This window comes from Pangasianodon hypophthalmus, chromosome 17 (assembly GCF_027358585.1).
Source record: "Pangasianodon hypophthalmus isolate fPanHyp1 chromosome 17, fPanHyp1.pri, whole genome shotgun sequence".
NCBI classification, from domain to species: Eukaryota; Metazoa; Chordata; class Actinopteri; order Siluriformes; family Pangasiidae; genus Pangasianodon; species Pangasianodon hypophthalmus.
The window spans coordinates 11,555,249-11,627,337 of NC_069726.1; the positions used below are offsets into that span (position 1 = coordinate 11,555,249).

At 37.6% G+C, this 72,089-nt stretch overlaps 5 protein-coding genes across 6 annotated transcripts in view; 2 read left to right on the forward strand and 3 right to left on the reverse strand.

Annotated features, from left to right (window-relative positions):
* Positions 1-9,995: 9,995 nt before the first annotated feature.
* lrrc32 (leucine rich repeat containing 32) lies at positions 9,996-16,232 on the reverse strand. Its single transcript, XM_026941918.3, has 3 exons — positions 16,093-16,232; positions 15,114-15,189; positions 9,996-13,469 (listed from the first exon to the last, which is right to left on the reverse strand). The coding sequence occupies exons 2-3, from the start codon at positions 15,186-15,188 to the stop codon at positions 11,712-11,714; spliced, it is 1,833 nt and encodes a 610-aa protein (XP_026797719.1). The 5' UTR covers position 15,189; positions 16,093-16,232; the 3' UTR covers positions 9,996-11,711.
* Positions 16,233-18,176: 1,944 nt separating this feature from the next.
* On the forward strand, positions 18,177-25,468 carry klhl35 (kelch-like family member 35). Its single transcript, XM_026941720.3, has 7 exons — positions 18,177-18,330; positions 18,854-19,693; positions 20,401-20,582; positions 22,657-22,775; positions 22,874-23,062; positions 24,363-24,551; positions 24,941-25,468. The coding sequence occupies exons 1-7, from the start codon at positions 18,287-18,289 to the stop codon at positions 25,130-25,132; spliced, it is 1,755 nt and encodes a 584-aa protein (XP_026797521.2). The 5' UTR covers positions 18,177-18,286; the 3' UTR covers positions 25,133-25,468.
* Positions 25,469-33,177: 7,709 nt separating this feature from the next.
* mpzl1l (myelin protein zero-like 1 like) lies at positions 33,178-42,873 on the reverse strand. Of its 2 annotated transcripts, none has more exons than XM_053241517.1 (6): positions 42,750-42,873; positions 39,620-39,792; positions 38,874-39,084; positions 38,315-38,444; positions 37,158-37,266; positions 33,178-35,563 (listed from the first exon to the last, which is right to left on the reverse strand). In XM_053241517.1, the coding sequence occupies exons 2-6, from the start codon at positions 39,788-39,790 to the stop codon at positions 35,468-35,470; spliced, it is 717 nt and encodes a 238-aa protein (XP_053097492.1). In that variant the 5' UTR covers positions 39,791-39,792; positions 42,750-42,873; the 3' UTR covers positions 33,178-35,467. The 2 variants fall into 2 exon arrangements, with proteins under 2 accessions (XP_053097492.1, XP_026797836.3); XM_026942035.3 differs by having other exon boundaries at positions 42,641-42,843.
* Positions 42,874-50,130: 7,257 nt separating this feature from the next.
* psmg1 (proteasome (prosome, macropain) assembly chaperone 1) lies at positions 50,131-55,361 on the forward strand. Its single transcript, XM_026941710.3, has 7 exons — positions 50,131-50,336; positions 52,387-52,490; positions 52,746-52,903; positions 53,025-53,087; positions 53,613-53,811; positions 54,939-55,069; positions 55,202-55,361. The coding sequence occupies exons 1-7, from the start codon at positions 50,212-50,214 to the stop codon at positions 55,277-55,279; spliced, it is 858 nt and encodes a 285-aa protein (XP_026797511.2). The 5' UTR covers positions 50,131-50,211; the 3' UTR covers positions 55,280-55,361.
* A 14,080-nt stretch (positions 55,362-69,441) lies between these two features.
* Positions 69,442-72,089, reverse strand: part of ets2 (v-ets avian erythroblastosis virus E26 oncogene homolog 2) — a 5,733-nt gene continuing 3,085 nt past the window's right edge. The window contains exons 7-9 of the mRNA XM_026941914.3: positions 72,035-72,089; positions 71,818-71,936; positions 69,442-71,611 (exon numbers count right to left, since the gene is read on the reverse strand). The exon at positions 72,035-72,089 is cut by the window's right edge and continues 209 nt beyond it. Of these exons, the coding sequence (XP_026797715.1) occupies positions 71,396-71,611; positions 71,818-71,936; positions 72,035-72,089 (390 nt within the window). The 3' untranslated portion in view covers positions 69,442-71,395. The remainder of the gene's footprint in view (positions 71,612-71,817; positions 71,937-72,034) is intronic.

The window sequence follows — 72,089 nt, forward strand, 5'->3', positions numbered from 1 at the left end:
GATAAAATTGGCCATGCTTTCTGGGTGGGAGGGGTGGCATTACTCTCTCTCCCCTGTCAATCAAAGCAAAACTAACAAATTTTGGGTGTCTGTGAGCTCATGTATTCAGAGGACGGTGGATAGCGCTTTCCTCCGAGAGTGTTACGCTCCCTGTGACGCAGCATGGGCAGCAGTTCAAAAAAGATAAGACTGACTGGCTTCACATGTTTCAGAGGAAGCACATGTTAGCCTTCAACCTCCCTGCTGGAGAGATGGTGAGTAAGAGATTAGAGAAATTAGGGGGGAAAAGCAGGACTAGCAATGTTTAGCATTAAATCTTTCCTAGTGCTAGTGACTAATCAGGCAAACACATTAGTATCTTCATCTGAGGTATGGGATTCGCAAAAGATCAAAAATACTTTCACTGGTGAATTTTAAATGAGGCTGGGACTGGGTGCAGTCCATACTTAGGAAATGGCCCATTAAATGTAATTTACTCTTAACATTCCCAATTTATGTAGTAGGACAAATGCTTCCTTGAGCATTTGCTAAGGCCAGAGATTCCTAGTAATGCCAGAGATTTCTACTAATGTTAACTGTCTGAATATGGTCTTGTTTAGAAAAAGGACAAAGACGTTTCTCCCCAGTGGGGAAATGAGAAAGCTAAAATCAAGGTAAAACTTCTTCAGTAATCGGCACTGGTATTTTCTTGTTATGTGGAATCGTCATTGCAATGTTGCTAAAAGTAGACAGAAGATGATAGTTCCTCATCTGTAATGACAGCTGATTATAAGAGTGATTTGTCATATAAAATCTGCTAAGTCACATAAAAAAGGTTTATAAAGTAATATTTCATAGTTGTACATCACTAGCACTATATTTATTTATTCATATATTTAAAAGGTATTCATTGGACAGACACTATTATCCAAAACAACCTACAAATTCAGGTAGAATTCAAATTCAACCATTTGTAATCTGTCTGACATTGACAGAATAGTCACAAGTTTATTTTAATTTTGGAATTATAAGGTTGTATCTGAACATTTTTCAGATATTGACTCATAAAATTTTGATTATCAAAACATAAATAACTTATAGAATAGAGCATACAAGCACTGTTCATTTGTAGTGCTAGTCCATATTAATATATGAGTTAAATAACCTTACTGTAAAATAACTCTATCGTGTTTAAAAAATGTGAGAATTTCATAGATGAATGATGGTCGGTATTAAATCTTTCTTGATTAAACAGGCAAAATGCTGCACCCTTAACAAAAGACAGTACAGAACTCTGAGCAGGCCAGAAAGAGATTTATTCATCAAAGCATACTGATTTAATCATGTCCCTGCTTCTGTGAACAGAGAAACATTGCTTTCCCTGACTCAGTATCATGTCATAAAGGAGGAAAGTGAGTGCAATCTGTTTGCAGTTTAGAGGCCACCTAAAGCTCAAATGGACGACGCTATCAACTCCCATCCACACACAGGACATCAGCCCGAAGGTTTTTTTTTGCCAGGAAGTGGCTGTGATCAACTAGGATATTTATTTAAAAAAATGTGTTAACAGGACTGCTCTTAGTGTTCAGGAAATTTCCCAGACTATATTTGTTCTTTATAATGTAGCCTACACTCTAGCAAACAATTTTTTGATAATAATGTATACAGTTAGAAGAAAAAGTTTGTGAACTTTAGAATTACCTGTAATCATTGCTGCCTTACAGCTCCAGGATCCCCAGTTTGATCTTGAGCTTGGGTAACGGTCTGTACATTTGAGTTTCTCTGGTTTCATGTTCTCTGGTTTCCTACCACCTTCCAAACAATGCCACTGGCTGGATTGACTAAGTTAAATTGCTTCAAGGTGTGAGTAAGTGTATGAATGTGTGTGTGCATGGTGCCCTGCAATGAACTGCTCCAGGGTGTATTCCCGCCGCACACCCAGTGTTCCCGGGATAGATTCTGGGTCCATCCTGAAGCTGACCAGGATGAAGTGGTTACTTAATGTGAGGGAGTGAGAATTACCTGTATTTCTTTTTTTATTTCCTGAAATTATTTTTAAACAGTTTTAAACATGTAGGAATATTTCACGGCTCATTGCCAAACTCTGAATAACTAATGATTTGTTCATATCTATTTAAGATGTATTAATAAAAGTTATCATAAAGTGTTTGAAAAAAAAAACTTTATTTACTAACTATATGACTATTTCATATTTTCCTCCTACAGTATATCCTCCTACATATTTTCCTCGTACAGTATATCCTATCAGTATATATCGTCATACGTCTTGTTGACTTCATTGCACAGATATGTTTAGTGAGAGATGAAACATTTCCCCTGTCTTACATTCAGAAGCTGTCCACGACTCAAACCTCAAACCAAGACAGGGTGAAGGGGGTTTCAGAAAGGCAACAAAGCTACACAGAGCTTTACAGAGGCTATAAAGTGTCTCACTGAATTCATGACTCTGAGAGGACATGACTCTTCTGTGCTTATAATGCATATCTATAATAGCAGCTGTTTACTGCCATTCTATCAATTCAGTCCAAGTTTGTGCTCTGTGGAAGACCAGAGGGACTGTGTTGCAGCAGTCTTGCCTTCAGAGGCCTGTAGAGACTGAACTGCAGTGAGCTTAGGCTGTGGGAAATATTTTGGTTGGCAAACACAGAGAGACATTTTTATAGTATGTTTAGCAAATGACATTTTAAGAGAGTTAAAAGAGAGTTGCATGTACTCTGGTGTTGGCTGGTTATTTATTTGGTTTACTTCATTGGCTCTTACATTCCCATAGAGAGACTAAAAGCATGCAAAGTGACTCATTATAATTATAATTACTCATTACATATAATTAATTATTTAATTTGGAATCCTTGAACCAAAAACATGCTGTTACTCTCTGTTAGTTTGTTTAGGGGTAACCATGGAGCCCCTTGAGATCTGTTTCACATTGTCTGAGAAATAGATTCAAAAACAACTTCGATTAAATATGTACTCTTCAGGCAGAATAAATAAATATCCTCATTAACTCACCTAAAATTCAGTAGTGAATTAAAACAAATCACCAGCAGTGAATTAAAATAAACCATCTAAACAGGAACAAGACCATGAGAATGGCTTCACTATTGTCTGCTGCTCTGGCTGCTGCTTCACGCAGGGCATGTCATAAAAGAAAAATAAATGTGTTCCAGTGGAATGGTATCCTAATTGATTCCAGTTGTGCTTGTAAACTTACTCACTATGAGGAGATGTTAGTGGAAGGCGAGAGGTGTGCAGGATCTCAACACACTACCCCTTTGGCAAAGAGCAAAGCATGTTCTGTCTCAGACAGCAAACCATGTGAACTATATAGAGCTATATAGAGCTATAGTACAGGTACAGCAGAGAATCTTTATTCTGCTGAAGCTGAACAGTGAACAGTTCATCTCTCCTTTGGCCCAAGGTGGAATAACCCAGTTATGATAAGTTGGAAATAAGATATATGTTGAGTAAGGGTTTTTTCTTACATATTTACACAGGTACATCTCTAACCAAGAACAGGCTGCCGAGAACAACACAAAGAAAAACAGCACCTAAAGTATGAGGTGAAACAATCAATTTAAAAATGAAGCAGGGGGGCATGGTGGCTTAGTGTTTAGCACTGTTGCCTCGCACCCCTGAGGCTGGCAGTTTGAATCCCACCTACACCCTGTGTGCATGGAGTTTACAGGTTCTCCCTGTGCTTCAGGGGTTTCTCCCGGGTATGCCGGTTTCCTCCTCCAGTCCAAAGACATGTGTTGTAGGTCGATTTGCATTTCCAAAATGTACATAGCGATTGTGCCCTGTGATGGGTTGGCACCCCGTCCAGGGTGTTCCCCACCTTGTACCCTGAGTCCCCTGGGATAGGCTCCAGGCTCCCTGTGACCCTGTGCAGGAGAAGTGGTACAGAGAATGGATGGATGCATAGTTTTCTGCAGCACACCTGGGTGTGTATATAAGTGTAATTTAAAAGATGTTGATTTGAAAAAGTGCCTCTGTAATATATATAAATTTCCCTAGAAGCTGACATTTGCCCCTGATTCTGTTCTTGTGAAAAGAGCCCACTGGCGTCATGGTTAACTCAGGTATCCCTTACTCGTTTTTATCTTCTTGCAGAAACTCAAAGTGAGAGTCTTGTGTGGAATATGTACATGTGGCGGCGGAAGAAAGACTAGAAAACAAAGCAATACAGATTAAATTAAATTGTGATGAGTCATACCCTTTTTTTTTGTTATTTCTGTTTTTGACTCACTGACATGGTTTCAGAAAGCAGGCTGTAAAAAAAACAGCTTTTCACTCGGTGTAACAGTATTATAGAGCTTAATATGTATTCGACACACACTCACACATACACCCATACACACACACACACACACACACACAAATCAAATAGCATAGCCTTCTACCATTCTACATACACTATTCTACTGTAATGTTTGCTTTTCTTAAAATGTAATCATTTTTTAAATATTAATTTTTTCTACTGTTGCTACTACAACTATTAGTTCAAGCACTACTAATGTTACTATGCTCAAGGGAAAAAGGTGAAATCTATTTGTTGAACATTATCCAAAGAACCCTTGAGAACCTTTTTTCTGTAATAATAATAATAATAATAATGATAATAATAATAATGGATACAAGTTTGGATAATGTTAATAACATTCAGAATAGTATTTTCTGTATTTTCTGCATATAGGGCTAGAAGTCTGTGATTCAATCCTGTTCTTCGTCAAACTTGGGTCAGAGACCTGTGGTAGTACGCTAATCCATAAATGACGTTTTGGAATGTAAATGCACCTCCCATCCACATTTAGAAGTTACTGTATAATGCAAACAACATTGTTGAAGATTAAGCACTTTTTAAACTATGTAATGAGCTAACAAATGCCAAACCCCACTCACACACAGCACTACAGCAGTCTGGAAGAGAAGAGTACCTTTCATTTGTTGAAATAATCCACTAGTTTGATCATTCCACAAAGCTTTGCCTTGTAACTAAGTGACCATTGCTGTTTACCATAGAAACGGTTTTTCTGATCAGCTGCAGCTGTAGCTCCGATTCCTTTTTCACATGATGGGTGGAGTCCAGTGGATTGTTTAAAGACATTTCTGCATAGTATTCAGTATAGGATTTCACATTTTAGACATTAATTCATAGCTAATCAATGTGCATATACAGTAAGTAGTGAATACAGAGCGTTTATTTGGCAGCATTAGCTTTACTTAGTGTTCTTATAATTTTGTTATATTGTAAGGAAATGTTTCTCCTACCAGAAACTTCTGTTTGTGACTAAACTAATGTTGCCAATATTTTTTAAATGTTTGGAAAATTGAAATGAAATTAAAATCTATCTGGATATCCTGTGTATATGATGTTTGCTTCAGTCCTGTAACTAATAAATAAATTCACATATTTACAATATATTTTTTGTGAATCCATTTATTTCTGTAAAGCTGCTTTGTGACAATGTCCATTGTTAAAAAGCGCTATACAAATAAAATTGAATTAATACAGAACATTAACCACAGAGCCACCACTGGTCACTTATTAATACAAATTAAATAGAACATTATTATTATTATTATTATTATTATTATTATTATTATTAGTAGTAGTAGTAGTAGTAGTAGTAGTAGTAGTAGTTGTGGTGATGGTGGTAGTAGTAGTAATGGTAGTAGAGTATAAAAACCTGCTGTAAATGTACGATACTTATTTTTCAGCAAAATACTGTTTTATTACTGTACAGGATTTTACTATAAACAATTAAGTAACTAGAGCAGTGGCTCTAAGAAAATGCGATGCGTAATGAAATATCTAGCATTTTAGGAGGGCGTGAGAATGGTAAAGATTCTCTTTGTGTCGATGTCTGCAAATTAGTGGATCTTTTTTTTTTTGCCCTGTATTTTAGCGAGGATTTTATGAGAACACAAACCCTCTTTGAAGTAAGTTTGTATGCTGATAAAAAGTTCAGTTTAGTAAAGCACTGAAATTTGTCTTTCACTGCAAGCTAATTCGGCAGTAGAGGTGGTTGAATCAGTGCACGCTAGTTGAGGGAAACAGTGGCTCAGTGGTTAAGGCTTGGAGCTATAGATCAGGTGGCTGTAAGTTCCAACTTCTCAGTTGTATCCTGTTAAAGAGCAGCCATTTCTGAGAGATTATTCATTTATGAGATTATCTTGTGTTAGTATTTTAAGGATCATTTTACTCATCATTACTTAACCTGCACATTTCCAGAAACATTAGCATTATGGAGAATGAGGTAAGAATATGAGAACATTAAATAAAGCTATAAGAAGCATTCTTATGTTGTCAAATAACTGCTGACTTCTTGCAAACTTGCAAAATATGTGAAGCCTATACTGAAGTCTTACCAAGATTTCATTGTAGCATTTCATTACATAAGCAATGAACATAGAGGGTGAGACAGATGGTGCTATTTTTGCACTGGGCCTCTCCATGCTGTTCTGAAGAAAATCCACCTACTGTGAAATGCTGAGCTCTGACGTAGCACTTCTTCAATCTGCAGATTCACGATCACACTGTGCCACTAAATCAGTAAGGAAAGCTGTTTTAAATGGCTACAGGCAATTCAGTGACTGTGAAATGTGGACATCAGAGTAGTTTCTGGTGTTATAGTACCACATACTTTAAGCATTTGATTCTTCCTTGTTCCCATAAGGGATTATCAAATTACGCGAGCCAGTCTCACACTTACTGAATCAGTGACAAACAGGTTTGTTTCTTTGAAAATACCAGGAAAGATTGTCTTTTTTTTGTAGGGTCTTCCAGTGTCACATTGTAAATCGACATAATTTGTTTTTCAAAGCTTTAGGATAAAGGAGAAAGCAATTAATTCCTGGGCCTCTGCCTTCAAATGCATAGTTGATGTATTGATGTATGCAGTCTTTTGCCCCTGCGGCTACAGAAAGACTTCCTTTTCATTCTATTCATTCTCCACTAACCTCAATTTAATTATCCGACTCAAATATCCCAGTGCACGTAGGTACTGCTCTTACTTAAGCTTGTAAGGAAGTCGGCAAGTTATGATGAATTCTGACCGGATGAAGCTCACTGCTCAGAGGATGTGAGATACCCCGGTGGATGTGAGACTGAACTTAGCTTCATAGTTTATCTCTCAGACCATGTGCAATGCTGAATCACATGTTAAACCCCTATTCCATCCACATGACACTTAGCCTGACTAAGATGTTAGTTATCAGTAAACATATACACAAGTCCATGAGGATGTTAGTTAGATGATCATTTCTCTCTTTCCCTCTCACTCTGCTCGTTCACTTTATGCGCTTTAAACCTTTGTGGATTGCTTGCGAGTAAAATTTTGAAGCTGGTGGAGAATAATACATGCTGAGTTAGTGTATATCTATGTGTGAGTGGGAGGTAGAAAGCAGACAGCAGAAGGAATAAGGACTGGTACTGTGGGTGGGGGGAATACATTTCCGATGGACAAACAAGTTCCAGGAGAAGGAAGAAACAGATTAGATCCTTAGATTAATGCTGTCTCAAACCACACAAAAATGTCTCTCATGCTTCAGGTTTGGAGTAGGGGGTGGGGAAGGGATGCTGGCTGTCTCAGTACGTTATGTGAATTTCAGTTCACTTTTATTGTGAACTTTGACAGTAAAGGTCTGTGTGACTATATGTGTCGTAATGCCATAACCACATTCCACTGCAGGGTGCTGACTCCGTCAGTGCCAGATCAAAGAAGTCTCAGATATATAGATATAAATCAGGCCACCTTCTTCCACTGCTCCATTGTCAAGTTCTGATGTTCACATGCCTATTGTAGGTGCTTTCGGTGGTGAACAGGGGTCAGCATGGGCACTCTGACCGGTCTGCGGCTACACAGCCCCATAAGCAGCAAGCTGCAATGCACTGTGTGTTCTGACATCTTTCTATCATAGCCAGCATTAACATTTTCAACAATTTGTGCTAGCCGTCACTTCCCAAACTCATCAGTGAGCCGTGGCCACCTGGCCTCCTCAGGAAGAGGTGCAGTTGTGATTTAATTTTGCTCTGCAGGATTTTCAAAGTTTGGGATATTTTTAATTGCCAAACTCTGATAGATACTTTTCCAGAACATTGTTCTGGACTTGTTTTGATAGGTCCTTATTCTTCATGATTTTGTTTGTTTAGGTGTTCTCTAACAAACTTCTAGTGGTTCCAGGAACAGGCGTATTCAAACTGAGATCACATGACAATTTAATTGCACGTAGGTGAACTCCATTCAATTTAGGGGTTTCACAGCAATGGCGTGAATACTTATGCAGTCACAAGTTATATGTTTTTTATTTGCATGTACATTTACGGCATTTGGCAGATGCCCTTATCCAGAGTGGCTTACATTTATCTCATTTAAACAACTGAGCAGTTGAGGGTTAAGGGCCTTGCATAAGGGCCCAGCAGTGGGGTTTGAACTCATGACCTTCTGATCAGTAGTCCAATGTCTTACCCACATTATGGAGTCAGTACAAAAGCCATTTTAGATTTCCAACATTAGTTTCCCAGCACAAAACTATATTACAGAGTTATGTTACAGAGAAATGTTTGTATGTCAGTAAAGAAAGCAGCATATTATGTAGAAGACCACTTTTCAGACAAAAAAACATAATGAAGGCTGCTGGGTTTTGCTGCAAAAATAAGAAGCAAGTGTGACAGCCAAAGTCTCCAGAAGAACCGTAGATGGTTCTGCAAGATGCTCAATAAAACTTACAGCTAATTTCCTTATAAAACTGCACAAATTGCATCTGACACTACTATTTTTTTTAAAGCAAAGGGTCATAACATCAAATATTGACTTTGTTTCATTTATTACTGTTTACTGCTCTTTATAGTATTTTTTATTAATGTAATAACAATGTAGTTTTGTACAATGTGTACAGTGTTTTTAATGTAGAAAATTTAATTTGATTATTTTTCAAGGCATCTTTGCTTCACAGCATTTCTTTGCATGTGCCTAAGACTTTTGCACAGTACTATATACAATCCAATTAAACCCGTAATTGAACTCATTTCAGTTCCAGGTTGTAACACTACAAAAAAGGGGAACTGTTCAAGAGGGTGAATTCTTATGCAATGCCCTGTACACACACACACACACACACACACACACACACACACACACACACACACACACACACACACACTCTCTCTCTCTCTCTCTCTCTCTCTCTCTCTCTCTCTCTATTGTTTGTTTTTAACAATTTATTCTTTTAAGACAATGAACTAGTTAAACATATTCTCTTCTTGTTTCTGGTAATGAGGTTCTTATGTAATAACAGCCACAGAGTAATTAAGGGAATTATGAGTACTGGTGTTATTATGAGTTTTGATTTTATATCATTGTTTTTTTCTTTGCATGGACACCAAATAATTCCTTATATGTTTAACAGGTATTGAAATAATAAGTATTGTTTTTGATAATTGCAGTATTTAATAATTGTTCTAAATAATAATAATAATAACAACAACAAACAACAACAACAACAACAACAATAATAATAATAATAATAATAATAATAATTATTATTATTATTATTGTTGTTGTTGTTGTTGTTGTTATTATTATTATAATAAATATAACCAGTCCTCGCCTCCACTGGCATTCTGGGCCAGGCCGATGGCACGTAACAGGACCGGGTGTGAACATGACTCTATTTATATGTGCTGACCATTTTCCTCTCAAGCTGCTTCCTGTTTGGAGAAGCCTGATGGATATTGTCCTGCTGTCTTTCTGCCAGCCAGCATTATATTAATACAAACACGTCCCACACTGGCTAATTCCGTCCCTTCCTACACGCAAATACATGTGCAAACACACCGGCCTAGAAAATATAGTGCTCTTTAAATGCTAATTTTGGCACACCTACATTTTGTTATATTTAATTTTATATCTACAATTCCACTAATGATCAGTGAATTTTAACAGTGAAGCATGACAACATTAGTGAGTTTTAACAAAGAAGCATTACAACATTAGTACACGCAGATCATTTATTTAACAAAATATGGATATTCATAAATATACATCTGCTCATTTACATTCTTCATACATTTTTTTTTTAGAATTCCTTCATAAAGCATAAATATTTAGTGGAATGAAGCAGGAGACTCAGTCTGAACAGAGCATTGTGTAGGTGTGTGTATGTGATGACTACTAGTTTCGGCTGGTGCAGATTGCGTAGGACGTTAAACAAGAAGTGGCAGTGACCATGAAATACATAAGAGGAAATATCGTATCATTACAGCGTCAACAAGCTATGAAATGAAGTTCTATTTATACACAAAGAGATGACACATTCAAACACACAGGGATTTCCTCCTGTCTATTTCAGTCATTCCAGGTCCTGGTATAGACAAAAAGTTTAAACAGCTTCCACCCTGAAATCTATTAATAAAATAAGCTGAATGAATACTGACGCTACCTTAAATCTGATACTCAGATACCTTGAAGGAATATTATACAACCTTTTGATTTTTGAAAATGTAAATAAATTGACTATATTCCATCAGCCAACAGCTACATTTTGGCTAAGTAACAAAAACACCTTATTCAGATTTAGAGTTGTGAAGACCAAATCAATAACAGGAAAGGTAACTGTAGCAGCCCTAAAGCTGTGAAAACATGCTGCAGTTTTACTGCAGGTGTCCGGACAGCAACACTTCCTCTGCTGTGGCTCGGTTAAATCATATCTCACACACCCACACTTCACATGGTCTCTGTCTGGTCCCATGACTCCCATACCACTGCCCTTCATGTCATAACAGAGGGGCATTTTACAAAGCTGGATTTGCTTATTAGGAAGTCAGCCTAAGGCTATATAAAATTTAAAGTTCATTAAAGTCATCAATGCCACTAGCCTAAAAGTTGAAGACAGGGTTTAGCTACTTAACTTAAAATAACTCCAATCAATTAAATCGTGAGTGGTGTGGATATTATTAAGTTTTAAATTCAGCTTTATTCTATACCTCTATGTAGAACTGTAGTAGATGCATCCTTTATAGTGTTTAAAGGGGTTCGGTTATGCTTAAGTACAATATGTCCACATTGCATTTCACACATCTTTCATATTCATATCACAGTGTTTAAAGTGCAAAAGAATAGTTGTTAGACAACTCTGGGGAAATGTAGTGACCATCCAAAATGAGAGTACTGACATTAAAATAAGGACATCTTCAGTAGGTATGCAAAACCAAGTCACACTCATTAATGATGGTCCTTCATATCTCCACTGTCTGTCATTGTTACATTGAGTAAGAGTGATGGTTTCTTACTTAATTCGTGCTGATCCTCATGCTCCTCGTATATAGAAACCTTCTTTTTCAGGCAGTGTGTCTAGTCAGCTTTACTATTCTGTTTTGCTGTAACATTGCACATTTCTGTTTACAGCTTTAACATAGTGCCTAGTGTTTCCACCTGGTACAACCATTTTAGCCATTTCCCCATCACACATATAACATATTTTCAGTACCTCTGCTGAACTCATGTGATACCAGTCACATTTTCATCAGTCTCTGCTTCCATGTAAGGTTACTCAGCATCTATCTTGCTTCCCAGGCTTTATTATAATTGGGCTATTCTACCTGATGGAGGTGAACTGTATAAGTCATGCAGATGAAAGGTTTTGTCTAGTAGGTCAATACCTGACATCTGATAACATTAACATAATTTTCTTGGTTTCCCTTCTAGAATATTTTAAGCCTTATAACTGTTGCTGAATCTGTGACTTCTTGAGTGGCACAACTTTAGCACCACCAGCAAAACAATCATCAGCCCCAAAACTAGTACAGCGATCATGGCAATTACAAGCACTTTGCTGTTCAGAGTTTCACAGTGTTCAGATTTCACATCTCTGAGGTTGACTTCCCCACACCCAGCATCCCTTGTGTTTTGGCACGTGGCATTGTCAGTGTCCATATGGGCCTGCTGTATCAAGCTGATCAGATGTATGTTTTCACAGCAAATGAGTGGATTTGATCCAAGATAGAGAGTTCTGAGTGTCTTCTCTAGTGCCAATACTGTGGAAGCATCTAGGATCTTGACTTTGTTGTTCTGCAGATTCAGATTCTCAATGGCAGAGTTTCTGCTACCTAGAAACAGGCCATCTAACTGGTTATTGTACAAATCCAGAACCTTCAAGCTACGTAGGGCTGTGAGGTTGATGTTAAGCTTTTCAAGATGGTTTCCTCTCAAGTAGAGGTGGGTGAGGGACCTCTCTAAGCCTGAGAGGGCCTGTTCACTGATTTTCATGTTAGGGTTCAGAGATAAGTCCAGGATGAGTAGTGGGCTTCCCTGGAAGGCATGTGCAGGCAAGGAAGTCATTTTGTTCTCCGATAGGTAAAGGTATCGCAGGGTAGGGATAGAGAAGAGAGAGACACAGCTGCTGGTTTGGTTTTGCTGTGGACCACAGATGCTCAGCTCATTCAATTGAAGATGCAGGTTGGTGATGCTGGGTAGACGAAAGAGTCCAGAGTCCAGCATACTGAGAATGTTGCCCTGAAGGTAGAGTGTCTCCAGTGCCCACAGCGTATTTTCCTTAAACGTCAGGTTCTGCAGGTTGTTGAAGCTCAGGTCGAGGGTCTTCAGTACATTCAGAGGACCCTCAGTGTCCACCACGAAGTTATCCAGACAGTTATTGCTGATGTTCAGGGTATCCAGAGCCCACAAGCTGGAGAAGAAATCAGGAGGCACAGCCTTGAGCTGGTTATAGCTCAGGTCTAAGTACAGAAGTCTGGGAAGCAGCTGGTGGGTTTTGCTGCTGCGGAGTGGAGAAAAGTTCAGTCCTTCTATGTCTCTCAGATACTGAAGCTCATCATCTGGGCCTGTGCTGTTCAGACTATGCAGCTGGTTCCGCGAAAGGTCTAAATAGATGATCTTGTTCCTCTTTGGCAGAACAGGAAAGTAGTGCATCTTATTCTCCCTCAGGTCCAGGTAGAGCAACTCAAACTCTTGGTTTGAGTCAATGCTCTGGAAGGAGGTCATGCTGTTTTTGCTTAGGTTTAATGATCTCAGCTGGAACAGATTAAAGTCAGTAATGCATGAGATTGAATTCACTGATAAATCCAGCTCGGTGAGATTTAGCAGAGAATCAAATGTGCCCTCCTCAATCTCTAGAATGACATTGTTATGTAAATCAATGTTTCTTAGTGATGGGGAACCACTGAATGTACCATTGCCTATTTTTGTTATGCTATTTTCATTTAAAGAGAGGTTGGTAAGAGCAGGAGCATCTCTCAGAAGGTACCCAATCATGTCTGTATAAAGGCCATTTCCAGAAAGGTCAAGTTTCTGGACTGTAGAGAGTGGCCCCACATGCTTTTTTAGAACTGCATCCAGAACTTTCAGGTGGGTCATGTTCTTGAGATCTGACTGGATAAACTGGAGGAGTTTGCGGGACAGATTGAGTGTATGGTTGCCAGGGAGAACATTGCTGGAGTCAGCTTCACTCTGGAGCTATGGAGGAGAACAAAGAAAGAACCAATTTAACTCTGATATTCCCAAGTTCCTAATAAGGAGTAGTCAGAAACTGCTAGACCATTTAGACACAGTGGTTGTGCAATATCTATCACTAAGTCTTCCACTATAATGGTACATGAATCATCAATTCTCATGTTATGTCTCACTTCTGATGCTCCTTTGGTTTTCTCAGGAACATCTTTCAACCACTCATATATCAGCACACTTATAATAACTGTAACTGTACACAAGAGGTTTCTTTTGACACAAGCATCTGAACATATTTTACAGCTTTGGTACTGGCATTCAAGGACACAAATATTTTTCTCAGTCGAGGCCTATATGTGACACTGAGCCTTTCCTGCAATGCTGAAATATGTATGAGCAATGAAAGGATGCAGGCACAAATAGATTTTTTTTAACACTCTTTCCCACCAGTTCCTTCCCATCAACCTTATGCTGTGTCATACACTTTGGGGAACACTTGTGTCCTCTCACATAGCTCAGGGTGATTTCCTACAACCATGAAAGCCGGTAAATGTTTGTGTCTCCTTTTCCTAACATAAAAACCTGATCCTCAGTAACTTCTTTATCCTACTTAGGGTGTAATCAGAGTTTATCCTTAGAACACTGGGGCAAGACAGTGGTACAGTAGCCAATCCACCTGCTAGATCAAACCCTGGTGCTGTAAGGAACCAGCTCTACATGCAGCACCAGTGGTTTAATCCTGAGCTCAGTTTACTGTATATAGGAAGTTTAGTATGTTTCTCCTTTCTCTGGGGGGATTTTCTGTGTACTCTGGTTTCCTTCCAACTCCCAAAAACTTGCTGGTAGCTACCATGCACCATGCTCCTCATCAGAACAAAGCAGCTACTGAAGATGGATGCACAAATATGTTAATCTAAAACAATAACTTTTGCACAGTCAGTTTTTCCCTCCCTGTTTGTATACCATTTTCACATGGTTCCATCAGACTTCCTGTTTGTAGCTCAGTTGAGTTACGATCGGGTGACTGAGGGGCCATTCCATTACAGACAGCATTTCTCTTGAAGGAACCCGTAAGGTATTTTTAGCGTTGTTGAAGAAAGAAAAAAATAGCAAAAAAGGCAAGTCCCTGAACATTTGACATTTATGTCTATGCACCTCCCAAGTTCTAAGAACAAAAAATACTTATTTAAAATCATATCAGTGTCCTGAAAAACTGCATTAAATTCAGGCTAAATTAAAAGCAAACTTAAACTAAAACCTCAGTTTATTTAAATAAATTATCTGCTGTAGTTAATCTATAAATATATGGGATTACCTCACTAAGCCATTATTAATGAGACAATGCATATAACCATAAATAAAATATGTGATCCATAACAACTGACATGAACATTTATTGATATTATAATAATATAATAATTCTGATTCATTTATTGCTTTTGATCATCTTAATTAAATGAACAAATGAATTACATTAAGAATTTTTTTTTTTCAATTTGTGTTCAATTATTATAAACAGTCAGATTCTGAACAAGTGGGAAATCCTGTCAATTTAATTCAATTATTTAAATCTGTCTAATTTAATTCTACAAAGGAATCAGAGGCTGAATGACTCTATTTGCATATTTGCGAGATGCTCAGAATGTCACTTACCTCTTGGCAGAGTGAGAGCTGTAGTGAGAGTAAATTCACAATGAACAAGAGGAACCACACCTGGGTGCTCATCATGCTGCAGGGATAGAGAGAGGACAATTTTAGCACACACACATACACACACAGAGGCAGAGAAATAGACAGTCTAGCAATGTCAACTCGGCATACAATATATATATTCTTATATATATATATATATATATATATTTTCTTATCACCGTCTGTTGTAATATACATCGACTCACCCACTGCAAGTAATATCTATTTTGCAACTGATACTGTTGATGATTTCTATCAACTGATTTCTATCATGACAGATGAATGTTAAAATGGAAGATAACCCTTAACCTATTCTATTTTTAAGGGAATCTTTCTGACATACATGACATGACACAAGAGCACCCTGCAGAAAAAAAACATATTATGTCGTTTCAGTTCTCATATTCATAATTTCATTTCTGACGTAAGAGGAAGCACCCACATGTCAGACAAAAGCTGAAAAAAGGTTAGTCATCACTGGGGGGTGGGTGTGGGGGGGAATGGGGGCGGCAAGTTCATGGCATTTTGAACACTGAATGCATATTAATCGCTAACCTCTTTCGTTAGGACATTATGTCTGCTGACAGCATGAATCAGATCTTTACACACATACACACACCAAAAATCCTGACTTCTCAAAAATTCAGTTTCAGACTGATGACCAGATACACACCGCGTGAGAGGACAATCATCTAACTTCCTGTGCAGTTTTACAGGATACTGTTCCATCACTTTTTACTCAGTTACAAGACATCTCTCTTTGTATAGATCAAAAAGGCATCACCCAGTCCTGCATTTTCTTTTTAAAAATTTGTATCCAATCTGGATACAGCAGGGTGCAGAGAGACAGAGAGAGAGACAGAGAGAGAGAGAGATAGATAGAGAGAGAGAGAGAGAGAGAGAAGAAGAGAGTAAAGTTGTCCTTCAGCAGTAACCTTACCTTAGCGACTGCACCTATGCTGCTATCTCTTGAAGAGGGTATCACTCATGCTTATGCTCATGCTGCCTGCAGCCTCTCAGTTCAGCACTGACACAGTGCAGCTGGTCCATTCCCTCTTCTTTCCTCTCCCCTCCCTTCTCTCCCTCCCTCCCTCCCTCTCTCCCTCTCCCTCTCTCCCTCTCTCTCTCTTTCACTCTCTCACTTGTAGACATCCTGTGAGAATATCCTGCATTATTGTTATGCCCCTACTTTCCTTCTTTGGCCTTACCTTTTATGGAAGTGGGGAGCTCTCTCTCTCTCTCTCACACACACACACACACATACACACACACACACACACAAAGAGAGATAGAATGTATCCAAAGTGAAAAACTGCAGCTGGCCTCTGAGAATGAATTCCTCTAAGGAATGATATGAGGGGTGTTTCACTGCTCCCCATGTCGAGTCCCCAATTAAAAGCTATGGTTTTAGGTGAGAAAACGTAAAATATGTACTTACTGTGGCCTGGATAACACTTCCATGGACAATTCTTTATTCAAAAACAAGGTCCATCTCATTTGAAAGAAAAGAGAATATGAAGAGACAGTGATGGGCAGGCATATATAAGAAGTACAGCCTGCATCCAAATATAGCCTGCTGTCAGGGATTTCCCATGTTTAGGAGGCCCGATCATTAGAGATCAGGATCACTATAGGTATTTTCTTTTGCTTTTTTTTCATATGTTGTAAACTGTCTGTTACCTTGATTTCACTCAGATAATTTGTGACATAATGTTTGTATGGACTATAACGTGTAAATATAAAATATCATAACAAATGAAATAATAATAATAATAATAATAATAATAATAATAACAATAATAATAATAATAATAATAATTATTATTATTATTATTATTATTATTATTGTTGTTGTTGTTGTTGTTGTTGTTGTTGTTTTCTGTTGAATAACAGTGCTTTATTGGACATTTACTGACCAGGAGGCAGAAACTATGCTGCAGGTTGGACTTTCTCAAAGAAAAGTAAACGGCTCCCTCTAATGGCTATTTCTGCAGATTTCTCATGTGGTTCCTGATCTGCTATTACTCCCTGCTGGTTAAGATATTATTTACACATCCATTACCTCCAGAAAGTATTCACCCCTTAGTGATTTATTTTTTCTTTTCGCTGTATTGTATCAAATTTAAATACATTATAATGTTCTTTTATGCTCCTTTGAAGTGACTATCTACAGAAATAAGATGAAATAAAGTATTTAGATGTCCTCGAAATTACTTAAAAATAACAAAAATCTAAAAACTGAATAAGTATCCCCCCCCCTTCTTTTAACCGTCTAAATTAGGATTAGTGTATAGTTTTCATGAGCACTCACACTAAATATGTTAAACAGGGTACACCTGTGTTCATTTCAAACCCACTTGTGTCCAATTGTATTGCTGCACGATAAAAATCTCTGGCTTTTGGAGGTCTCGCAGCTAAATCAGATTAATGCTGCTGTCATGAGGACCAAGGAACTGCACATGAAGATTTGAGATGAAGTTTTTAGGAGGAAGATTATCAAACAATCAGAAAAGAAGGATTGTATTTTAGGAAGGCTGAGTCAAAGCCCAGACTTAAATCCAGTTGAAAGTCTGTGGCGTGACCTGAAAACTGCAGTCCACCTACATTCTCCATTTAATTTTGGAGAATTGGAGAAAGTTGGGACAAAATGCCAAAATCAAAATGTGCAAAGCTCACAGAAACAATCTGAGACAACTAAAATCTGTAATTCCTGCAGACGAACAATGCACTAGTGTTGTCTATGGGCCGTGAATACTTTTAATTAAACAGTGTTTCAGTTTTTTTTTAAATAATTCTGAGGACACAATTTTTTTATTAAATTTTAATTATGTAGAGTCACGTCAATTAGCAGGAAAAAAGTCCCATTCTAATATACTTAAATTTGATGTTGCAACACAGCAAAAAGAGAAATAATCACTAGGGGGTGAATACTTTCTGCAGACACCATATAAGCAGGAACAGAGGGAATGTAAACTGAAGCTGGCTCAACAGTGTCTTTTCCTCATCCCTCCCACAAGCTGCTTGTAGGACATCCCTCCTGACGAGTGGCTAAAGATCATAAATAAGTGTGGCAGTATTTACATTCTGCAGTCTGAACACACCTGAAGGAGCACCAAAGTTCTGTCCGGGTTCTGATGGCTGGCATCGAGCTCAGGCTAGGCTACAGAATTTCAGCAAGGTGAGTTGAATATCATTGTTTATTGATTTTTTTTTAATTTGGCTAATTGAAATGGAAACTTTTGAGCAATGCTTTTACATTATATATAAGCACTTCCATAGACTTCCATGGAATTAGAATGCCTGTGTAATCTTGAATTGCTTAACAACTCCAAGAAAAGTCTCACCAAAATGTTATGCTCTGCAACTACTGAGTTATTTATATCAGTGTATATTCCGTTGTCTTTGGCTACAGTTCAGTTTAACTTATTTTATAGCTTATATATGCAGGATTGAATAATAAATAGAATTGCTTAATTTATCTGAAATTTTAACAGGATGTGGATATTAATGATACTTAATGCTTAAATGAACCATCTCAGAAAAGGATTAAGGTGGGTTACATTGGCAATTAAAATGCAAATTTACACATACAGTATAACCATGTCTGAATGCAAACTAGAAAATGTGGAATCTCACAAGACATGAGATGATGCAAAAACCTCACAACAAACTTAATAACAAAGACCATAACATATTTTCAGATCTCCATCCATGGGTTTTGGGGCTGATGTCAATCTGGAGGCGAGCTTCAGCACCAGCTCGTACGAACCTGAGCACATTCTTCAGGTCCTGAATGTCTTCAGGAGAAGTGGCACCTTCACTGATGTTGTCCTGCAGGTAGAGGAACAAGAGTTTCCCTGCCACCGCGCCGTGCTGTGTGCCTCCAGTCATTACTTCCGCACCATGTTTATGGGCCAGCTGCGTGAGAATGGTCAGTCCGTGGTGCGGCTGAATGAGGTCACATCAGTAGCCCTAGAGCACCTGCTGAACTTCATTTATGAGGGCCGGGTTCAGCTCCAGGAAGAGAATGTGGAGATTATTTTTCGAGCTGCTGACCTGCTGGATGTGCCTGCACTGTCTAGAGCCTGTTTGGACTTCCTGGGGAAGTGCATGTCTCACTTTAACTGCCTGGGCCTGATGGAATTCGCTAAGCACTACTCTCTGCAGCCGCTGCTAGAACAGTGCCAGAATCTCCTGTATCAGGACTTTGACATTGTAGCCAAGCAGGATGAGTTCCTTGAGCTGCCAGTGGAGAAAGTGGTGGAGCTTTTGGATTCTGAAAAGCTACAAGTGCAGGAGGAAGTCCTGGTGGAGGCTGCACTGTTATGGGTGCACCACCAGGCCAGCCAGCGGAAAGCAGCTCTAGGAAAGCTACTGGAGAGGCTTCGACTGCCCTTGCTAGACCCTGTGTTCTTTATCAACATGCTGGAGGCTGATGACCTCATTCAGGATTCTCATGAGTGCAGGAAGCTGTTACAGGAGGCGAGACTTTATCGCACGTATGGCAGAGAGATCAGCTCGAAGAGAACCAAACCAAGAAGGTCAGTCAGACAGCAGGACTGAAGTGACAGTACACAGTTGGTTCCCTCTCAGGATCTAGGTTTAGTCATAATTGGTCACCACAGATGTTTTACTCGAAGGCGACTGTGGTGCTATTATACTGCCAAAACTCCAGAGCAATAGTTTAGTCAGTGAACAGGATTTCTTCTGGTTTCACTGTCTTGTCTACCATGAGCTCTTCGTGCTTTTGCGGAGTTTACACATGAGCCCAAATTCATCAGGTTAGCTTGCAGACTCAAATTTCCTTCTTCATGCTCAGAGAATCTATGCACGAAATTTTCCATCAAGATTTCTGCATTAAAAAGGAGAGATCAAAGATATGAGAAAAGCTAGATGCAACATTACTTCTGTTGCCAGCCACAGCATTTTTAGCATTGTTCCACTTTTAATTAAAAAATTATTTTTGTCTGAACTGAAACTAAGGGCTAAAAAATGGCAAAACCATAAAGACTGATCCAGCTTATGTTTACTGAAGCTATTATCGTGTATAGGATCTCTGCATGTACATATATTTGTGTCATGAAAAGTAATATTCACAATTTATAAGCCAATTTGTACATCCATGCAGGATCTGAGTGTAATTTAGTAATTTGGACTCTCATGCTGATCTCTCTCTCTCTGTCTCTCTCTCTCTCTCTCTCTCTCTCTGTGTGTGTGTGTGTGTGTGTGTGTGTGCACGCACATATAGGCAGTCTGGCTGGGCCGAGGTGATTGTGGTTATCGGAGGTTGTGGCAAAAACAGGATTTTAAGATGCTCTGTCACTGAGAAACTGGACCCCACCTCAGGGAAATGGCTCACATCAGCCAATGTGCCAGGATACAAATATGAATTTGCTGTCTGTGAACTTCACAATGACATTTATTTATCAGGTATGCTGTATGAATCAACACCAGCTTTCCCAGTTTAGCAGCTGTAGTAAATCTGGGTACATAATTATCTTACATTTTGATCACATTTGTATTTTACTTATTTATTTCTGATTTGGAATGTGTTGGAGGCATTCATTAGTAATATAATCACTAATAAAGTGACCTATCAAAATACTCTGGAGGTATGTAGCATGGCTACAAATGTTTAGGGTAAAACTAGAGTCTTGGAAAAGGAGCATCTTGTTATGATGATGGTTATGATTAATTCCAGCATTACAGATCTGATATTTTGAAATAATCTCACCACCTGCCAAGGGATTTATACTTTACATGAGTATTACTGAAATCAAATACATGAACCCTTACTTAATTACAGTATATTTCCAAGAAACAATAACTTTGACCTCCTTATATTTATTATTTCCTTCAAAATACTCATTATTATCATCTCAAGGGCCTTATTCTGTCAGTTAGACAATCGATTAGCTCCAGCGCATTTTATTTACATTTCAGTTTAGCATCTTCATCAGTGTAGAAGAACTATCAAGAACCGTCTCAATTCTTCATCTGCAGTGACAGTTTCATTTTCATGCACAATAGAGTTAAAGCTATAGCTACTTGCGTGCATCTAAAGATGGATAAACCACAGGACTGCATTGTGAAATGTACTGGCCCTACCTCAGTAAATTATGCTGGTGTATGACTAGTATGAAATCAGTTGTTTCCTTTTCCTCCCTAGAAGGCATGAACTCCAGCTAATAAAAAAAAGAACATTAATTGGATATAATATGTCAAATTCTTGTTAATGGTAAATATTGGTTATTTACATGATATTTTACTTCTGATTAATTCATTAGCAAACTACGTACAGTTAGTCATGCATATGACAAGCAAACTAACCAGAGATTGAATGTTTTCAGGCAAAATGGTGTGGTTGCTTATAACAGTTTTAGAGAAATTACTTTTCAAACGAAAACATGGCATAAATTAAAAGCCATTTACTACGTTTCCCCCTCAATTTTTCTCTCTAATTTAGCCAATTCCCATCCACCAGTAGCAGATTTTGACTTTCCTTTGAACACTTTTTTTGGCCGGATACTTCCGTTTTAATTAAGATTCTGATCTATACTATACATTATCTATACTTTCACTTAAATATAATTTATCAGTACTTTTTCCACCTCTGATGCCTGCATAAGCTTAGCCTCAATGAAACAGTGTGCAGGCTAGTATTCTGTGTTAAATATTCATGTACATATTACAGACACACTATATGAGTTTGTGGACACCTGACCATCATAATCATATATGGGTTCTCCTGAAACTATTGCCACAAAGTGAGAAGCACTGAACTGTCTAGAATGTCTTTGTGTGCTGTAGCATAATCATTTCCCTTCACTGGAACTAAGGGGCCCAAACAGAGCCAAGCTCCATGAAGTCATGGTTTGCCAAGGCTGGAAGAAGAGTTTATTATAGGTTATTATAACAGCAAAGGGGGACTAAATCTGGAATGGGATATTCAAAAAGCACGTATGGGTGTGATGGTCAGGTGTCCATATACTTTTGGCTGTACACTTTATATAGCAGTAAGGATGTAGCATCACATGGACAATAATTTTTGTGAGATAATACTCAAGGATTTTAAAGTCCTTTGCAAAGAATACAGTACATTTATAAAAACAAAAAGACTAGAATGAAAAATGAGGAAATGAGGAAAATCTTAAATTATAGATGTGACATATAAAACATCTGCAATTACAGATTATATAAACCACATATAGTGGTTAAACAACTGAAAATTAAAACTAATCCAAGAAGGAATGAATTTAAAATGATATTTACTTTGTAATCTATGTAATGCGCTTCCACTGAAATAGTTTCACATATCTGTATAAGTACATGGTGTACATGGTGTTTGTTTTTCTTTTCTTATCTATATCTGTTTTATCTGTCGTGCAACTCCTGACAGCAGCTGGAAGCTACTGCAAAAATGTAGTAAGTGCCATTGTGCCTCTGGGAGTGTATACTGAATAACCTGGCCCGCATGGGTTTGTCGTCGTGCTTGTACATGCAGGTGGGCAGCTGAACAGCTCACAAGTGTGGCGCTTCATGGCTCAACTGAACCAGTGGGTTTCTGTTGGTAGCCTGCTGAAGGGAAGATGGCGACACAAGATGGCTTCTCTGTGCGGAAAGGTTGGCTCCTTATCACACACATTCCCCTCCTTATGCTATTCCCAGATCAGCACTCTTATCTTATTTATACTGTCATATGGCTGTGTTTGTGACTGCAGCTGTATGCTGTAGGAGGATATGATGGACAGCAAAGGCTGAGCAGTGTGGAGTGTTTCAGTGTGTTTGAGAATGTGTGGAAGCCTGTGGCTCCTCTGCTGTTGCCTGTTAGCTCTGCCGCTCTGGCCAGCTGCTCTGGAAAGCTTTATGTAATCAGCGGCGCTGTGACTGAAGAATGCAACACCAACATGGTGAGACTTTCAGACATGTACATACATGTGAAGTGTAGCAAGAATCAGCTATTACATATGAGTTCTTGGAGCTTTAGGTAATTATAGCTGAAGTAAAAACAAGCATCACATCTCAGCAGCTCTTTACCAGGCTTGCAGAAAAACACTCTAGAGCGTTTCTATTATTTAACTTTTTTTTTTTTTTTTTTTTAATGAAACCTCCGCAACTAATTGTGAGTAATTGTGCTTTTCATGTTCATGGCTATTATGCATGAACTGCGAAAACACCAAGTCATCCCAAAGACACTATAGAAGGCATGTAGCTTCCAGAGATTATCAAATATAATCCCATTAAACCCCACAAAATAAAACCCAAAGCCCTCTTAATGGCAGCCATGTTGCATAGTATTACAAAACGTAATGCAAACAAGTAGGTTTTGTATCTCTTGCAAGTCTTCACACACCCAAACCTCATTAAGGGCAAGGTAGAACCTGAGATATGGTCTACTGGGACTTAAGTGAAACACATATGTTAAATTTGGAGTTTGTTAAAGTAAGGGACTATTATTGGCAAAGACCTTCTCATATATTATGTATGAGTTTTAGTAAACTGCTGCACACCAGGGAAATATTTTTGACACTTCTTTAGTTAAACTGTGTGTCAAAACACTGGTTGGTGCCATTTGATTTATTTGTAAAATTCATTTCACTGTTTGTTTCCATACTTTTGCATTGCAAAAACTCTCTTAACAAGTAAAATCTAGATAAGCAAACTTATATATTTATAAGATTATTCAATTCATATGTACACATTTTAAGTGTAAGTAATCAAATTTTAAGGAAATTATCACACTGTAGTGGCTGATAGTTCTTCATTTAAACAGTAATCTTATAATAATTTAATATATTGCACAGACTTGCTTATATTTAACGTTTTTGCCTTCTAATGAGATCTTATTTTTGCAGTCTGGTCCGTAATATGATCTATCAATAAATCAGCAAAGAAGAAATTAAATTGTATGTTATGGAAACTTTCCGTAACATTTTTTTAGAAGAAAGCATTGTTACCTAATTTCAAAGTCTTATATGTTGAATTATAAATGCAGACAGAGTTTAATTGATTAAACCCATACAAAAGTAAGTTATGTATTGAACTATTCATTTGATGTTATCAGTGTGCACAGGATAAATATTACAATTGTCTGGTTTGTAATCCAGTGCAATAAACAGTTGCATGTGTGTGTATGTGTGTGTATGTTTAGTTTCATGTTCTATATTAGAAGCTGTTTTAGAAGCTGTTATTTGCATGTGTATGTTCCAGGTACAGTGTTATGACCCTGTGAAGGATCAGTGGACATACATGATGCGCTGTCCTTTCTCTCAGAGGTGCTTAAATGCAGTGTCACTGAACAGCTCCATCTATGTAGCTGGAGGTCTTCTGGATGTGCTGTACTGTTACAGTCCCAAGGTCGACTCCTGGAGCAAAGTTGCTGAGCTTCCTATGAAACTGGTAGGGGTTAAAAATAACACACAAGACTCTAACACACATTTCACAAATGATCACCTGCTCTGTTTTTGTTTTACTAATGAAGATACTTTGACCCTGATTTCAATTCCTTTTAAATACCACTAAGTTAAAGTGTAATTCATTAGTAATTAATGATGGTAGTTATAAAGATATGAACTAATTTGTGAATTATAAACAGTACAGTGACTTCGGTCATTTACATTTTTGGCATTTGGCAGACACCTTTATCAAGTTACACTGACCTCATTTACACATCTGAGCAGTTGAGGGTTAAGGGCGTTGTTCAAGGGCCCATCAGGGGCAGATTGAACTCATGACCTTCTGATCGGTAGTCCACTGTCAATTCATCTTGACCCTTTTATGTGTTGCAGGAAAACTGTGGGCTGACTGTTTGTGATGGGAAGGTGTATATCTTGGGTGGCCGTGATGAATGTGAAAGTGTGACTAACCGTACATGGGCATTTGACCCACTGAGTGGCCAACTGACTGAGGAGATGCCGTTAACACAGAGCCTGAGCAACCATGGATGTGTTACTATCACACAGCACCTACACCACAAATAAAGTTGTTTTTTTTTCGTTTGAAGCAGGAAAAATCCTAAGTGTCATTATTTCATTTAATTTTCTCCAGGAAATACTTAACAACAACAATAGGAACAATTACAAACTGTGAAAATATCAAACTGTGAAACTGTGAATTTATGAAGGAGTATTTCACTGTGCATTGTATCTCTCACTGTTAAAATGCTTTGCTGCTAACTTTGCCTTTTTTATTTTTTCTATCTCTTTTCTATTACCCTCAAGTTATCATATTTTTTGCATGTGTTAACCTTACATTTGTCAAAGCATTATTTTAAGGATTGAAGTACACTGACTATATTTACTGTAATTCAAAATCAATAAAGATAACCAGAGTTAAATAACAAATTGTCTAATGCTTTTTTTAATGCCCACAAATCTACTAAAATGGTCCAGGGACATCTTCACACCTTTGAACTACACCTTTAAAATAAATACTTTAATAAAATTATAAAATTCTCAATCAGCCAGTCATGTGACAGTAGCGCAATGCATGTACAGGTGCACATACAGGTCAAGAGCTTCAGTTAATGTTCACATCAAACATGCAAATGTGGGAAAAAAAAGGGATTTTAGTGCCTTTAATTAGTGTCAGGGATGGGACATAAACTCGGGTTGGTGGTGCAAGAGTCAGACGCCAGTGAGCCACAGGAGAAGGGATGAATCCAAGTGCAGAGACAAACTCAAAATGGGGTAAAAGTTCAATGATTTTGATGAAGTTCAAATCCAAAAATGCAAACATAAAAAAGAAGAAAGAAAAAAAAGAAACAAAGGTGATCCAAAAAGTTCAGCTGGTAAATCCAAAGAAATAATCCAACATAAAATTCACTGCAAAATTCACAACAAAAAAAAATCCTCAGAGAAGTGATCCAAATCTAGTGGTAATTCTTCATTGAAAGTCTTTTAAAAATTCTTTGTATTTCTAAATGAATGGCTCTGAAAATGATCTTCATTCATGCTATAACAATGAAAACCACAATACTACTGTACAAGATGTTCTTTGTGCAAATGGCTCCATTGAGGTCATTGATTGAAAAAGTACAAGAGGTTCTTATATTCGTATTTCATCAGTACAAAAACCATTGATCCAGTGGAGCAAGTTTTGGTTTTAGCAAACTTGATCAGTATTCTTCTTCAGGGCTTTTGTAATGGTAGACATCTTTCTTACTTGTTTGAGGCATTCCTTGCTGTGATCTTTGCATGGCACCTACTCTAAGGAAGGAAGCAACGGTTCTGTATATCTGCCTTTTGTAATCTTCTGTAATCCAAGTCTTGAGGCCCAAGTCTCTCTCATCTTTTGATCATAAACTAACATGGTGCAACGTGCAGTCAGTAGAGACAGGCTTTATTTGGGCAAATCCAAGAATTGTAATCCCTGTCCATAGAAGTGGGGTCAAAACACGGGCAGGCAAAGTAAAACAAGGATCATCCATTATCAGAAATGAGAGAAACAAGCAAGGGTCAAAATCAGAAAATACTATGAAACACAGAACTCAGAAAACAAGGCTAAGATTACAGTAGCTAACTAAACAATAATACTTTGGAACAATGACACAAAAAGAATCTAAAAAGGAAAACTAACGAAGGACTAACACAAAACATGTGAATAAAATAGGGCAAGAAAAACAATGCTAGGACAGGTGTAGACATGACAGAGACCAAAACCATTTTTAATGTATCTTAATGGTTTATGAATTTAATGGTTATTAATGGTTATTATCACTCAATGGTTAAGTAAAACACTTTTAAATATCTGAAACTGGAAAGGGTGTCAAGGCTGTAAGGAGACATCTTGCTTGGTACCTGTGCCAAAGAAAAAGGATCTGAACAACTACAGACCTGTAGCACTTACAACTGATCAAGACCCTAGAAAGGCTAGTCCTTGATCACCTCAGAAAGCAGATGACAACAGCAATGGGTCCCCTACAATTGGCCTATCGGCCTACGGAGGATGCTGTACCAGAGCCTACTTCCACACCAAAAGCACTGTGAGATTAAACACACTGTTTCAAGGGTGTTTAACACCATCCAGCCCACACTCCTGGGGACAAGCTGAGGGCTGCACAGGTGGACAGTGGTGATTGGGGCTGGAGACGATTTCATGCCGCAAGAGTCCATCACCATCTCCTTCTTTGCACATTAAGATGGTAAAGACCTGCAAATACCTAGGTGTACACCTTTATTTTCATATATTCATATGTCTTTAAAAGTTCATGCATTTTTTATACACTTGTATACTTGTTTATTTTTAATTCATGTTTTAATACCCTTCTGCTGCTACCCAGTATTGTCTATTTTCTCTTATCTTGGAAATTTCCCACTTTGGATTAATACAATGTTCTCTTATCATTAAATGTTACTGACGTTGGTAAGCTACATGCATTGTAATTAATAAACTGAAATTTCCAGTGTAAGCAAGAAGTGAAGGTCAGTGAGCAGACCTCCAAGACATGTTCACAGAAACATGCATTGTCTGTTCTAATGCATTTTAATATTCTTAAATTTTTTTACAGTGACATTTAAAGGTACAATATTTTGTTAGACTTCAGATTTGAAAAAGTGAAATATCTTATGTCTTAGAGAATACATTCAGAAAAAGACTAATAACTTATTCTTTGAAAAGCATATACAATAATAATTTGGCTGATTTATTAGTTATTTAATGAGATTAAGAAATCTGGAATAACCTTTACGTGTAGACCTGAGCTGCAAATTAAATGCAGATTGCAGGAACTGTCTGAGTTTGCTAGCCGGAATGTCAAAACTTTGATGTCTCATGTCTCCAAATGGCTTTTCACCGAGATAGAACCAGAAACAATCTTATAATTCTAAGCTCATGACTGGTTCACACACTTGAGATTGGCCAGCATCACTCTGAATGTGGCTACGGCATTATAAAGATTCTAACTCAACATCTCCCCATGATTAAGGTGAATGTTTTATCGTTTACTCTGTGTTTATACTTTCTAATTCCTGAAAAAAAAATGGTGTATAGTTTCTGTATCTGATAATTAGAGGCTTCTGCATATCTATAAATCTCTATCTTTGTCTGTGTATGATTATATTGTAAGACAAATTAGTCTTAATCATAATATTTAAAGCAATACCTCAGAAGTAAGAGTAAATTATACTTCTAATAGCATGTGCACTTGAATATTTGTAATTGATCAGTATGGCACAACAGTTAAAGGAAAGAAGGAACGATTTTCCATATTAAAATGTTAAAAATTTACAGACATTATATAAATAGTGCTTAAATATGATAATTAAGACTTGACCAACAACATGAGTTAAAGAAACCAAAAACATCCTTTTGACTGTTGTTCTTCTGAAGAAATTCCTATCCATATTCTGGTCGACAAATTCCAGGGGCTTCACAAACCTTATCTGAAAACTGCACTGCCAAAAAGTACAACAGGAAACCTGATACAGGCTACTTAACACACTTCCGTGATCGAGTGTCCTTCCAAAGAAGTTCCACAGAAGAAAACAAATCATTTTCATTTTTAAACATGTGGTAGCTAGAGTTTAAGGAAATTCTGTAATTTCTACAATAAAATAATGTGTTCAAACCAGTATACTTTAAATAGTTCACTAAAGCAGGACGTAGTATTTCGGGTAAATATTCACAGCACTGCCAGATTATAATGCTGTGACTATAAAAACATTAAACAGCAGAACACACAGAACATATAAACATCATTAACTTTACTGTAAAACTAGGTGCCAAAAGCAGCAATGAACCTTTGTGTCTATTGGCACTGGCTTTTTTTCAGTCATCTATTTTTTTTCCTCAAAACTTTGAGGAATAACATCTTCAGTGATATCACTGAACCAGGCTAAATGCAACATGTTTAAACCAGGCATCTAGCTAACTAGTGTCACATCCAATATACAAATTATAACCAACATTCCATGGACAATGTTTCTCTGACAGAATGAGTTAGAGTCTCATTACAACCTGACACTTCCAAACTTCCTTACCTCCTAACTGAACAGTTAACAGTTAACAATTAACAATTTTCCTAACTTCCTTACATCCTAAAAGACAACAGTTAACAGGTGAGCTCATGTTAACATGTATAACAACAGAGCACAGTATTCCTACAATTTATCTTTTATTTTTAATAAAACAGTTAAATAATTACACCTGCCAGTCATACATTCAGGCCCATAAGTATTTGGCCAGTGACACTTTAATTCAATTGTTAATTCAATTCAGCTTTAATTCAAGGAGTTTAACAAAAATATTGCATTAACCATGTAGGAATTACAGCTGTTTTTTACAGACTCCCTCCATTTTCAGAGGCTCAAAAGTAATACATAATCATATATATTAGGATTATTTTTAATACTTGCAGTCAATGACTCCCTGAAGTCTGGAACCCATGGACATCACCAAATGCTTTTGAGTTTTTTCCCTTGAGATGTTTTGCCAGGCCTTTACTGCAGCTGTCTTCAGTTGCTGCTTGTTTTCTGCCTTCAGTTTTGTCTTCAGTAAATGAAAATCATGCTCAATTGGGTTGAGGTCATCAGACATTTAAGAACATTTAATTTCTTTGCCTTAAGAACCCCTTGGGTTGCTTTTGTAGTACGGTTTGGGTCATTATCCATCTGTACTGTGAAGCGCCGTCCTATCAGTTTTGCAGCATTTGACTGAATCTGAGCAGAAAGTATAGCTCTATAGACTTCAGAATTCATCCTGCTACTTCTATCAGCAGTCACATCATCAATAAACACCAGTGACCCAGTTCCATTGGCAGCCATACACTGTACATGCCCATGCCATAACACTTCCTCCACCATGTTTGACAGATGATGTGGTATGCTTTGGAGTATGAGCCCTTCCTTTCCTTCTCCATACTCTTCTCTTCTCTTTCTCTTTGCATCAGAACTGTTCAGGCTTTTTTATGTTTTTATTTTTTTTTAATCAAAGTCTAATCTGGCCTTTCTGTCCTTGAGTGTTAACAGTGGTTTGTATCTTGAGGTAAACCCTCTGTATTTACATTCATGAAGGGATCTCTTGATTGAAGACTTTGACAATGATATGCCTACCTCCTCCAGAGTGTTCTTTACTTGGCTAGATGATGTGAAAGGGTTTTTCTTCACCAAGGAAATAATTCTGTGATCATCCACTTTAGATGTCTTCTGTGGTCTTCCAGGCCATTTGGTGTTGTTGAGCTCACCAGTGCATTCCTTCTTTTTACGAATAAACCAAATTGTTGATTTTGCCACTCCTAAAGTTTCTGCTATCTTTCTGATAGGTCTGTTTTTTTTCTGACTGCAGAGTTCACATGAACAGCTACCAAATGCAAATTCAACACATAGAATCAACTCCAGACCTTTTATCTTCTTAATTTGTCATGAAATAGCAAGGAAACAAGCCACACCTGTCCAAGAAACAGTTTATCACTCAACTGTCCAATTAATTTTGAGCCTGTGAAAATGGAGAGACTCTGTAAAAAAAAAATGGCTGTAGGTCCTAAATGGTTAATGCCATATTTTTGTTTTTAAACCCCTTGAATTAAAGCTGAAAGTCTACACTTCAATCACACCTCGATTGCTTCATTTCGAAAACCATGGTGGTGGTGCACAGAGGCAAAATTACAAAATTGTCCAAATACTTATGGACCTGAGTGTATATATATTCAATATAAACTCAAAGCAATTTATGAGACCAAAATGCTACGTTTACGTTAAAATCCCAGTAAATAGTCGCCGAATCCCTACATGACATTGGGTGGGTTGGTAAGCATGAGCACCATGAAATTTTGTGCCTTGACTGATTTTCACTTGCCCAATGGCTTCTAATGTGACAAAATGTATTATTAATGTTTTACATTGAGAACATAAGATACAAATATTATATTAAGAAATATTAAAATTTAATCTCACTAAACACTGTCCCAGGTACACAAAGAGATGCACTGTATGAATACTGACAACATACTGATGAGACGGGACGTTTATTTTTTTCCCCATTTTCTTTGATCTAATTTCTATCAATCAAGACGTATTTTGGTTGGCAGGTAGATTTTGCAGAGCTCAACCAATCATCACAGCTTGTGTGAAATTGGGTATTTCTGTAATATCCACTGAAAGGCAGAAAATCATTATCCCTATAATAGCTAGCCTCAAAATATTAGAGATGAACACATTCTAATATTTAGCTAATTAGGAATGTTAGGAATGTTACATAAATTAAATCATTGCTTCAAAAACACATTTATTTGGCAGTTGAACTTTATGTGGCAATAAAATAGTCCAAACTGTGATTTTATGAAAATATCCTGCTGCCAATATGTAGTTCTGTAAAAATATGTCAATACTGTAAACAGATATTACAGCAGAGATGCTGGAAGGCATTTACATTGAGGGTGCTGGAATTTCAAGTAGCATGTGCTGTGCACTATGACATCATGCCCAGATAGTAATCAAATCTTTTTCTTTTAACAGTGTTGATTACAAAGATATATTACAATTAAAAGAACTTTTTTTAAGTGAAATGAGTATGCAGCACTATTAAACTTTAGAGCTATAAACAAATCCACATCTTACACAAAGAGAATTTGGTAGAAACAAGGGAACACTGCATGGCAGCAGCAGCAATAAAATAAAAAGTGCTACTGACATACAAACTCAAAATTAAATTTCAATATTCAACTTCAAAAGTTGTTTATTTATTTATTTGTTTACGCATATTATTATTATTATTATTATTCGCAGCTGCGGTTAAAAACTCCTGAGAGTCTCTTCCTGCATGTTTGAGTTACAGTGTCAATGCTGTAAATATTTATTACCACCTGCTCTGTACCTCCTGCCAGCAAGATAGTGTTAATTTACAGGGCAATTTTTTACAGTCTACATCATAAAACCGGTTGAGCTAATGATAAGTTGTACAAAACAATGTCATTTTGATTGACATAACACATTGTGGTCACTGAGTAATTACTGGCTTAGGGAATTATATTATTATAATAGTCTAGTGAAGACATCAGTAGACTATTATAATAATTCTCTAACATAAATTCTCTCTCTCTACTATATATATATATATATATATATATATATATATATATATATATATATATATATATATATATATAGAGAGAGAGAGAGAGAGAGAGAGAGAGAGAGAGAGATTGTATCTGAGTATGTCTTTTGACCAGTAGGGTTCTTTTTAAGTAATAATAATATTTTTGATATCTTGTTTATGATAACAGTCACCAACATCCTCAAACGTTAATAGTGTACCTAGCAAAGACATCTTTTTCATGCCTTTTGTCTTCACTATTTTCATATTTTATGATATACTGTGTGAAGCTTTTGCAGTACAGATCTGACCATTGTATTTGTACTGCAAATGACTGAGAATATTCTAAGCCCAAACATCAAAATTATATGAAATTAATATGATTATTAAATCTTTTAAAACAATTTTAAATTTTATGAGAAAGACAGGAATTGACGTTATCAGCAATTATGACTTAAACGGCACAAGTATCTCATACGTCTGAAGTCACCAGAACAAACAGAAAATATCCTTGTTCCAAAGAAATTCAACATATTCAATCCTTATCTACAGTGTCTTGTAAGCATGTGACCTGATACAGGCTATTTACCATCGTCAGTGATTTATGTGCTTCCAGCGAAGTTCCACTGAAAAGGACAAAAGAGCTCTGGAACATTAAGGACCAGTTTATCTAGTCATTCTGGATTTTTCAGGGGATAAGGCCATCCTGCATTCTTTCATACCAGTGTCAGTTAATTTTGTTATTATTGTTGTTGTTTCTGTTCACTTGTATGTACTTTCATGAAAAAGAACCCAGTAAAGTTCATCATATAAATTAATCTATTATTTTGAACTCAGTTACACAAGCAAACCAATTAACTAAAAGCACTAAATCTGTATTAATGAAAAATATCTTTATTTCATTCATATGTAAAGGCCTTTTTGTTACTTATTAAAAATCCCTAACCTTAGCATCAAACAAAATGGCAACTTTTCTTCTTAATAATTGCAAAAGCTGTCCGTTTGTCATTATTTTATTTCAGCTAATGAGATGGTTAAGCTTCCAAATCTGGATCCCAATTTAGATACATTTCCTGGTGTGCTTTGTAAATTAACAGTCAGGAAAGAAAATTAAAACAAAACACAGTGCTCCATCTGATAAGACTGCACGTCTCATGTTTTTCTAATGAAAAGATGCTAGTTCAAATTATGAACAAAACGAATATAATCTTCAAAGTCAGAAAGCTTTACAGTTTTAATAGTTAATAGTTTGTCACAACAATTCCTAAAAAGAAAGAATATACAGAAAGTTATTTACTAGAAGAAGGATTTTGGGGGAAAAGACCTTTTCTGTCCATTTTTTGTACATGTGAAGGTTAAAGGACTTTTCCTTTTATGCCAGTGAAAACCTACCAGTTAATGTCTGGAAAATTAAAATTTTTAAATGTGACTTTGAAAAGAGCATCTGGCTGTTTCTTATTTACTCTGGATGAATTAGGGTGTAACTACTAATCAGCAACTTTATGTAAAAATCATATACAAAGCTCATTCACATAGCTGTAAAAATGCAAAATGCTGAATCAGGATATTCTGACTTTTCATATATATTTTATATATGTATAAAAAGAAATCAGATAGCGCATGTTTCATATACAAAACAAGAGTGGACAGGACACGGAATGGGACCGGGTTAGTACATGAAATGCGAAAAAGGCACTATAATTCACAACATTCCAGTTCTCAATGAATGGTCACATTATTAACATATCATTAACATCATTAATCTGCATTAACACACTTTTCTTACCGGGAAACTTAAGGACAATAGTGCTATAAGTCAAAACATGCTGCAGAGCACAACGCATACTTTCCAACACAACACAGAAAGACTCGGAAATCAGTCACATTTTAATGGTGCAATGTCGATGTAAACTGCACTCGAGAGCATATTCCTAATTGATTTGTAAGACTGTCTGAGTTTTAATAGGCAACAAAAGACCTTTTTCAAATAAAAACAATAATCTATATACATGCTATTTCAAAACACAAGACTGCATGACAAAGGTCCAGCATCATATTAAATGAAAGGAATGTCATGGTTTTGATTATGATTACCATTATTTCTAAAACAAACCATAAAGTAAACAAAGCTACAATGTCACCCCATAATGTGCAAAGAGATAAACAATTAAGACTTACAGAGGGAAAAAAAAAAACAAAAACAGAGGAATGTTTAAAACCATTCCCAAAATCAACCGTTTTGGCATGTCACAAAACAGAGGCAGCAATGCAGCATACTGAGTGGATCAACTTGGAATATATCTAATGACACCAATGACATACTCTATTAAACTAACTACTAATGTAACAGAGATGATCATTTACAGTATAGCTAAGCAGACATAAATATCCTACCAACTGCACTGCCGCTACACAGCTATAACTAAACTTTAGCATTTGGAAGAAAATTCCTTACAAAGGATGGCAATGACAATACTTTGGAACCTGAATTTCTGAACCTGAAATTAAAAAAAAAAAAAAAAAAAAAAAAAAAGATTTTGAATGTTTGTAGTACAGTAAGATTGTTAGAAAAAATAATATACTCTGCCATGACCATTTTTCAAGACATATATTAAGCCTGGTCTTACATCACATTGCAGAATAGTTGAGAATTTTTTTCACCGAATTCAATTAAAATGTTTAAACTGTTTGTGATGAACTTGCTCATTGCTGTTAGTATTACTTAAAAACAAGGGGAAAAATATTTAAAAAAAATATAAAAAGCACTGCAAAGTTTTGAACTAAGCACACAGATCTGTACAATTAGTTGGAATTTGGTCTGTAAAATCAAGAGCTCATTTGGTCATGACCTTTTGTTGTGGGTTGAGTTGCTGCCTATTTAAATCAGTAAGACAAAGCAGTGTATTAGGATTGCATCATTAACCTACTGAGTCAGATATTCACAATATATATATATTAAACAATATCTCTACCAGGCATTTCTTCAGTGGGATAAAGCACAATGGCAGTAAACCAAGTACCTGAATTTTTCAAACCTTGCTTCTGAGAGGTCTGAAAGCAGGATGATGCAGCATAATAAGCAACATGCACGGGGGAATTAATCAGTAACTGCATTTGGAGTGGTAATAATTCTGAGCACAATAACATCATGTTATCTGAAGCCTCCCAGTATATGGGACATGATTAACATGTGAGAATGTCATTTGTTTATTTAAGGAAAAAAAAATATATAAAAATGGAGTGTTTCTGGAAGAGTGAGCACTACTCTTTGTTCTCTTGCTCTCTTTCTAGTTCTTACGGATGTCAGCGTACACCACGGGCTCCATCTTGTGGAAGGAGTTCTTACTGCCAGAGTGATCGAGCTGAGCATATATCACCGGGCCCTGAGAAAAGACAGAGAGGAAGAAATGAGCGGGAGTACCAATCATCATGAGCTATACTGGTTATATTTAGAAATAATAAAGAAAAAAAAGGAGAATTCTGAATGCTCCTTTGCAATTCTGTGGAGACTCTATATCCATTAAGATATAAAAAGTACCCATTAATCCCCATTCAATTCTCCAGGGAGTGTCTCAAATCACCTTTGTGTTCTATACATAGTAAATTGAGCCAAGTAGATTTGCTGGCACCCGTGACACATAATGCTTTTGGAAAAGCTTCACATAAACAACACACATGGCTTTGACAGCAAAGCAGTGGGCCAAATGTCTAAAGCTGGCTTTACAGAAGTGAGGAAATGTAAGAGGAACAACAGCCAACTGCATTTTACACTCTTCAACTAATGACTTACTTTTATATACAGAATGCTGAAACAATCAGAGATTTGGCCAACTTAAGACTTTTATCACAGGCTGTTTTAATTAGCTTTCTTTTTTAATTTACAAACATGTGGGTTCAGGTTTGTCTCTTACCTATTACAAACATTGTGGGATGTTATTAAAATACAAATATTACATCCCATTTAGAGAGTTTCAACACTGAAACTCATCCAGTATATGCCTGCTGCCTAATTTTAATATCCTAATTTCCATTAGAGCTAATGATCATTAGGTTAACCACTTAGAGGTGAAAAAAGCATTGTTCATGTGGTGTAATGCAGTATCATTTTTCCACTGCAATTTAACTTTCTTTGTCTTTGTCGCATTTTATGGTATATGATAATGTAGAGAAATATATACATAAGATATTTTGTGTCCAGTGTAGTTAAAGGCGTTTCCTGGGGGCTTTCAGTTGAGTTGTACTGAAAGTCACAGGAACTATGTTATCGTTCTTTTGTCAAGCAAGCATTACCTCACTCTCCTGCCCACAAGCCAGTAAAACTCGCCCACGCCAGGTACTTTTTCAGTACCTCTAACATCAGAGTAGTGCTGCCCTCTGCACGAAAATATTGCCAAACACTGTTTTTCTTATATGCTCACTGGATATATGGCATAACAAATATCCAAATAGTGATTTCAGTATTCAAACGCTGGCACCTCAAACAGTTAACCAGGTATTTGAAATACTGTACACACCCCTAAATCAGTACATACAGAAGAAGGACAAAATTTAAGACACACCTTCAAATGCTACTTAGATATGTACCTGGATTTTACACTGTACTTAGGAAGCAACGGATAAAAGAATGCTTTGCTTTCTAATTAATAGGTCTTATAATAGAAGTGTGTGTATTTCCCCATACTATATTGCTTCAGCATGCCTCTGCAGGGAAACAAACATGGGCAACAAATGACATTATATGAAGAAGATGTGAATGGAATAGAAGTATAGAAAGAGGAACAGTGTGGGAGCCTTGTACAGACACTTATACATATTTATTATTTAATAATAATAATTTAATGCTGAATTAAATAAAATAAATATATATAAATTTCATACAAAACACATTTGAGACAAAAAGAACAAATGACATTTGTTCCAACATTCCAACTCACACGTTAGGTTTTCTTTTTTACTCACACACAGCTTCACTCGTACCTGTACAGGAGCAGAGGGGCTGCTACAGCGTGAGCCATCTGTGCTGGACTCAGCTTTCTTCCCCGGCCGAGCCGCCTGTGTGCTCACCTCTATGGAGGTGCAGCTGCGGCTGCCAGAGTGGGTGTGGGTGAGAATCGGGTTGCGATGATGCACAAACAGTGGCAAATGGTGAAGGCACGCACACGCGCAAAGGAGAGACAAAGATGAAGAAAGACACCAATGTGATGAAATAAAATGATGTAAAGCAATATGGAGATACTGGCAAAGCTTCCAAAGGCGCAAACTGCTAAATGAAAAACCTTGTTCACATGGTCATGAGCAAACTGTGGCATGATTGTTTTTACTATCCGTCCTGTACTATTTGACCATTTCTATTTTTTTCTGAATCTTGTTATGCTTGCTCACATAGGGGTTAGTACACATGCTGGTAAAGAACAACAGAGAAGGAGCTCGGCAGACGATGAGAAGAGGATGTGTTAATGAAGAACAAACATATAGAAATGCTTGGTGATGCGTGACACACATGAAGACACAAAGAGCCCATGTTCACCCTGAGGAGTTCAAACTACAAACTCTGAGTGTGCAGACTGGACGTAGAAAGTGACGTCTTGCAAATGGTGAGTCTATGTATAGCAAGTATGTAGTAATCTATGTATGTAAATGTATAGCAAGTACAATAGCCATAATCGGTATTAAAAAAAAAAAAACAACAATAAACAGGAACTCTGTCCTACACAGTCATGGAAAGATGGTTAGTTATTCTCTGGTTAAACCAGGCAACATAATATTATAGTATGTTAGAGTAAGTAACTGGGTTCAGCACACAGTAGTGATCTAACTGATGCAATTCACCATGCTCCCTTTGCATCGTGCCAGTAAGTACACACTTTGTTAGTCATGTGAGAGGGACAGAGAGAGTTTGACTAGTGGGGTGTTTAAGCAGCACAAGCCTTTGCCAATGTGTTCGTTGTTAAATCATTATCCATAAGACGTCTATTTTATGCCTATTTGAGGTTGTGCACAAACATGTCTGACACATAACATAGAACAAAGCCTAGTATTTCCACCACAACATATCAAACCTCACTCGGAAACTCAATATAAAGCCTACTTGGAATGTCTCTCATTAAACTCTTAATAAACTTGGTATAACTTACCCTTCGTAGTCACGCGAGGACCGCATTACTCTTATTAACAGATATGCGACTACAGCGATGATGATGACGCCAATGATTGCGCCGATGACGGCGCCCACAATCACTGCTGGGCTCGTCTGAGGCAGGGCCTCTGTAGACAGAATTAGACAAGTCTTAAATTAAATTAAATCACAGAAAAAAAAATTCTCACTACAGGGGGTAAAATGTGATACACTATATGACCAAAAGTTTGTGGACACCTGACAATCACACCTATATGTGCTTTTTGAACATCCCATTCCCCCTTTGCTGTTATAATATCCTCCACTCTTCTGGGGAGGCTTTCCACTAGGTTTTGAAATGTGGCTTTGGGGATTTGTGCTCAGGCCTGGGATGCTGTCGGCGTTCCAGTTCATCCCAAAGGTGTTCAGTGAGCCTGAGGTCAGAAGACTCACATGGGTGTGAGGATCAGGATCAGGTGTCCACATACTTTTATACTGAATATTCATGGTATGAGCATGATACAATCTAATACCATAGGTTTTGGTATAGGATGATACATCACTGTATCACTGTTTACCTTTCTGCACAACTCTGAGCTTAGTCAATGAAGATTTGCCTGCTATATCAGGAGGGTTCTTCACATCGCATGCGTAAGTGCCATTGTCGGAGAACTGCATCTTACTGATGCGAATGGAGCCATCCTTTTTGTTCAGGTCCCCCGCCCACTCAACTCTGCTCTTAAACTGAATGCTGTCTGGGAACCCTCTGCCACCGGCATAGTAGAAGATCTGAAAAGCAGACATGGTCAGATAAGTGCAACAGCCGAGGAAAAATAAGCTAAACCAAAATGGTGCTGTTTCTTCTAATAATTTTTCTTTAGGCCATTTGTTGCTAATAAGATCATCACATGTTCTTGTTTCTTAACAAGTTACCAAACAACTGATTCTATCACACCTGTTTTGCCTGTGTCTCTGGTTTATTTTGACATTCAGGCACATAAAAACCTGCTTTAGTGGCACTGACATGCTACTCCAGAGACAGCAACTCTAGATGCAAACGCCACTTCAAGAATCATGATTCAATCATGACAAATAAAAAAACAAAACGAAACAACCAACTGTCAAATTATTTGAGTCCCTTATACAAAAAGAAAGATATAAATAAACTGAAAGATATATTTACCAAACTGCTGTACACACATACCATGACAAATCAGTCACTTCAGTGCTATGTCTATGTTCATGTGGTCTGAAACAACAATTCTATTCACGTTCTTCCTGTTTACAATTCTAAACATGCACAAGGGGAAAAAACAATGCTTACATATTCACCAACAGAATCTGAAGAGCCCTCCGGGATGTAGGACCAGGACACTGATGCTTGACTACTGATCACTTGATTCGATTTGAATGTACATTTAAGTATTCCTGTGGTGCCATTTTCTACATACACCTCAGCAGGAGTGTACACTTCTATAGAAGCAACTGGATACATACCTGTGACAGAAACAGAGTTAAAAAAAAAAAAAATCATTTGACCCATTTCAAACAACACATATGAGCAGTTATGGGTTACAGGCCTCGCTAGACATCCTAACTGTGGTACTCCTGGGATTTGAACTTTTCATGTTCACATTCACAATGTAAGGTGATGACGTTATTTGTTTAATTAACTGATTATAGTATGCCACGTTTAATGGATTAAAACCCCCAAATGTGAAAGCATGTACTTGTGGAAATATCTAGACTATGGAAAACAATAGCAGGAAATAAGTCATGGCATAATGAACATAGATGGGGTCTCAAGTGTCAAACTTTGGACTCAAGATGCAACTACATGCTGTTAAAGTACACAAAAGACTCATGGGAGCGGCCAGATAGTTAGTCTCATGTGGAAAGGAATGGGTGGTCAGATATGAAACTCACAAACCAAATTGATTAACATTGGATTAGAGAGTATTAGATATGTAAGGGCATGATTAGTACAATTTGTACAGTGCATGATTATGGAACTTCACCCTCTTTTAGTATAATAGACTCTTTCACTCACAGATTCCTGTTTTCTCTGCTTACACTAACCCTCCCCCCATTACATCACTGTGCAGTCTGACTAATTTGTGTCTGGCACTGGGGCATGATGACATTTCTGTATGTACATAACATGTATGTACATTTCTAACCAACCGCCCTGACTAACAATTGTATTTACAGAACTATCAGGGCGACTCACAGCAGCTCAGTATCATCATATTATAGAGTATTCATGCTACTTGACTCAATAAACATGTTTTCCAACTAACAAAAGTCCTGTAGCTTTAACTTCAACTGCATGCAGAAAAAAATCTCATTATTGTCATTATTGCCATTGTCTCACTATCTATTCTACACACTGTCAATATGAGAATCTGACTCCCTTGAAAGCAGCCAAAAATGTTGACACTTGTATCAGATGACACTAACTGCCCACCTCAAACTGACGATGTATCCAAAGAAAAAGAAACTGGTATGACAATCCTCATGGAACAAAAGACATCTAAATAAAAGATAAAAAGAGAACGGCTGCATGCGAAACATATGGAGCTGAATAGCAGACCACATCTAAAGACACACCAAGCGAGGTTTTTAATGAGCTGACACAGCTGATACAGTTAGTGCCGTGCCTCATGCCATTAGCAAGTTAACGGTGAGACTGGTTACGTTTAAAATAAGTTAATACAATAAAATGTCAATAAACTTCCTACATTTAGCGGCACAGAAACACATTTACTGTTATACTCTTCCACAGTGAGATAAACTTCTGCAATTCTGCACCGCAGACTGCTTCTATACCGCATGATTCAACGGAGGCTGAAAAAAGCACTGGGACAGAAAAGTTGTCTAAGACTTTTGAAGCTAGTAACTCTGGATGAAACTCGTACTCAAGCCGGATTCTATGCCGAAGATCATAAACATGTTACTAGCAGAGACTGAACATCTGACTGTATACTCAAACTTTATTTTATAATTTTAAATAAATGTCACTAAATAGCTACATGTTCAGACTGAGACATAGAAAATAAAAAGAGGAAGCTGCCACTCACATTTAATTTAATATTAAATATTAAAGTGGTGAACTCACCATACAGATAATCATCACCTAGGACTTTAGACTCGACTCAGACTTGATATAGACAATATGTGACCTGGCGCTAACTCATACACTAACTTGGCAAATTCCTCATTATGTACACAGTTACCTTCATACTAAGAACAGAGCAGTGAATCTCAAAGTGGGGTACATAATGATATTTTTTATTCATTTATATCATTACAGTCGTGAAACTCAGTCATTATCAAAGTTATTATATTTATAGTACATTTAATCCATATAGTCGTTAACCTGTTTTTGTCACTTGCATGGCTTTAATGCAAAACTCAATAACTCAAAACCATGAAGGTCTATAAACTGGTCCTACCATGGTGTGGGAATATAAAAGCTCCATGGATCCACCAAAGCCCAAAATATTACTGTGCCTAATGAAATAATGAGCCTGATGTGTCAATAGTTGAAATCTGTGTCGAGGAATGCAAACAGTTTGAGAAAGACAATATTTACTAATTAATTACTTACTAAGACTAATTAAAACTAATCCAATAGCTTTTAAAAGACATGAGGTGAGAATACATATGACACTTCAGATTGATTAGATACTTTTTTATTTTTTGCTTAGTTTTTGATTTAATAAATTAATTTAAGTAACAAGAAGTAATAAGGAGATTCTGACCAACTGTAAAATGTTTTTAGCTGTCAGTTTTATTGCCCCAACACAGAAATTCACACATCCAGGAAAGATACTGAATAATGACTTCAGGATAAATAGTAAACACTGGCTTGTCATTATTTAAATATAATAATAAGTGTTACTGGGTAGTACACTGTAGAAAGGCAGAAGCTAGTGTTATGTTTAGTTTACGTGTAAATCAACTGCACTAAATATCGACATGTTTATAAATGAGACAGAAACTGGAAAGACGAAACCGCCTCTCACTATGTACGTGTTGTACTTCTGTTGCAATATTTTTAACTGTTTGGGTTTTTTTTGTATAGCTATAGCCAATATTAATTTACATTTAAGTTAATCTTGATTATTAAAATGGTGACCTAGCCACACACACAAGCTAATCATCACCCTATTGACAAACTATGAACTAGCGAACAAACTAGACAACAATGCACTCCAGTGAAAAGGCGCTAGCTCTCTTAGCATTTTAACTGAATAGCGCTGACCGTCGGGGAACGCAGATACAGGTTAGCTCGCAAGTTGGCGTTATAAATGTTTGCTATTGCTATAAATATTTAACTTACCTATAATGGCGCATAACGCAAGGCTGCACAACCACAAAACACAATTATGAGAACTATTCGAGAGCCTTAGCTCCATCCTTTAGAGTACCGAAACCGCAGAACTCCACACCTAGCTTTCCTGTTCCCTGTGTTTACACCATCCAACCGACCGGAAGTGCTTCCCACAGCTCCTTCCGCCCTCCATCCCGACAACAGAGCACACAATGGCAATGGTCCGCTTGCAGCTGCTGTCCTGCCTGCCGGAAATCTCAGTCTAATGATTCGACAGTACATTAGTCACTTTTTTAAACTGGTTGATGCCCTTTTACTAATTACTATGGATTTATTTCTGTAACATATTCACTTAATTATCTATTAAACACCTGTACTGTTTCCCTATCATTGTTAATGTCTGTATTTGATTTTACTTTGGTGTCCATTACCTCAAGTGGAAGAAACCTTATCTGTCATATGTATAACCTTAATCTTAACCTCTGAAACTAAAAGGAAACCTTTTAATGCCTACACCTTCCTGTGGTACCAGGCCTTTACTACACTTCATATAAGTGACCTGATGACCTTATAAAATGGCGCCATTTTCTTTCTTGTTCTCACCTTGTACATGTCAAGAGTTTTTTTTATTTCAGGCTATATCATTATATCTGCTTGTGCCTGTGGAGCTACAGGTGGACCTGCCCTCCAATTGGTGATGAAGTCTCAGATTAACTTCATAAGTTCTTCAGTTAGCTATGAGTTTTTGTGGATTCATTTAACTCTCAGTGTTCATCTCCTTTCCTCATCTCCTTTTCCTCATGAGTGAGTTTACCTTGTTCATGGTTCAAGGTTCTTTATTTGTCACATACATATTGCATACATGTGGTGTAATGTAGTGAAATGTTTTTCCTTAGTTTCACATATCACAGTGCAACAATGAACAGAACAACAACGATATAGATATACACATACATAATAAAAACAGGATATAATAAAATCTAGTGGACTATATGATTAAAAAAAAGTTTAGCAGCCTTTAGAGGAATGTAATGTATAGAATATGAATATACATAAATAGAATTTAAAAAAAAAGCAAATATACAGAGTTACTATGTAGTGTGCAAAAAATTGTTTTTTCGTAGTGCAAACTGCTTGTGTATAGAGTCAAAAATAAAAAAAAAAGCAAATATGCAGAGCTGTACAGTGTATAGAGTTACTATGTAGTGTGCAAAAAATTGTTTTTCCATAGTGCAAACTGTGTATGTATGTCTGTGTGTGAGGTAGAAATATGCAGACTTCTCAAGTGTCCTCATTCATTAGCCAGATTGCCTGAGGGTAGAAACTCCTCCCGAGTCTCTCTGTGTTGGTCCTCAGGATCCGGTAGCACTTCCCTAATGGGAGCACTGAGTAGATACTGTTTCTGGGGTGGTGAAAGTCTTTTACAATTCTCCTGGCCCTGATCTTGCATCACTGGTTGTAGATGTTTGTGATGCAGGGGAGAGAAGTCCTGATGGTCTTCTCCGCTGCCCTCATTACTCTGGACAGCACCTTCTGGTCCTTGGCCGTGGTGCCGCCGAACTAGGTGGTGATGCTCCCAGTGAGAAGACTCTCCACAGCCCCAGTGTAGAAAACCTTCAGCACCCTGTGAGAGACCTTGAACTTGGCCAGACGTCATAGATGTTAGAGATGCTGGTGTGCCCTTGTCACCAAGCTATTTGTGTGTGTTGTCCATGAGAGGTCTTCTGTTAGATGGACCCCAAGGTATTTAAAGCTGCTCATTCTCTCAACTGTGGCCCCATTGATTAACGGGAGGGGGGGCGGGGGGTAGGGGGTGCTGAGGGTGAGCGTGGAGGAGGTGTCGTTTGCCATCCTGACCATGTGAGGGCGTCCAGTCAGGAACTCCAAAATCCAGTGGCAGATGGAGGAGTTCAACCCCAGATTCTGGATTTTTTGCAGAGGTGTGAGGGGACGATGGTGTTAAAGGTGGAGCTGTAATCCGCAAACAGCTTCCGCATGTAGTTTTCTTTCCTCTGGTCCAGATGGGAGAGGGCAGTGTGTAGGGTGTGGCTGTAAGAGTAAGAGTAAGAGTAAGATATTCCTTTATTTGTCCCGCAGTGGGGAAATTGCATTTAGCAACAGCAGGGGTACAGTACAGAAAGAGTATGCACACAAGAACAAGATAGATTAAAAACTATTCTGTACATAAATGGCTTAAATAGTGCTAAAGCAAAAATCCTAACACAAAACAAAAAAGGGAAAGGGGTGTATACACATAAGTACAGGTTGGTTGAGAATAGTGTAGCTTGCCAGTAGTGTGACGGTATTGCACATTAAAATATTGCACACTGATATTGCACATAAATGTGAGTGTAAATACTGCAATGAGAATAAATGTGAGTGTAAATACTGCAATGAGATGGCGTCATCTGTGGCCCTGTTGGACTGGTATGCAAACTGTAACAGGTCTAGGCAGCTGGGGAGGAGGGAGCAGACATAGTCTCTGACCAGCTTTTCAAAGCACTTTATCACTATAGAAGTGAGTTCTACAGGATGGTAGTCATTCAGGGAGGCAGGATGGGTGGTTTTGGGGACAGAAATAAAGGTGGAGGATTTAAAACATGGGGACAAAACTCTAGTTGAGGGAGAGGATAAAAATGGTGGTAAAGACTTTTAGCACAGACTTTTAGCACACGTCCAGGGATGTTGTCCGGACCGCATGCTTTTCTGGTGTTAACTTTGTGTGGCACCTTCCTCACATCCAGTTCTGAAATGACCAGTCTTTCCTCTTCCCCAGCTAGACCTGATGGTTCATACGCATAGTCTTTCTGGTCTGTGCTGGTGCTGGTAACCTCAAACCATGAATAGAAGATGTTCAATTTGTTGGCTAGGGAGGCACTGCCATTATTAATGGTAGGGGGCTTGGGTTTGCAGTCTGTAACAGTTTGCATGCTCTGCCACAGATGCCTGGAATCTGCCTGCTCAAACTGGGTCTCAATCTTGTTATACTATGCTCAAGTTGCTGTATTTTCGAAGTTAAAGATGCATTAGGTAAGATTTGTCGAAATTTTGCAAGATTAGGCCGCTAAAGGTTCAATAATAAGTGAAAGTGAATAAGATTTGAATGATATTTATACTTCTTGGGCCCATCCCCATTCCTGTCCATGTACACAAAGCTCTGCCCCCAGGGCATATGATGTTTCAGGTAGAGTTAGCATGCTAACTAAAATTTGCATTAGCAAGGACTATCATGACATCACTTTCAAGCTCACTCGGACATTCAGCTGTTTGAAAGCCAAGTTATAGTACTATGAAGTACACAAAAATTCCACTCACAGTGATTCATGAGCATGTCCTCGAGTGCATTCACTGTCCTTTTTTCTTTGTAATAAGCTATGAGCTCTAAGCTTAGATATTAGCATGTTCGCATTGCTAGCTAAAAGATAGACCATTCAGCTGCTTGAAAGTCAGGTTACAACTTTATAAACATGATAAATTCATCTCATAATTATTTATGAGGATGTTTGCGAGTGCAGTCACTGTCATTTAATTTATTTGTGATGAAAAAAAAAGTATGTACTTGATTTATTATGTAAAGCGGCCAGTCAAACAAATCATTCATCTCCATTAATAAATTACTCCATCTTGGAAAGGTTGCATCTTGCCAGTGTTTTTTCTGGTTTTACTGTGTTTTTTTGTCATTAAGTTTGTTTTGAAGCCCAGAGTGATTTTTTAACTCATAGTAATTAACTGGCTGCACTGGGCGCTTGCTGATTTGAGACTGAGATGGGGCAAAGTGATGGGGAGTTGGGGAGTGTCTTTGACTGAAGCCCATCCAAACACAAACAATCCTTCCAGACAGGTTGTCTCTGCCATGTAATACATTTGAACTGAGGCCATGGCTTAAACCCTTATATTTTTATCACATTTGGCATATTTTCCCCATGTTATGTGTACTAGTAAGGGGGAAAAATGGACTATTGCAATTTTAATGGATTCCAGTGATGTGCATATGGTCACCAACCCTCTTCCTTGAGATCTACCTTCCTGCAGGTTTCATCTCCAACCAAAATCTAACACACCTGTTTTAGTTGATCAAGAACTTCTTAAGGCAATGATTAGATGGTCACTTGGGCATGATTATAATTGGAGCTAAAGTCTTCAGGAAGGTAGATCTCCAGGAACAGGGTTGGTGAACACTGCCCTACACTGTGACCAGGTTCAGCGCTGAGCGGGGTTTGCCTGGCCTGCCGAGCCCTTATCTGAGCACCACAGCTTGTGAAGGCAGCCACGGTTGAGTGGGTTTCTCTAGTAATACCATGCTCATATCACTGAGCCTGGAACAATCACTCCAATCTGCAGCTTATAGAAACCGCACTCCTGGCAGTGAGACACTGAGGATAAGAAGCAGGGTGGATCTCCACCAGTTTGATTTATGGATGATAACAGTCCTGGTTGGCATGTGCTAAAGGTCACAACATGTGTGCATTGCCATTATCTGTATCTGTATATGTTTAGTGTTCAATATATTCATATCTGTTTTCATATTCAGATTTTGATAAAAAGTAGGTGTGGTCTGTACCAGAGGGATTTCTGAATCCCAAATGACTTTTAATGTTAAAAAAAAAAAAAAAAAAAAAAAAAACATTTTCAGAAACACCGGAAAACCTGAATGTTAGAAAAAGAAGTCATTTTTCATTTACAAATTATGACAAGCATTTGTAATTTGCATAACATATCTTTATTATGTTATGAACCACTTCTGAACCAGATGCCTAGTGGACCTTTCTGGAAATCTTTCTGTCTTCTGCTAACGTGACTGAGTAAGCAAGCTAACTATGTTAATAAACAACAATGTGCAATAAACATGCAAGTTTTACAATATTTAACAAACCTGGTTGCAAGAGTGTGCACATTCCTTAACTAATACTTTTTAAAGCACCTTTTGCTTGTAATACTGCACTTAGTCTTTTTGGATAAGAATCTACCAACTTAGCAAAAATGCTCCAGATCTATCAAATTGCGTCTCCTGTGTACAAGCCCTTTTAGAAGGATTTAGATGTGGGCTGTGACTAGGCCATTCCTTTGATGAATTTCATTTGGGCTTTGGGTCGTTATCATGCAGGAAGGTGAAATTTTTCTTCATCTTCATTTGTGAAACAGAGGTCTGCAGGTTTTGTGCCAAAATACATTGCTCCACCGTGGGTATGGTGTTCTTTGGGTGATGAACTGTCTTGTTTTTGCACCAAACATATCTTCCAAAGCATTTTAGTCCAAAGCATTTTAGCTTGGTGCCATCAGACAATAACACATTTTGCCACATGGTTTTGACAAAATTTAGGTGGCCGTGGATCTTTTTTTTCTTGAGAAAGGACTTCCAGACATGTAAAGAATAAGAGAGATTGTTGTCCCATGCAGGGAGTGACCGGTACTTGCCAAATATTCCTGCAGCTCCATTTTGGAAAATCTTTTGTACCCTTCTTCTGATCAACACCATTCAACAATGAGATCCTGTACATGCAAATAAAACCAAAGAAGGCAAATTAAACCAAGAAGATGTCAAGAAAATTTAGGAACAGCTGTCTTTATTTGGGGTTAATCTGAATCACTTCAGGTGTACATCAGGATCAGGTGTACAGGTGTATGATAATTACGTTTAGGGTGTGCGTTTGAATGTGATTGATTTATTCTGAGCACAATCACATGCCTCATTATAAAAGAGTATGCACACTTGTGCATCCAGGTTGTTGTATGTTGTTTCTTTCTTTCTTTCTAAAGCATTTGCATTTGTTTTTCAATATACATATTTACAAAATCTACATATTTTATATAAAACTGCTTATTAAAACACATTTTGATTCAATTTGAGACATTTAATATATTTTAATAAAATTTTATATTTCTAGATTCATCACCCATTGCAAGTAGACTAATATTAGATATTCTGAGAAATTAAGGTGAATGATTCTCTCACACTCACTGTGTGGTGTTTAACATTTCACCTTTATTCTCCTCACCAGCTAAATACCAAATCTTTAATGAGATGAATTTATATGTAAAATGAAGTACAGTACATTTTTCAGTACAATTTGTGCATCATGTTCACAGTCTCAGATCCATATTTATGAAACAGTGTGTTTTTTGTATTTTTGTTAAGCTAATATCAAAACTAAACAATAAATACTAAGCTAATGTATACAGATATATGTATGAATGTTGGGGGGTGTCTCAGTGGTTAGCACCGTTGCCTCGCACCTCCGGGGTTGGGGGTTCTACTCCCTGTGTAGGATAAGCAGTATAGAAAATAGATGGATGAATGTCTAAATGTATATTCAGGAAACACCTTGTTCATAAAAGAGGTCAGAGGAAGGACTCAAATAAGCACTCTTTACAACTGTTGTCAGCACAAAACATCAAACCTTGAGGTGGTTTCTTGTACATAGAAGAACAAGAATCTGAGGCTATCATGGGTACATGCTCACCCAAACTATATATATCTGTAAACTATATATATATATATATATATATATATATATATATATATATATATATATATATATATATATATATATACTAGGAAGAATTAATTAGGAAATAGATGAGTTCTGGCAAGAGAAAGAGAACAGTCAAGGTTGTAGTAGAGACATGGTTGAGATGCCAAGTGATGATATACAGTGATTAAGCAATAGCAGCAAAGTAAGTGAGGAAAACATCTATAAGAGTGTATAGTCTGGTAACCTAAGCCTGATTAAACTCAGTAATATATACACTACATGGCCAAACGTTTGTGGACACTTGACCATCACACCCTAAGGTGGTTCTTTCCCAAGCTGTTGCCACAAAGATGGAAGCACACAGTTGTATAGAATGTCTTTGTAGCATGACAATTTCCCTTGTTTGGAACTAAGAGGCCCAAACATGTTCCAGCATGACAGTGCCCCTGTGCACAGCTCTATGAAGTCACGGTTTGCTAAGGAGTGGAAGAACTCACGTGGCCTGCACAGAGCCCTGACCTCAACCCCACTGAACACTGACTGCACCCCAGGCTTCTCACGCAACATCAGTGCCTAATCTTATATACTCTTGTGGCTGAATGAGCACAAATCCCCGCAGCCATGTTCCAAAATCTAGTGGAAAGCCTTCCCAGAAGAATGGAGGTTATTATAACAGTAAAGGGGGTTTAAAGCTTGAATGGGATGTTCAAAAAGCACATATAGGTGTGATGGTCAGGTGTCCACAAACTTTTGGTTATATAGTGTATAATAGGAAAGCACAATAAAGACAGGATGAATAGTGCTGTAAGAGAATAAGCAATAAAGTAGTTATTAGAGTATTTTTTCACTATATTTTATATTTCTTTTGCTGAGGGAGGTAGAAAGTAGTCGCTCAATACTATTTAATTTCACAAAGATAAACATGGTTGTTGTTTTTTTTGTAGAAATCAAGAGATTTTACAGTGGGTTCCAGGCGTCCTTGCCTATATTCCTGTCCAGTAGGGTGCGCTAACACACCTTTTAGTTGAATAGCAGCAGGTTCACATGCAAAGAAGAAGAAAGACGGCGTTAGCTAGCTGACGGGTGCTGCACAGGACTTGTGTAAACATGGCAACGTTTTTTGGTGAGGTTTTATCTGTGTATTCAAGAGCAGTTGAAGAAGATGATTACGATGACGTAGAGGAAGAAAACGAAGAGGATTTACAAATACGTCGGGAAATTGAAGAGAAAAGGTGTGTTGATTATTCTTAGTTAGCTAGGCAGTTAGCTGAACGGCTGAGTCTGAATCCCAAATGACTCAGCATGTAATAAATAGTGCGCTACGTAGGGCGCAGGAATCTTTATTTTGTATCCGAAGGAGACTGAGACTGAGACTGAGTTCATTTGGGACGCGCTCTTGAAGTCTAGTCTTTGGAGAATTACGTTGTAATAAGTCAAATTGCTAACGTGTTATAGCAAGCTAGTTTGTGGAATTAAAATGTAACTTGTATGACGTTTCCAAATATTAAAAGGACCCTTAAACTTTGTGTTTGCTGCTGAGACTGTAGCAACAGCCATGAATACCGGAGCACGCTTGGGTTTAGCTAGGTTTCTTTTGCTTTCGGTTTCGGTTAGTCCCTGAACTCCTGCTATTAGCTATGAGGAGATAACAGTAGTTACATATGTAACTGTGTTTCTATGAACACATGCATGCTGAGACCTTCAACAACGTCATGAGGTAAATATATGACGTAGTATCTGATATATATATATATATATATATATATATATATATATATATATATATATATATATACACACACACACACACACACACACACACACATAGCTGGTATTTATCCTCAGAGTCCAGGGAGCTTAGACATTAGCTGCATGATTGCGAATCCTGCAGCATGGCTCAATAGTCATTCAGCTCATTTGGTGCTGGACTGGAAAGTAGCAAGCTTAACAATTGGTGATATATTGAGGAAAACCCTCAAACTCATTAGGCATACTAGCAACAGGCCCACTAGTGAGGAGACTACTGGGGCCGTGGGACTGACCTGAAGTGTCAAAGGAGGACCAACTCATTGGAGATACACTCATTAAAGCACAACTGCTGCCCCTGTTTGCATGTTGGGGAGAAACACTGAACCACACTAGCAGCACAGATTCATGCAGATAACTATAAGGTGTAAGTGAGTCGCTATAAGGTCCGAAGATAAGCAGGTAAGGTAAACAAGAAAAGGAGCAATGGGTATATGATCGGTATTTATCAGAATCAGAATCAGAATCAGAAACAATTTATTGCCAGGTACAGTAAAGGACACTCTACAGTACTAGGAATTTGTCTTGATGTCAGGTGCAAACACAGAATCAAAGATATGAAGTCAAGGGGGATACAGGAATGAAGAATACAAAAATGCGGCACAAAACAAGTGTAAAACAAATACTGAAGTGCAATAGACCATGGTGCAAGATGAACATGCTATATATAAATATGAAATATGTAAACAGCAGACAAGATAGAATAAATTAAATTAAAAATATAAATAATTATGTACAGAAAAAGTGAGTGTACATAGGAGATAGAAAAAATATTCATACCGTCACTTTGTGACTGTGGAAGGTCTTGGCATGTGTGTGCATGCACAGAAGAAGGTATCCAGGCAATTCTCACTGCTTCTGGTGGGTAGGAGGGGTAGAACAAAAACACGGTTTTTATCCATGGTCTGCAAACAACAGAGGATGCTCATGGTGATTAAGAACAGTTATGTGTAGCTACACTGCCAGTCAAAAGGTTGGGCGCATCTTCTCATGAAAGGGTTTTTTAAATTTTTACTATTTTAGAATAACAATTAAGACATTAAAACCATGAAGTAATGCATATGGAATTATGCAGTGACCAAGAAAGTGTTAAAAGTGTCTTTTAAAAGTTAAAATAGTTTTTCTATTATAAATTCCTAACAGTATTGCTGGTGAAGCTTCGCACACTCTTGGCATTGTTTTGCTCTGCCTGTTTTTCTATGTTCTAAATGAAAACCACTTATTTGGGGAAGCAGTTAAATTTTAAAAAGTAAAATCTACTTTGTTTGTTCAAGACAAGAACGTTTATAGCATGCAGAATATTTCTTTTTTTTAAAAAAAAAGTATCTTTTAATGTCTCAGAGAGACTGAGAAATGAAAAAGGAGCATGCTAAACATGTCAGCAGTGCCCAGTGTGGATAATGCTGTATACTGCAGGAGTAGTAATGTTAGCTGGAGAAACTTTAATGAGAGAAATCTGTGTTTTGTCTTGTACAGAGATGTTCATATCAGGTGGTGTCCAGAGGTTTCAAAAGCAGTAGAGAGCCCTGAAAAGCTCCAGTGTTCGGATCTGATCATAGCAGTGGGACCAAATGCTGCAGGTAAATCCCCATTTCAGTCCTTTGGTTACAGGTAATATTGAATCATTAACTGCACTTCAGACGTTACATGGTTTTTCTGATGATGTTGAATGTAATTGTATTTGTTGATGCCACAATTCAAGTCAATCGATAACAGTCCTTTAAAATCAGTCTCCAGTATCACTATCTTAGCTCATAACAAACAGCTGCAGGGGATGTTGTGTTCCAAGGGCCTTCGTGCTATGTGTTTATGGATTACCATGTCTCTGGGGCCAGGTTTTGTCTCCGCGTACATTCTTAAATCTGAGGGCTGGACGCAGGTCGGGTGGGTGTCTCTGTGGAATGAAAGGAGTCGCGGTTCCACCCGCCCAGACACGGCTCCTCTCCCTGGAGAACCTGGCTGTGTCTTCTACCAGCAGAAGAGCTGTCCATCTGTGAGTACAACACACACACAAACACACACGTTGATGTTGCCTATACACTATAAATTCAGAGCTTCAGATGTTTGACTATGAGAAACTGAGGGTTTTGAGGGTTTTCTTCTATATGCCACAGGTTCTTATCTGCCAGTGTACATGCTATATTGCTGAAGACCAGCTGTTCCAGTGGGCTGAAAAGGTAACCTCTGCAGAATTCTTGCTGTAAAATGTCTGCTCCACTAATTTAAGAGACGTTCGTGAATTAACCTTTCTGGAACAATGGAATGCAGTCATCTTTTTACTTTCATTGTCAGGTTTTCTAGTTTAGTTCAGAAGGTTAATTTTAAAGATTTAGTATCAGTCTGAAGGTAAGATAGTGTGAAGTGCATGCATTGTTTCCAACAAGGGCGCAGCATATTTGATAACTTTAAAAAAAAAAAAAAAAAGCCTCCTGGGAGAAGTGTCCTCATGAAGCTGATTGAGAAAATGGCATGAGTTTGCAAAGCTCCATCAGGAATACTGTTAACATTATAACATTTAAAAATTCTTTAGGTCACTACATAATTTCATGTGTTATTTCATAGTGTTAATATATTCGTTATTATTTTTAAAATAGTAGAAAATGGTAAAGATGAAGAAAACCCTTCTATGAACAGGTGCATCCAGTCTTTTGACTAGTAGTGTATATGTAGTTTGTCACCACACATTACTGTTCTGTTTACAGGTTCTGGGCAGCATGCAGAGCAGAGGACTGACAGTGACGGTGTTGTCCGATTCTCCACTCGCTGAGTACAAAACTCCACATTACGTGAATGGCAATGCTACTCCATTCCTGCGTGCACTAAAGACCAGCACCTTTACAGAAAACCCGCCCTGCCCTCTGCTAGAGCAGCCCAACATCATCACAGGCCTGCCTGCTGCCGGTACAGCTCATGAGAAAAACACTCCGTAGTGCAGGGTTTCATTATACTCAGGGATGGGCAAATGTACTTCTCAATAGCTACACGATCAAATGCAAAATACTGCGAGTGATTAAAAGAGATTAAAAAACATTGTCTTGCACAGTGATATACTAGAGTGACATACAGTGGGGTCCAAATGTCTGAGACCACTAGTGAAAATGCTTCTATTTTGCATTCTTTTCTAATTTAATACAACAGTTTTCATTACAAATTATATTATTGGGTACAACTTGAGTAGATTCTTTAAATATTTACATGAATTTCGTAATATTTGCTATGTCCCATTTTTTTGCTTTAATGACAGTGTGCACTCAAGCTGGCATGGACTCCACACGTTTGTGTAAAACCTTATGATCCATTTTAGATCAAATCCATCGGCATGTTGTCTGAACACACACTTCAGTAGAAGAGATTAGACATGAGGAAAATCTGACCTTTTGTTCAAAACAGTTAACAAGGACAATATCACAAACTTGCTTACATTTACATAGGGACCTTGAAATAGTGCAGAATCTTAAATATTAAATATTCAAGATATTGAACATTTAGCTTCTTTGTTAAAATTCTAAAACCTTCTGTTTATTTCCAATTTTAAATAAAAAAAATAAAAATCTGAGATTTTCACTGTGGTTTCAGACCTTTGGACCCCATTGTAGGATTATGGGAATGTGATAAAATAATTTTTGAGGTGATTATTTTTGAGTGGAATGTTTTGCCTTTCTTTGGTGCTGCAGAGAATTTCTGTTTGCTCTAGAATCACATGACTGTTAGTTTGCTTATTGTCACCTTGCAAAGTGGACATTTTGTAGTTCAAAAACTGTAAGTCTGTGCTCACTTCTATTAGTTTTATGACCACCTGAATGTCACATTTTGTGCCATTTGATGGTTATTTTTATGTACTGTTGTTATTAATCATATATTTACTAATATTTTGCAAAAATGTGTCATTACACAATATAATTTGCTATCATTTGTTTAATTATCATTTGTCAGTTAGTCTGAAAAATTCCTTCACAGGACTGCACAGTGTTTTATAGTGTTTTGAAAGGCTTAGTGACATGCCTGTGTGTTTATATTTTGCTCTTTAGTGTTAAATCAGTGCCAAGTTCAGCAATTACCGGCTGTGCTCTTCCAGTGCTTCAGTGATGTCATCCACCCCGACTCAGTCACCATGGAGACCTATAAACCTGCCCTTTCATCTCTCCGCACACGGGTGAAGGTGGGGGTCTTAATTTTTTTTTTTTTTTTGATTTATATGTTATTCACCTATTAGGTATCATTTATGTTTACATACAATCAAGACGATTATGATGATTATAATGGGTCTTTCACGCTTTTTTTTTCTCTCTAGCTGGAAACAAGTCCAAACATGGAAATACTGCAGAAATTAACCCGAGTTAATGATGCACACAGCAACCTCTACACATAGAGGAAGCTCCTCAGAGGTGTACACTGTTTTTTATTTTTATTTGTAATGTATTTTTTATGGCCATTAAACACATTGTGCTCTATGGGACATTGTGGACTTTTTATGACGTGTGGAATGTTTTTTACTGGGCAGCAGGTGGCGCAAAATATTAGAATTTAGTTTCTGCTTCTGAGGTGAGTTCCCGTTGTATTACAGAGCACCTGTAAAAACCTAAAGGGTTCTCATGTGTTCTGGAAAATGAAGAAATTCATAAACCGTTTTTTCTAGTAGTCATGGAAAACAATTGGAAAATTTGAATGTGGACAAAATGTGCTGAAAATATTAGTGAGGCTCTGGAAGAATAAAAAGTTGGGCTATGTTTTTGTGCTTTTTATCCTCACATGATATTGCATATATGCTATTTATAATTAAAATATATTTCACTGATGAATAACTCACTATTTACAAATACATTTGCATTACAGATATTGGAAAGCTTTCATCAAAACATTGTTTAATAGCATTAGCAACATCAGCCTGCTGTTCTGGGAACAGAAACGTCAGCCTGCTGTGCTGGGTCCATTCATTCCCTACGTGACGAAGAATGTAATAAAAATGTGAGTCATTCTGAGATTACCTTCTCAGCTGTACAGTGGATATAAAACGTCAACACACCTCTGTTCAAATTGCAGGTTTTAGTGATGTATAAATTAAACCATGATAAAACACATCAGGTACTTTTCCACCTTTAATGTGGTGATAGAGTGATATAGTGAGATATAATATAATATAAGATATAATATAGCAACCAACAAAAGTCAAGTGAAAAACTAATAGAAATATTGTAGGGAAAAAAGAATAGGTAACAACCTTTAATAACTTGGTTGCATAAGTGTGCACACCCTTTTATAATGGAGCATATGACTCACTCAAACTCATGGTCAGAAGTAATTATCATACATCTGGCATCCGTGAAGTGATTCTGATTAACCCAAACATCAGCTGTTTCTGTAGGATTTTCTTGACGTCATTTTGGTTTCCTCTGACTGCTGAAGCCATCGTCCACAAAAAGCTTACAAAGTCAAAACCGTGTGGCAAAATGTGTTATGGTCCGATCAGACCAAGGAACCTTTAATATATGATCCTAAAAGATACAGATAAGCAAAAACAAGTCAGCGTATTATCCAAAGAACTCCATATCCACAGTGAAGCATGGTGGTGGCAGCATCATGCTATGGGACTGGGGCTCTAGTCAAGATAGAGAGAATCATGAGAATCAGAGAAGCCCTCTGTTTGACAGCTGAAGAGGAAGAAATTTTTCACTTTCCAGCATGATAACAACCCAAAGCACAAATTCAAATCAAAAAAGGAATGGTTTCATAAGAAGATGATCAACGTTTTGGAAGTCAGAGCCCAGGTCTAAATCCTACCGAAAACCTGTGAAATGAATTGAGGAGGGATGTGCGCAGTAGATCCCTATGCAATTTGATAAATCTGGAGCATTTTGGAATAAAATTGCTAAATCAAGATGTGCTAATTTGGTAGACTCTTAACCTTAAGTCAAGTATCAAGCCCAAATGTCAGGTGTCTAGTTTAGTGAGATGTCTTTTGATGTAGCTGACACAGGGAAATGTGAAATTATATAATATTAGAAGAAGCCTTTATTTGTCAAATATACATTATAGCACAGTGAAATTCTTTTTCTCCACATGTTAGGAAGCTGGGGTCAGAGTGCAGGGTCAGCCATGATACAGTGCCCCTGGAGCAGATAGGATTAAGGGCCTTGCTCAAGGGCCCAACAGTGGCAGCTTTGCAACTTTCTGATCAGTAACCTAGAGCCTTAACTGTTGAGCTACCACTACCTGTAATTTTTATAGTTTACTTCATGATAAGTGAGCATCTGGTATACAGTGTTAGGAATTTTACTCAGTGGCTTGTAAATTGCATAACATGTGGCATAATGTAATGGATATGAGCAGTAAGACCGGGTTCTGTTTTGTCTCTTGAGGTCAGCGTGAGTTTCACAAACCTAGCATGAGAACATTTTGTAAACGACGTTGTCACATATGGACATTGTGCAATCTTAAGGTACGTAGAATCACACTTGGAACTTTACAATTTGAGGACTTTGTGGTTTCTAAACTGCCACTCCCAACAAAAAGCTCAAATCTGGTTCTGTATCTGTATCTTATGGATCTGTCTTCTTATGACTTGATTAACCTTGAGGACTTAATTACAATAAAGTAAATAAGTACCTCATTTGACTCCATATTTAAGCAATATCACACAAGCAAGAGTGCAGTTATACTGAGTATTAGATATTCACTACAACAATGCTATAAACAACAAATGAATATTGAGTAACTATTATTTAAGACACAATATGGCTAATTATTTTGTTTATTTTTGCTCCATCAACGAAAATAGTTCCCAAAGAAGCCACAGCTGGATAGTGTTTCTATCTTTGGACCACTTTTGGTAGGTACTAACCACTGAGTACTGGGAACACCCCACAAGATCTGCCGTTTGACCCAGTCGTCTAGCCATCATGATGTGGCACTTGTCAAAGTCGCTCAAATCCTTACACTTGCCCATTTTTCCTGCTTCCAACATGTCAAGTTCAAGAACTGACTGTTCACTTGCTGCCTAATATATCCCACCCCCTTGACAGGTGCCACTGTAACGAGATAATCAATGTTATTCACTTCACCTGTCAGTGGTTTTAATGTTATGGCCGATCGGTGTGTGTTTGTGTGTGTATATTTTATATAATTAATTTTTGTATGGAAAATATTCATATTCAACCATATTTTTATATGGTTTTTATATGTGGTAACTGATCAAAAAAAATTCATTTCATTCATTTTCAATCACTTCATTTTATCTGTCAATAAGAATTATTTTAGTGAAATTATTTGATGAACAGTCAAATATATGGGTGGCAGTAGGGATGTAGGGTTGTAAACCTCAGGCTTCCACCCGATATTATAGGAATTCGATTCTTAAGGAAACAATCCAATATGTGATGACTATTTTATGTGAAGAACTATTTTAAGTATCCAAGTTACAGGCAAATCACCTTGCTAGCCTATTTACAAAGGCAATCATGAATATTTACAAAGCCTCCCTAATATAATGAATAATACTTTTTTTTTTTATTGTTGCCTTGATTCATTTTAATTGTAGCCTTTTAAATCGATGCATCAATCCTTTTAAAAATAGGTACACTGGAGGTAAAATTACTATTGTATGTTAGCTGTGATAAGATACAACCCCACATTTAAATACTGTGTTCATGTTATTAGACACGTATCCTTTCGTTCCACCTTAGTAGTTATACAGTTAGAATATAGGTCATCTTTTTTTCCATCCACAGCCCTTCATCAGTGTTTATAACTATAGGACTGCTGTTAGATGGACTTTTTTTTCATTAACTGTTTTCATCATAGCAGTAATACTGATATCACTCTATTTGATACTCATGTCAATGTCATATCATGTGTCGCAGCTGTGCAGAGAATTATCCAATGCTCATATAGTACCTGGTCAGTGATGATCCTTTGGTTGTACCTTTCCATTGATGGGTAAGATAGAGGGGCAACAGTCAGTAACTGTATACCTACAAAGTGCACAAAGATGGAAAGTTTACCTGTGAAAATGGCCAAAGAGTGTAGATATAAGGCATGTGTACAGAATAAACTCACCACTGTGTGTACTGTATTGCCTAATCGTAGAGGCCGCAGCTGCTGAATGAAATCTAACAGTGAAAATACATTTATCACATAGCTTGCAGGAACAGTGTGTGTTCACACTTGGTGTGTCTGTGTGTGTGTATGTGTGTGCACGTGCTGATGCATGCCTGCTTGCATTGCCTGGGATTAACTGGGAGCACGCGGTGCTAAGCAGTTTCAGCCGGTACTACTTGCAGAAAGGGGAATCTGGTACTCTTGCTGTGTCAGCACTCTTAAAGTAAAGTAACGATGTTCATGAAATCCAGGAACTTCACCACGCTTGGAAAACACTGCATATTGCAATCTACTGAAAATCCCTGAACATGGCAAATAATGATACCTTGAGTTTCTGCTTGTTTATTTCCTTGGTTATTTGTTTATAGGTTTGCTGGTTTGTAAGGCAAATCTGTTAGCACATGTCAAATAATCCAGAATTTATTTATCTTCTTGAAAAAATGTTGGGTGGCACAGTGGTGGAGCAGGTGGCATGGCCACCTCACACTTCCAGGTTCCCTGGGTTCAACCTTGAGCTACTGTTGTGCGGAGTTTTGCATGTTCAGTGTGTGTGGTGCCCTGCGATGGACTGGTGTCCCATCCTGGGTGAGTTCCCCCAGCTTGACCCCAGTGGTACCGGGATAGGCTCCGGATCCACTGCAACTCCGGATAAAGCAGTTACTGAAGATGAATAATAGAATGTATTTGTTTTTGAAATATTATGTATAATGGGATGTATTCAAACCCTAACAGCATCACTGATAAGCCAATAGTATGCATAGTGGTCTTATTTTACTGATTGCTTACAACTGAGGTCAAAAGTTTACATCCCCTTCAGGTCCCACAAATTCTTTGGTCTTCCAGCATTTTTGTGGAACAATGACTGTATGATTTTGAAATCCATCTTTTCACACTGAGGACAACTGAGGGACTCATATGCAACTATTACAGAGGGTTCAAACGCTCACTGATGCTCCAGAAGAAAAAACCATGTATTAAGAGCCGGGGGGTGAAAACTTTTTGAATTTGAAGATCAGGGTAAATTTAACTTATTTTGTCTTCTGGGAAACATGTAACTATCTTCTGTAGCCTCTGAAGGGCAGTACTAAATGAAAAAATATGATATTTAGGCAAAATAAGAAAAATGTACACATCTCCATTCTGTTCAAAAGTTTTCACCCCCCGGCTCTTAATGCATGGTTTTTCCTTCTGGAGCATCAGTGAGCGTTTGAACCTTCTGTAATAGTTGCATATGAGTCCCTCAGTGTGAAAAGATGGATCTCAAAATCATACAGTCATTGTTGGAAAGGGTTCAAATACACAAAAATGCTGGGACCTGAAGGATTTTTCTGAAGAACAGCAGGCAGTTTAACTGTTCAGGACAAACAAGGAACTCATGAACAACTATCACTAAACAAAAAAGCACAGCTGTGGATCATTCAGGTAACAACACAGTATTAAGAATCAAGGGGATGTAAACTTTGGAACGGGGTCATTTTTATAAATTCAACTATTATTTTCTCTTGTGGACTATATGTAAACATCTTTTATGTGAAATATCTTATTCAGGTCAGCACTAAATAAACAATAACACGCATTTTGTATGATCCCTCTTATTTTGGTAAAATAATTAACATTTTGCAGATTCTGAAAGGGGTATGTAAACTTTTGACCTCAACTGTACATTTGGGAACTTGAACCAAGGTTTTATATTTATAGTGCTGTTTTTTTGTTTATTGGACATGACTGACTGACTGCCTGGCCCAAATCAAATCAAAAATACAATTCTAGGTTTTTAGTTTTAAGACACTTATCACACATACATCAGATAACCAAGTTTTAAAGGCTTTATCACTGCAAACACAAGAGTGTGTTTTGCAGTGATGTATAAATATGCTCTCTGTGATGACGGGAAAGTCCCTTCTGTGATGCAATCTCCCTTTAAACCCTGCCCCTTGCCACTGCAACTCTGCCCTTAATTGGTAAAGGCTTCACACTTGAGTGGTGTTTCTGCTAACGCAGGACTTTAGGCCATGGCTTCCTATAACTTTATTCATACAGTATCTCAGAATAGTCTGAATGATTTCATAATAACAATCTGCAGCAGCAGCTGTTATTTGTGGTCAGTGCTTTAGTCCTAAATAGTGGCTTATGTCATATTTAGCCGTAAAAATTCTGTACATTATTAAAGATCTCACTTCCAGTATAAATGATTGTCTGTGAGTACACTTAAATACGTGATGGCTCATGGTGTGTGTCACAGGTACAGTAGGTCACTGTGTAACCATAAAGACAGGTGTGTGCTAACTGTTCTAGAATATAACTGCCAAGCCACATTAACATCCTCCTTAATCTCATCTGTTGAATATTAACCTAGACAGCAATGAACAAGTCTGATTACATGTGTTTATTCGTATCGCATAGACGGGGAGCGAGAAATGATCTGTTATATTTATGGCTTGGTTTCTGAATGAGTCAACATCTACATGTGCGTCATACCCCAAAGAACATATCGTGTGTTCATAAATGAGCTGTGTTGCGTCTGACATACAATCTTTGCTTTCAAGGGAAAACTCAGATGTGTCCGTGTTTACGTAAATGTTCTTTAGTCGAGCATTGTGGCTTGTGGTGTTGGAATTTTTTTTCTTACTTAATCAAGTTTGGCTAAGAAAAAAAAAAAAAAAAGGAAGCACTGCGCCTAACACTGCAAGCTGCAGCTCTCTGTTATTTGTGGCTTTGACACATTTAACAATGACCTGACTTAATACTTAGTCATAATAATGAAACAATCTTGGTTTAGTAATACAGATGAGCTGCACACAAGTAGCAGTCTTTACTACTGAACAAGGCTACATTGGACAAATGTTTTGACACACTTCACAGTTACTACAGTTCCAGTAAGCACTTAGTGAGAGTTAGTGAGAGTAATTACATTTTATAGTATAGTATGAAAATAGGAAGATATTGTTATAATAATAATAATTCTATATAATAAAAAAACAGATTTTAAAATGGCATGGAAATCTGACATCAAAAAAATATTAAAGAAGAACTGGTTCAAACAGCTCCTAAAATATTTAAATAGTTTATAGAATCAGTTGCTAGATAAACACCTTTGCATAGTTTTGGAATTTTACTTCGAATAGGTGGGGCGTGTATGGATGTAACTGGAGACATAATGTGCTGAATGTCGTCCTTCTCTCAGCAGAGACTGCTGTAAGTCCAGTAACAATTATTATCCCAAAAAGAACAACAGACCATAGTACAATATTTAGGATATAAAAATACTCTAAGTCTTTAAGAGTTCAACTTGTATATTAGTGCAGCTGTTTGAAGTGTATAATCATTTATGGGAACAAAATCACATGCTGTGTGTGTGTGTGTTTGTGTGTGTGTATGTATGTTCAATGTTTTGTATAAAGTTTTGTTATTCAAGGCTACAGTACTCTTGGAGTTCTGGTATGAAAATGGCAAATAGTGTTTAATATAATACATATTACATTTACTATAGCTCTTGTATTTCAATATCATCTCTTATATGTCAACAAGATGTCTCCAGGAAACTAACCCTCATCCCTCCCATTCCAGATAAAGGCAGGCACTCTTACGGTAAATGAAGGCTGAGAAAATTGCTGTTAGGCTTGGTTAAACATTTGCTTCTTTGTCTTGCTCAGCCTTGAGAACAGCTGGAGCTCTGCCACATTAAACAAACAGAGCAATCTGCTTTGATCAGGTGTATAATATGAGGCCTCCCACAAGTTAATGCTTGTGTGGGCGAGGCAGGCTTCAGAATGCCTCAGAAAGGCTGGGCCTCCAGTAAGAGCCGGTTCACTTCAGACTTTGTTTTGGCACATACTTTAACAAGTACCAACTGTGCTGTGATGTCTTCATCCATTAATGGGACAACCAATTAAAAATTTTAGTTTCTCAATAAAAAGATTTCCTCTGTCCATTTTTAAATCCTTGTCAACATTGCTCTAGTTCGGAAATATAGTTTGTTCTTCTTACATCCATATTTAAGTTGACATCTTTTATGTCTTTATACATATCTTTTTGTATACTTAATACACTTTCCCATAGTTCACTGACGTTCGTCTCTTTTTTGAGTTGTAGTTGAAACAATATATACAGTAATATCACTAGCCATCTACAGTTTTCAGTTGATGCCTACAGAGTTCAGTTAGATGTGTTTGTGGGAGTTTAATCTGTACTGCTGGTTGTAGTTTGTAGCTGAATAATATGGCAGTGCAAGTAACACCTAATACCTGCTTATACTTTGGAAGCAGAAGTTCATGTGTCTTGTTCACGTAAATGTATTCAGCACTGACAAGCCTTAACTAGTTTCCATGACAACTTGACGTCAAGGGTCAGGTTAATTTCATGCTGTAATTACATACAGGAAAGCTTCATGACAATTGTTTTGAAGCGAAAGAAATATGTTTTCAATGGGCGAGTCATAAAATGATTCAAATCTAGAGGCTCCTTTTGAAGTCAGAGTAAATCTTAATTTCGCTAAGTCTAATACCTTAGTGTTAGAAAAGAAGATGGATAATGGTCTTAGATCAGTGTAGATTAGAAGTTTCTCACAGAAACATCTTTTCATCTTTTGAAGTAATCACTGGGTGGCATGGTGGAGCAGCGGGAAGTGATGCTGCTACACAGTGCTGGGGTCCCTGTGCTTGGGTTACTGTTTTATATATTCTCCCCATGTCCATACTGGTTTCCTTCCACCTCTCAAAAACATGCCATTTAGTTGATTGGCTATACTAAATGTGTGTGTGCCTAGTTCATCGCGATGGACTTGTTTCTCATCCATGATGTGTTCCTGCCTCATGCCCAGAGTTCCTGTGATAGTCTCCGAATCCACCGCAACCCTGACTAGGATAAAGTGGTTACTGAAGATAAATGAATGAAAAGTTATTACTGGTAGTCTGCAATAGCTACAGCTCCGAAACAATGACATAAAGTTAAACCACTGTGGTTTAAAATGAGATGGTATTCTTTTCTTTTAATAGACAATACTTGCATGTACTTTTGTGTGATTTGGATAACATTTGTCAGTGTTGATCAGCAGAGAACTGAGTTATGATTACTATTTCTAAATGATTTCTTGGCTGCAAGGTCAGCTAAATCAGTTAGGGTTTTGGTTTAATCCCTATAAAAGTACACCATTTACCATGCTTTGTGATTTGTTCTTTATCTCACAATGTTAGAGAGCTTTAAGTACTTTATAACTTTTGTCATGTGGTTTTCATTTGGGCCCTGCATTAAGAGTTTGGCTTTAAACATTTTGTCAGGCCATTCCTGCTTGGCATTGTGTACATGTGTGAGACGCTGACTCAGTCTGGCTATAATCCATGTCTGCATACTCTACGGCTTGCTCAGGAGGAGGAGATGTTGCAGTGACGTTCATGTCCATGCCGTTGGCTCTTTCTCAAGTAACAGCTTGCAGTTGAAATACGCAGCCAGGGTGAGCTTTGTTGCTAAAGCATGGCATTTACACAATAGCACCGAACTGTAAAATTCCACATACTAAATTAATGCACTGTTTAGTTCTTTAATGCAGATGTGCCTTGAAGGCATGTGGGTTTGAACATATTTCAGCCAACCTTCAAAGTTCTTACAGCTGGGAATATTCCATAAACTTTAACATTAAATAGAGTGAAATCTGACACAACATATCACTAATTCAATATATAAAACTCTGGTTCTGTGAACAATGGATAACCACCAGGAACATTTAGAATCACCATGAGACCTTGTATGATTTATTTAAAAACTACTGTCATATAGCCATCATTCCCTGGAACCTGTTGGTGCTGGTTCCAAATGACAGGGTGGTTATGCTGTGTTTATAGTATCGCAGTTACCCATGTAACTAGCATTCTATTTGTCATGAGGAACTGACATGAGTTGGATTGTAAATATTTTCCATGCACCTAATAGCTTTCCTTTACATTCGAAAATCATGTAATATACCACCATTCATAACTGTGTTAAAATACACACTGCCTGGAGCACTTCGCTTTATTTAACTGACAAACCTGCAATTCTGTGGAAGAATGTAGAGAAATTGAAAGACATATGGTACAACTGTTGGGGAAAAAACACTGGAGTCTACGCAACAAAAAAATGCATTCAATATATGTGTAAAAGAAAATATTTTTAACATATATACACGATGGCATCGAGATTGTTTGTGGGGAAAAGCAATATTCTGTTAAAAGGGCACACCCTTTCTGACAAGCATCAACAAAGTTAAGGCAATTTCTGAGGTAAACCTGCCTCCGCATTATAAGTTGCCTTAATATCTGACCTAGACTCACTCTAATAGCGGTTAGAGCCAGTAATAACATGTTTAAAATATTGCAATTTATAGCTGCCCTAGAGACATATTTATTTGTGATACAGTGATTTTACACTCTTGTGGAAAAAATAGTAAATTTAGCTTTTACAGCCAAATAGAGTGACTCAGAAATCGTCATGTTGTCTCTTGTACTTGCTTGTGATTATACTATAATGTAGAGCTAATCATGGTATTGCCTGATGCTTAGAAAACTACTTAGAGATAAATACAGATGCCACTGAAGCAACCTGTTTGATCTCCTTGTATGTTATTGTGAATAGTTATTAGCCTGATATATATGAGTCATGAGTGATTGTTATTGTATTTTATTGCTTTCTACTGGTAGCAGCACTAAAGGGAAATGTGGCTGGAACACAGTTTTCTAAAACAGACTGAAATCCTGCTAAACATAAGGGTAAGATGCAAAAACACAAGGTATTTACTCACAGCCTTCAGTTTAATACATGATTCAGTTAATTGGAAAATTTCCTAGTGAGCAGTCCTCCATAGTATAAAACATACCCTGATTCAATACGCTGAACTTGAGGGAGCCTTTGAAGCCATGAATGTGACTCACTGGATCTCTTTTGCAGCTTCTCAGAATGAGGTGTGAGATGTGACCGCTTGCTATCGTTGAACATTTTGTGCCTTCAGTAATGAAGCAGCTCTGGAGGCGTTGCTGTGATTCAAATGAACTGAATGATCTTTACTGTAAAACAAGCATGAAAGTGAGCACATTTACAACAGAACCACAATCCACAATGTGCAATCGGCAATCCAACACAGCCACACCATCTGAATAAAGCTTACAACTGCAACATAAAACTGCACATGACAGCAGTGACTGATTCAAACAGTTATCCACTGAGGATGTCATTTAATAAGTCATAATACGTCGTGTAAAGATATATTAGTTTTCAAGTTCAAGGAGCCTAAATAAACACAGCATGATCATGTAATGTAACCAAATAACTTGCATTTTTCCATAGAGGCCACAATCATATCAGGTTTATATCAGGAATCAGATCACCTCTTTTTTATTGTGCATACAGTCTTGCATAATCCAAGATACAATTAGGATGACCATGTGAAAGTAGTTTGTACAGAACTGAGCATTCAGTGTTGTGCTACAGGCTCAATAAACCTCAAAAATAATGCTTAAATGGCATACAAAGCCATCTTCATGTTTCATGTCATTACCGGCATTGCATGATAACCAGCATACATACAGCATTAGTGTGGTGCATATTCTTTGCATGATTTTTTTTAAGACTCATGATGCTAAGGAAAACTATATCATGGCGAGAATGGCAGGTTAATGTAATGCCAGTAAACAATAGTTACATCATCTGAGAAAATGTCTGTACATGGACTGCTGTTGAAAACACAATGGGGAAAAATGTTCACTTCAGCTCAGCCTGCAGGCTCTATCAAACATGCACTGCTCCGTGTGTCTGTCCATCAGCTGAACAGCATTTATTAACCCTGCACAGCTCATATGAGGCTGTTGAGCCAAAACTGAAGTGTGTGTGTGTGTGTGTGTGTGTGTGTGTGAGAGAGAGAGAGAGACAGAGAGAGAGAGATTGTGTGCAGCTTTGTGGGTGAGAGAAAAAGAAACAGGACTGAAGGACACAGCTTTCCTTTTTGTGGAAGTGTGTTCAGTTAAGACATGTCCCTTTAGTTGCGTATACTCTGCTTGTGCTAATTACGCAATATACTAGTTTGTCTAATGTTAGTCTCACAAGCCAGATATTTAGCTTTTGATGAGCCATGAGCAGCTGAGAGTAGCTTAATGTTAGCTAGTTTGTTGTTGATATTGGCCACAGATTTGAACTACACTATATAATGTTAGCTATTAACTATCAGAAATGGCTGGTGATTTAAACAGTAATAGCCTGATGTTAGCTAGCATTAGTGCTTGGTTTTAATTACATTATATAAAGCTAGTTTGTTAGGAAATTTAGCTAGTTACTAAAGTCAAACAGCTACTCTTCAAGAGAAGGGACTCTTCGCCAGTGGCTGGTGCTATTTTCGCCTCATTTTTGATTATCTATCTACAGTACAACATATATTATAAACTACTAGTAAACCTGTAAGTATTTCTGATTTTTACACCCACGGTACCAGGTGCTATTGTGTTAACACATCAATCAGTAGGCGAGGCGAGTTGTGGACTTTCATTGCCTTCATTTTCAGAAGTGACTATGCAGTAATGATCTTATGTGACAAATGGTTCTTAATGTACCAGAACAGGGATTACATCAGGTGTTTTCTTCCAGTATTGACACACACACACACACACACACACACACACACGCACAAACTCCTAGAGCACAGATCACTCACTGCATGTGATATTCATAACACTGACTGTGCACTTGTGTCAAGCATTCACTCACACCCTCTCCAAGTGTGTCAGTGCATGTGTCTGTGTGTGTGTGGAGGTGTGAAACATTGTGTTATGTAAGTGTAAGACCCATTGCTGTTTGAGTGCTGATTATCAAATTAAAAGTCAGGGAAATCATCCAGTATAAGAGAAACTGCAAAATGTAAATCTGCATACATAGATCTTCATAATGTTTTTTAAATATTGTTGATATTTTATTTGTTATTATTTGTCTTTCATTTGAAATCTACTGGATGTTGTAGTGGCGCACAGCTCCATGGTGCTGGTTCTTTTCCAAGCTTGGGTTACTGTCTGAGTTTAAGTTCATGTTCTCCCTTTGTCTGCATGGGAACATATTCAGACCCTTTCAGTTTTTGCACCCTTTATTGTGTTAGAGATTAAATTAAAAATGGATTCAAATTTTTGGCCACCAATCTACACACAAATAAATATAATGACAAAGCAAAAACAGGTTTTTAGAAATTTTTGGAATTTTATTAAAAAATGAAAAACAGAAGTCTCATTTCGATTAGAATTCAGACCCTTTATTCAGTGCTTTGTAGAACCAACTTGGGCAACAATTACAGCTTCTGGTCTCTACAAGCTATGCACACCTGAATTTGGTCAGTTTCGTCCATTCTTCCTGGTAGATCCTCTCAAGCTCAACCACATTGGATGGGGAGGGTTTGTGAACTGTGGGGATCTATGGGGTCTAGGCTTTGGCTGAGCCACTCAAGGACATTCAGAGATGTCCACCATGCCTCACCTTTGGGATGGTATTACCAGTTCATGAGCAGTACCTGGTTTTCACCAGCGGGAGTGCTTGGAGTTTAGCCCCAAGACTTAAATTTTTGTCTCATCCAACCAGAGAAAACCAGTAGTTTTTCCCATACTCTCAGAGTCCTTTAAGTAACTGCTGTATGCCTTTTACTCAGGACTGGTTTCCGTCTAGGCTGATTGATGGAGTATTTCTGAGATGGGTCTCTTTCTGGCAGGTTTTCCCATCTCTGCAGAGGACTTCTGAAACTCGGTCACAGATGTGAGGTCCACCGTGCCTACCCTTTGAAATGGTATTACCAGTTCATGAGCAGTACCTGGTTTTCACCAGAGGGAATGCTTGGAGTTCAGTACAAAGAGTTACATTTTTGTCTCATCCAACCAGAGAATGTTTTTCCCCATACTCAAGTATCACAGACCAAAGCTCTTTTAGCCCAGTTACTGAGTTTGCCGAGAAGGCCAGCCCTAAGAAGAGTCCTGGTGTCTTGGCCCACTGTGCTCCTGGGAACATTCAAATCTTTAGAAATGGTCTTATGCCCTTGTGCAGATCTATATCTCCACACAGTTAAATTGTGATGGTCTACAGAGAGTTTCTTGAACTTCATGGTTTGGGTTTTGGTCTGACACGCACTGTGAATTATGTGACCTTATACACACATAGGCGAGTCTTATTAAATCACGTCCAATCAATTGAATTTGCGAAAGGTGGATTCCAGTGAGGGTCTAGAGACATCTAAAATAAACAAAACAAACAGCATGTGATTATGGATTATTGTGTGTAGATTTATGGCCAAAAAAGTAAATGTAATCCAAAAAAAATAAATTAAGTCTATAACACAATAAAGTGTGCTTGCAAAAAATGAAAGGGTCTGAATACTTTCCGACATACTTTATGACATGGTATGATAATAAATCTTAAGATAGCTCTGAAAAGCAACCACGCTTGAAGTCATTTGAAAAACATTTATTTCACAATAGCACAAGAGTGTCACCAGAGTGATACACGAGTTCTGACTTGCAAAGTATGCACTAAAAAGTAATCTGAACATCAGTGAGCAAAGTAGAAACGTGATCTTTTAATCACTGTTTCCAGCAATGATTGGCTATATACCAAAATGAGAGTACAGTTTGAATTCCAGTTACTTCTCTGTTCTAAGGTATTATCTGTTCATTCTCAACATTCCAACTGTGTCACTGAAGGCCTGACTCATCGCTGTTTAAGTCAGCGCACAAGTATTACTACATCTCTCTCTCTTCCTATACACTATTTTACCTATATCACAGTTATCAACCGGTTTAGCTCCAGGACCAGTTCCTGCCTTTCCTATCTGTAAAAAAAATGGATATCTGTCCCAGATCAGCACTTTTACACTTTTTTATATGAGCTGGTGGCTCCATATTGCTGTTTCTTTCATTCCCTCCCTGTTTCTGTAATGTATTTGTACCAAAAAAAGTACACAACCCATATAATATTGCAAAACAACATAACACAAAGGATTTATGTAGAAAAATAATTTTATAAACATATAAGACAAGAATATTTGTGTGAAGGTTGAAACAGTTTCACAAAACAAGTTCAAATAGCAATACAAACTCATTTCACCTTTCTTTTCACACAAAGATTTTGTTGAAGGTTATGTATAGTTATGGTTGGGACACAATCCCCTCCATGACATTGTTAACTGTAAGATTTTTTTTTAAATCTGGCACAATATGACCCCTCCTATCAGTTTCCTGTACCAGTTATATCCAGTAATGCTAAGAGCAGCAGTTAAATAGATCCAACACGATTATATACTACAAATCAAAATCAAAAAATACTATGTACATAAGAGAACTAACCACAACAAAAATATTTAACAATCATTATTTGTCAAATCCTCTGAGTGCCTGTATGGCTTTGATTTAAATAAATAAACAAAAGATAAATAAAATTTACTTATAGTAAACAATCCATGTTAATAGAAGTACAGTACAGCATAAAAAAGACAGGAGGAAAATTTCTGTTGCTGTTTCAAAATCTGATATAAATCCTTGGAGACAAGTTTTACAGGTGTGTTGTCTACCAATGCGCTATTAAACTTAATGCAAAATTAATGACAATCTCTTGAAATTATCTAATGAAATTAGATACCGACATTGGAATGTCACTTTGGCCTTTGCAAAAATAATTACCCAGATACAAAATGTGTTCAATACAGTGACAGCAATCAAAATGTTGAAATAAATTATACACTGTGTTTCAGTTACAATCATGGTCTATTGAAAATACAGATCTGAGTAAGACCGCAAGGAAAAAGAAAAACCGTGTAGACCTACAGGTTTGTACTTGGCTGATATGCTGGATGGCTCTCTAGTAACAGAGGGTGCGTGCAAGACTGGAGTTTAAAGCACTTAGCAAATCAGTAAAGGCAACAGCATTTGTTATATAACAACAGTCTCAATGCAGTGTGTTGCACAGGCACCCTGTTCTCTCTGCCAACATACAAATATTCTGTAAAAGCTTCCCTGTACAGTTCTCTTTTAGTTGAAGCACACTCCTGACAAACTCTGAAACTCTGCTGACAGAAGAAAAGTACATCATTTTTAAAGAGAATTTCATAGTTATGTAGCTTATAGAACGTGAGACTCTTTTTTTGTTTTGCACCAGATGTTCGCTCACTTACAGAAGTCCTGTCTCACTCAAATGAGGCAGTTGTAAAGATCCAGAGATGTCCTGCTCCAGACGAAACACAGAAAATTGCACTTTTTCTGGTGTAGCCAGTGCAGAGGCTTCAAGTGCAGCTGCGTTACTGCCGTCACTCAGGACGCAGACCTTTAAAGAGCCCGACTGTAATAGTGGACATCAGGGGGCACTTCCCCTTCTCCATCAAACACACCCCTCCTAGAGGCATTTGCTTGGTTCAGTCCTCAGTGTCAGGCTGCACTCCCAGCATGCCGTGTAACTCCTCAGCAGCGTAGCCCAGGAGGTTCTGAAGGTCACAAACAAAACGGTAGACGTAGCGCTTGCCAGCTGTTTTGTGGATGATGTTCTTGTCATAGTAGTAGCGCAGGCCACGGCTTAGCTTCTCATAGTTCATCTTGGGCTTATTCTTGCGGCGACCCCAGCGACGCGCCACCTGCAGAGAAATATATGGCCAAAATTTATGAGAATTCATGTATTTGCATATGGAGGTTTTCATTATATATTTTCCTTACAATACTTAATGTTAGAATGTTAGAATAGAATATTTTTTAGGATAAAACAAGTCCAGTCATCTTGACTTATTATTATTAGGCACAAATTAATCTGAATAAGTGATGACCTTCATGCTAACTCTCTCACCTCATCAGGGTCAGTGAGTTTGAACTCCCAGCCATCTCCAGTCCAGCTGATGATGCCCTGGCAGGTTGTATCGGTCAGGAGCTCCAGCAGAAACTGCCACAGCTGGATAGGGCCACTTCCTATAAAGGTCAACACAGGAACAGCAGGGGTTTTATTAGCGTCAGAGAGTAAAAAAAAATGTGCAAAAGTAGATGAAAGAGACTAATGCACCACGCACCAGTGAATCCAGCAAGCACAGCGGCAGGGATGACAGGCTTGCCCTGCTCCAGCGG

Coding starts and splice junctions, on each gene's coding strand:
- mpzl1l (XM_026942035.3), bottom strand. CDS start 42,716: ATGGAGCTAAGGCTCTCGAATAGTTCTCATAATTGTGTTTTGTGGTTG. Junction 39,793..42,640: donor TGCGTTATGCGCCATTATAG/GTAAGTTAAATA, acceptor TTTCTGTCACAG/GTATGTATCCAGTTGCTTCT. Junction 35,564..37,157: donor GCCCCTCTGCTCCTGTACAG/GTACGAGTGAAG, acceptor GTCTTTTCTCAG/GGCCCGGTGATATATGCTCA.
- klhl35 (XM_026941720.3), top strand. CDS start 18,287: ATGGCTGGCATCGAGCTCAGGCTAGGCTACAGAATTTCAGCAAG. Junction 20,583..22,656: donor CAATGACATTTATTTATCAG/GTATGCTGTATG, acceptor TTGTACATGCAG/GTGGGCAGCTGAACAGCTCA. Junction 23,063..24,362: donor AAGAATGCAACACCAACATG/GTGAGACTTTCA, acceptor TGTATGTTCCAG/GTACAGTGTTATGACCCTGT.
- psmg1 (XM_026941710.3), top strand. CDS start 50,212: ATGGCAACGTTTTTTGGTGAGGTTTTATCTGTGTATTCAAGAGCAGTT. Junction 53,812..54,938: donor CACAGGCCTGCCTGCTGCCG/GTACAGCTCATG, acceptor TTTGCTCTTTAG/TGTTAAATCAGTGCCAAGTT. Junction 55,070..55,201: donor CTCTCCGCACACGGGTGAAG/GTGGGGGTCTTA, acceptor TTTTCTCTCTAG/CTGGAAACAAGTCCAAACAT.
- lrrc32 (XM_026941918.3), bottom strand. CDS start 15,188: ATGATGAGCACCCAGGTGTGGTTCCTCTTGTTCATTGTGAATTTACTC. Junction 13,470..15,113: donor AGCTCTCACTCTGCCAAGAG/GTAAGTGACATT, acceptor TCTCCTCCATAG/CTCCAGAGTGAAGCTGACTC.